At 43.4% G+C, this 72,089-nt stretch overlaps 3 protein-coding genes and 2 long non-coding RNA genes across 6 annotated transcripts; 2 read left to right on the top strand and 3 right to left on the bottom strand.

Moving 5' to 3' along the window:
* Nucleotides 1–3,426: 3,426 nt before the first annotated feature.
* LOC124701012 lies at nucleotides 3,427–7,182 on the bottom strand. Of its 2 annotated transcripts, XR_007001892.1 has the most exons (5): nucleotides 7,090–7,182; nucleotides 6,840–6,943; nucleotides 6,220–6,427; nucleotides 5,932–6,051; nucleotides 3,427–4,872 (listed from the first exon to the last, which is right to left on the bottom strand). It is a non-coding gene; the product is annotated as an uncharacterized LOC124701012 (long non-coding RNA). The 2 variants fall into 2 exon arrangements; XR_007001893.1 differs by lacking the exon at nucleotides 5,932–6,051.
* A 23,954-nt stretch (nucleotides 7,183–31,136) lies between these two features.
* LOC124701010 (UDP-glycosyltransferase 76C2-like) lies at nucleotides 31,137–33,067 on the top strand. The gene is made up of 2 exons (XM_047233071.1): nucleotides 31,137–31,617; nucleotides 32,074–33,067. Exons 1-2 carry the CDS (start codon nucleotides 31,137–31,139, stop codon nucleotides 32,961–32,963), a joined length of 1,371 nt encoding a protein of 456 aa, XP_047089027.1. The 3' UTR covers nucleotides 32,964–33,067.
* A 2,670-nt stretch (nucleotides 33,068–35,737) lies between these two features.
* Nucleotides 35,738–36,482, bottom strand: LOC124701011. The gene is made up of 4 exons (XR_007001891.1): nucleotides 36,333–36,482; nucleotides 36,167–36,267; nucleotides 36,008–36,099; nucleotides 35,738–35,882 (listed from the first exon to the last, which is right to left on the bottom strand). It is a non-coding gene; the product is annotated as an uncharacterized LOC124701011 (long non-coding RNA).
* Nucleotides 36,483–49,890: 13,408 nt separating this feature from the next.
* On the top strand, nucleotides 49,891–51,826 carry LOC124704677 (remorin 4.1-like). The gene is made up of 2 exons (XM_047236947.1): nucleotides 49,891–50,678; nucleotides 51,319–51,826. The coding sequence occupies exons 1-2, from the start codon at nucleotides 49,962–49,964 to the stop codon at nucleotides 51,508–51,510; spliced, it is 909 nt and encodes a 302-aa protein (XP_047092903.1). The 5' UTR covers nucleotides 49,891–49,961; the 3' UTR covers nucleotides 51,511–51,826.
* Nucleotides 51,827–52,680: 854 nt separating this feature from the next.
* LOC124704675 (mitochondrial Rho GTPase 1-like) lies at nucleotides 52,681–58,526 on the bottom strand. Its single transcript, XM_047236946.1, has 14 exons — nucleotides 58,300–58,526; nucleotides 58,064–58,196; nucleotides 57,831–57,977; nucleotides 57,358–57,534; nucleotides 56,888–57,139; nucleotides 56,594–56,662; nucleotides 56,398–56,453; nucleotides 56,080–56,161; nucleotides 55,333–55,544; nucleotides 55,173–55,239; nucleotides 54,969–55,081; nucleotides 53,873–54,023; nucleotides 53,445–53,631; nucleotides 52,681–53,105 (listed from the first exon to the last, which is right to left on the bottom strand). Exons 1-14 carry the CDS (start codon nucleotides 58,509–58,511, stop codon nucleotides 53,032–53,034), a joined length of 1,932 nt encoding a protein of 643 aa, XP_047092902.1. The 5' UTR covers nucleotides 58,512–58,526; the 3' UTR covers nucleotides 52,681–53,031.
* Between the last annotated feature and the right edge of the window lie 13,563 nt (nucleotides 58,527–72,089).

The raw sequence follows: 72,089 nt of genomic DNA, 5'->3' as shown, positions 1-72,089 counted from the left end.
TCCATCTGTTCTCTAGTTAGTTACTAATTCCGTAATTTGTTCCAGTCTTGAATGGTGGTAATTTGCTATGGAACAATGTCAGGCTGGTCTGTTTGAAGAGATTTATCATTTATGGGTTTATCGTCATGAGCTTTTGCCGATCCTTTTGTCATTTTTTCGTTGATCTGTTCCAGTCCGGAATTTTGGCAATTTTTATTTGGTAGTGATCGAGTTCTGTCAATGAAATCCCAGTCATATGTAACCTGCGCCAATGTCTTCCTAATTGTGAACTAATACTCTACGAAACAAGGGATAAATAATCCCACTTACGAACACACGGTACAGCAGGGCTTGCATTGGTACAGAATCGAACATATCGATCGCCATCTGGCTTTGCATTTTATCCCGCTGTGATACAGAAAGATTGCTCTGAATTCTGAAACAAACAAAGTCCATTACGGCTAATACATCTACTCCCTTAAGCAGGGCAGTCCTCGACTCCTCGTTGTTCTGGTCCTTGTGGCATGAGTGAACAGGAATCCTGAGCGGAACGCCGGCGTCAACGAAGACGTGAACAACTCGTCAAAGGCGCGACGGGCTTGGAGGTGCCCTTCACCGCCATGGCTATGCTCTCGCGCGACGGCCATGGCCTCCCTAACCAGAGCGTGGAGGCTGAACGGCACGCGGCTCATCATCAGCGTCTAGCGTCCGCGTCGTTCAACATCGCCAGAGAGAGCGCGCTCGTCCAGGCGATGGCGTCGACGGCGAGCTCTGAGTTTGGCGCGCATGCTGTGCTCGGCGGCGGCATGCTGCAGCCTGGCGACGGAGTGCATCTTCCTCTGCATGGCGCCGAACATGGCACACTGGACGGAGTGGGTAGCCTTGTTTGTCGTCGCCGCCCCGTGCTTCGGATACAGAAGGTCGCCGTGCTGCTCGAATAGCCTATCGCAGAGCGACTGCCACTCCTCCGGGTGGCTCCATGCTATATGGAGACCAAGGATCCGGGTGGCTCCATGCCGCCGCTGCTCGTCGTCGCGAGAGCCGAGCCCATCCGGAGCACCTAGGCGGCCTCGCTGGACATTACGTCGAGCACGTCGAGGTCATCACTCATCAGTGGGTATGGAGACCTGCGAGCCTAGCACAACAATGGGCTTGTCTCTCAGGCTCACCTAGTGCACCAGCCGGAGGGCATCACTGTCGGCGTCGGTGTTGGGGTTGGGCAACCAGACGGCGCAGCTGCGGAGAGAGAGAGAGTGCGCCCGCGAGGTGGATCATGGACCATGGTGGTGTGGAGAAGGATGTGTGTATCGAGCGGGGAGGCGTGGATGTGGTGCGTGAGCATGCGGACGACACAGGAGCAGCTGGCCTCATGCGGCGGCGGATGAGGCCGAGCTCGCGAGCGCCTTGGCGCAGAGGAGAAGAGAAGATGAGAGGGACGAATGGGTCAGGAGAGAGGAAGAAAAGGAGGGGCACTTGTACGCTATGTCTCTTTGCTCTGGGATTCCTGCGTGGCAAAGCCGTGTCGGCTGGCTTTAGCACTATTCTGCTAGGACCCACATGCCTTGCATAAATGGTGAAAATGGCTTAAAAGCATTCTCTCTCAGCTGCTATGTTCTCCGAATCTCAAAGAAATGAATGGCTAGGAGAACATCCACACCCATGCTTGTAAGCACATATGTATTTCCGCAGTAAATAAATCAGATAACTATTTGTTATTTTGCACCAGAATATCATACTTCAAAATTACATAATCCATGAATTCTCAGTTGTTACCGACAAACCAACCAATAGTAAGCCTGAAAAATAACACATAACATGAATAATACTTCCGGATTTCTAGCTATATAAAATTAGAATCTGAATGCATACCCTCTCATATTCTACTCTTATATGTGACTCCTGCTAGCAGTTATATGGTAATTTAGCAAATAAAAAATCATAAAACCTAAAAGATGAACAAATTTGGAAGAAGATCCACATCGCAAACTGGTAAAGATCTAATAGTAAAGGTATAATACCTAGAAGATGATAATATTGAGTTACATTCATTAGTGGTACTGTAGTAGAATTACAATCAGAAATATTTTCAGACGAGAACATCAATAAACACATGACATCGCTTGTGCCGTTCGCCCAAGCCAGGTGGTAAGATGACATCGCTTTTGTTGTGCCCAAGCCACGTGGGCGAACCCTAGCCGCCGCCGCCTTCCCCTCCCCCTCCCCTCTCCTCCTCGTCGTCCCCGGAGGCCGCCGCCGGCGAAGCCTGGCGCGGCCGGTGATGGGGGCGGCGGGGATCCTCGCGAGGTCCCCTGATGCGGCGGTAGGAGGCACGCCTTCGCGCCGGGGGGATGGTCCCGGTTCTGGTTGATGGCGGCGCGGGCGGGTGGTGTTGGGGGCGGTGGCGTGGCCCTGGCCATGGCGGCGCAGCCCTCTCCGCCGTTCCTCGCCGTGGCCTCGCCGGGAGGGCGGTAATGGGGGCGGCGGCGCGGCCCCGAACCCTGGCGCGGTCCTCTCCTCCTTCCTCGCCTTGGCATGGCCGGGCGGGTGGGGATGGGGGTGGATATCGTGCTGCTCCTCCTCGAGAGCTGGGATCACGGCACCAAGGGTGGCGGCCCTGGATGGCGATGGTGGTGACGGTGCCGACCTGGTGGCAGGTGGCGGGCGTCAGGTGCCGCTGACCGTGGCACCGCGGTGGTGGTCTTCTTCTCTCTCGCCGGAGGAGATGGGCTAGTTGCGTGGCTAGTCGTGGCGGATCTTGCGATCCGTCGCCTAGCTCCCGATGGCGAGGCGCAGCTGCCGGTGAAAGCCGGCCGGACTTCGGTCTTGGCGGATGATGGCCACGTGCTTCGTCGTTACCTTGTTGAAGGCATTGTCTCGCGGCTCGCGTTTCTTCGCTCGGGCTGCTCCGGGGAAACCCTAGACCCGGGTCTCCCGGATCGGACGATGACGGCGTGCAACGCCGTTCTCCCTGTTGGGGGCATCGTTTTTGGAGCAGACAACGGATGGCGGTGGTGCTGAGGTGGAGCGGTGTGCTTTCGCTGTGTCGGCGTCGTCGAGTCGCCGCGGCATGGTGCAGTGGTGTCTCGGGACGGATGCTGTGTGATGGACTCGCGCAGGATGGTGGAGTCGTCTGGCGCCGTGGCGACATCGATGGCAGGTCTGGCATGGTCGATGCGATGATCTCTCATGGAGTCGAGGAAGACGGCGGTAGCAACTTCTATGGCGTATGCTGGGAGTCTGCTTGACTGGATGTGCTTCTCATCTGCTATTGGGCGGCCTAGGAAGGCATTTGGTTTTTGGTTGATGTGGGTTGGTGAATTGTCACCCCCTTCATCCCTCTGTAGGTCTAGTGAGGTGGCTTCGAGTTTGATCTTTTTTATTGCTCTTGTAAGGTGTTGTGAATAATCTAATAAAAAGCCGTGTACATCCCTTGGATACAGAAGCTCGGGCGATATTTCCCCCATTTCGAAAAAAAACAAGTCTCATTCGTTCTCAATCTACACAGCTGGTCATCTGGAAGTAGGGGAAAATCTAATTAAGTCTTTGTCTGGTGGATTACCTCTAGCTATTTTCAAACCCATCTCATTTAGATACGTAAACTGCCGCATTGTATCAATATTATCACAAGAGCTTGAAAAGTAGATGACCGATGCGACCTGCCAGTACATTGACCTCTTTTATAGACCTGAAGCTCCGACTCGTGGATTAGAACAACCATATATTCAGGACATGCATTGTAGTCATGGAATATATGTGACGATTTTAAAAAAAGGAGATTTACAATTTTTAAATATTTTAAAAACTGGGGAGTACTCGTGCCCATGTGCCCCAAATCTGCTTCACTACTAAATGCATATACATGCAGTTCATATTCCTGAGTGAATTATTCCTTGTGTTTTTACAAACGGCCATGGAAACTAATACGAAAATAGAAAAGCCCTCAAGAAATTTCAGACACGCTCCAAAGATAAAAACTAATGCAATGATATATACTTCAAGACTTGAAAAGAATTGTCTGAGTATTACGCTTTAAAAGTAAGCTATACACATTGACAGTAAGAAATGGAGCATCTACATCTACAATGCGACTAAAAAGCTTGCTCTCTCGTTCACCAACACACAACCTACACCAGTAAATGGAACTCAAGTCACTGTCAACCTAAAAGAAACCAATGCAGTCAGTAATAGACCCTACACACAGATCCCAGCAGATACCTACAAATTACTACACAAATTCTACAACGATCGGGACAAACAGCAATATCTTGGGACAGATTGGCGCTCTATGTTATATGCCCCAGCCATTTACTTACCACACAGCTGAACTGTCACAACTCCTGAGAATAAGCAGGACAAGATTTACAGAGGCTACCCAAAATCACATGGAAGACAATAAAAATTCTAACGAGCAATCTATTCCAGGTATAGCATAAACAGATAATTCGTGAAATAGAAGTTAAAGACTATATGCCAATGTATAGAAGAAGAGACAAAACAGCTGCTCTTATCAATGAATTGAAGCTCTAAATCATACCATTTACGGAGGATGGGGTCATAAGCATACCCAGAAGCAGTCTCATTAGAGGTGAACATGACGTACCATGGCCTCTGAGGCAACATGTGCGTCCAAAGAAACCTGCTTGAGTTGATAATACCATGCCATCTATTGCATACTGCTGTTGAATCATGCTTGTTATTGGCAAGAAGGTGAAAATTTTCTCCATGATATCAACATTGTCCAATGAAAATGGGAGTTAGTTTCCTTCATTGATAGCCTCTGAAACAACTTGAAAGTTGAATGGAGGAACTCTAATGCGCTCAAATGAATGAGCCTCCCAAGACGAATCATCTTCCATGAGACCAGATATCAGACTATGCAGCTAGAGAGATGGCCTGAAAAGGAGGAGATATGTTCTTATGCAAATAGTTCCAAATATTTTCCTTATTGTAAGCATAATGGAAAAGAAAGTGAAAACATCATTTATAAATCATTATTATTAATCTGAAGCAGCTCATCTGCTATATTTAAAGAAAAATGAGATATTCCAATAATAATTTTACAGTCGGTGTAATAAAATAAAAATATCTGAACTGCAAGTTTCTATTGGGCTAGTGCCTTGTATGTATAGCAACACTATAAAAACTACAGAAAGCATACAATGGCATAAAAAACCATTAAAATTACAATGCAGAACCATGATGGTACTTCACTACCAGAACCATGATGGTACTTCACTACCCTTTCAAATCAGCACATGATATGCATTATGTGGCAAACACACGAGAAGAATATATGGGCATCCAATATATTATGTACTGTTTGAATCATTTGAGAGATTATGTTACTTCACGGATGGAACAGTTATATGGAACATATGTCAAATGCAACATTTTCACGTCCCTTAAGACCAAAACAGATATTTGAATCCAATGTCTAATTTATTTTTCACTGTTCCCCGGGGGCTCTGTCATTAGGCAGCAGTTTGTTGGTCAACTGTGAGTTTTAGAAGGATTTATTGCGGAACAAGATAGCTGCAATACTACATTGGAGTATTAGAGGGAGTTGGTATCAAACCCCAACAGGGTTTTGTAAGATCTTACTATGAAACTATTTAAATAATTTCAGTGCAATTGACATTATTAAATCACTTAGTGATTGGTGAAAGTATCACTTTTCTCTAATGCTTAATCTGAGGAAATAAACCCCACAATCTTTATGAGGAATAAACATTCTCATTTAACCTGTTAACCAGGGACAACACATTTGAATTTTATGTGATGCAAACGATAAAAGACAAGGATGCAAAATTAAAATTTTAGTGGAGTAACTTTGACATACAGAATACAAAACAGGGATATAGTATGTTTTGGAATAATGAAACTCCTTGTTTGCCTTTTTAGAAAAAAATGGAATTTGTTTTCTAAATTGTTGTCAAAGGTAAGATAGTACACCTGAAAATGACCAAGTTGGGTCGCCCTGGTGCAACAGGAGAAAAAAATCCAGAGTTAACTTCCCCGAAAGCAAATCAACAAATTACCAATGGTCCAGTTCATGCGCGTTGAGATAAAAATCTGAAGAGACAAGGAGAAATCTGGATAATTTCATAAGAAATCCAACATTTTGTGCATTGCAGCTGACACAAATAATACACAAAATAAGAGGACAGGTATACAAACTCACTACGGTAATGGAACAAGCAAAAAAAAGAAGATGAAGGGACTTATTGCTAGAGGTCTCACCTTTTTTAAAAGCTTGTCATCTCATCTAAATTGCAGATGTCCGGGTGACCCTATACCTACAACAATACATAGTAATGATGTTCTTGTTTTAAGTAATGGCAACATCATGGATATATAAGTGGATCCACCTTGCTGCGGACATCCACTGCCAGCTCAAGGCCAACCCGGTATTTCGCCCCATCCTACGCCGGCTCTAGACGCCTGACCGCTGCACTTCACCAATCGCAGATAAACTTATTTGAGTACATAATTTGAGCGACGTACTTCGCTGATAACTACTTTAGTACTTGTTCATCTGGTACCTTGTGTAGCCTAGAAAATCAAGTTACATTTGTAATTGCCCAACATCTTTGCAAGATAGAATAAGCCCAATGATGCAGAAAAAGAATCAAGCTATGATCAACAGATGATGATATGTAGTTATGGACGTTCAACAGATGATGATATGGACTCAATATATCCAAGAATAATTGTCTTTCTCTAATCACCATATCTAGACTAAAGAAATTATATTTGCGATGGAATGATTCTTCCTGAACATGTGCAGACAGACAAAAACCACTGCTCGATAGCTGGACTACAAAAAGCACGAAACCAGAGGAGAAGCAAAAAACCCTTACCACACCGAAGTCGAGGAGTAGTCGAAGCCGCTTTTGAACACCAACAGTCCACTCACGCCATAGTTGAGATAGCCGCGACGGAGCAGAGTATATGAATTTGATATCTAGGAAAGCATAAGGTATATTTGCTTCAGAGATAAGATGCACTTTGCATTGCAATGCCAAAAAGTTCAACCTCCTTAATAGGGCACCCTAAGCATCCAATAATTCCAAATTGTTCACTACAGCGAGAAACAAATCATAATCTCACTTTTCTTTTGTACTTCCATGCCACCAGGCATGTGGTCCAACTTATGTTGTTGTCCTCCTGCCCCTCCTTCTCTATTGATCATCTGGCAGTGAGGCTGATAGAGTTAATTGATAAAAAGTTAAGGCAATGGAGTAAGTGGCAATCAGAATAAAAAATATAAATAGAAATACTAACAGTAGGAGAAGTCATAGCCTACACACTATTTGTCCTGTTATTTTGACCATCTTCAACTAATTCCATGAAGCACTGGATCGAAACGCGGATCAACCTGGTAATCATAGTTGGTGCCCTACTGAAAACATATAAATTCATATACAATGCAAATGTTTTAGGTTTGATGGACAATAGCCTTGCAGAACTACTGAAGTAGCACGGAGAGATTTGAAATGGCAGTTCAGCGCATTGATATATCGTTGAGTCATGCGACTCATATAAGTGATGATAACTGATGCAACCTCCTCGAGTTTTTGCTTGGTATTTTAGTTTAAATTAATGTTCTTCAACCTATATGGAGATATTGAGATGACCATGTAAAATAAGTCCTAATTAACCATGGGTAGAATATTTTCAGTAGCCAATTTGCATGCCTAGAACACTAAAACTGCTGTAGGCTATAAATCGAAAGATATGCAATATCACTGAAGTAAACAATAATACGCCTGAAGAAATGAAACTGTTAATTGCTTAAAAACCATGTTCAAGAAAGGAAGATTTGGCAGAAGAAATCATGATTGATTTATCGTGGATGCATTGCAAGAACGGTGACCAAACAATACCTAAATGGAGTTCCATGTCTCACAGTGGCCGGAGATTCATGCGGCTCAGACCGTTGATGCCGGAGTTGGTGGTGTGGCCGCCGCGGTCCTCGTGGTGGTTCGGGTCGCCGCCGCCAAACACCAGATCCGGTCCCAGAGAACCTAGATTCGAGCGCACCACGGTCAGGTGAGTCATCGGCGATGGGTTTTCCGGCCACCGCGTCCATCAGATCTGGGATGTGGATGGTGGTTCTGGCCGCTTCTCTCCTTACACCGAGACGCTGGAATCGCGTGCGTGAGATGAAGGGCAAGGGAGGAGAGGCGCAGAAGAATCCATGGTGGCGGCGGCAGGTGAGCTCGATGCACATGGGCTTGGATCCGTGGAGGATCTCCTAGGCCAGCTTCATCCTCAGCGCTGCTTCTTCGGCGCCATGCCATCAGACGCCATGGTCATCTGCCATCGCCAGGACTTCGAGTTTTCGAGAGGTGCTACGAAGGGAAAGATGGGAGAGATTTCTGGCGCGGCCCGCGGCCCATGTTCGCGCGAGTGGAAGGGCAGGACGACCAAAATCTTGACGTATTGTTGCGGTGGGCAGAATAAGGAACATGTTCCTCCTTTTTAAGTAGTGTAGATTTTGTAAAAGCAAATTTAATAGTATAGCTAATTGATGGTTATAAGCAAAGTGTTATGGCATCTATAGCCAACCTAAATTCAATATGTACAATAGTGAACTATAAAATATATTGTTTTATCAATATACTAGGAGCACGTTATATATATACCTAACTTTTATTCTCACGAAATACATAGGAGCACGTTATAGACCTAGGTATTGCATGAGAGCCCACTCCTCTTCTCCCATATTTTCTCTCCTCCAACTAGACACAAATATATTATTTGAATCTTTATAGCGAGCTGGCTATGACATATTATACTTGCTCTAAGAGGGCAATCCAAAACAGCGAGCCAAATGGTATAATTTTGTATGTTTCGGTTGCATCTCAGATAAAAAATAGGAAGTGGTATGGTCTATCGGGAGAGTGCGCTCAGCGTTGCAACTCATATCGTTCCTATTGGAAAAGGCCGTTGAGTCGTTGCCATGCGGGCCCTCGGCCCACGCGGAAGGACATGGGAGGACGCGCCCGGCCCGAAAACCTCCTTTTTCGTATTTTGTTGCTTCAGGGACCTTCTAGACACCTAAAAATTGAAGGAAAAATATTTGATCAGTTTTTCACCGGGAAAAAGATCGTGGGCCAAAGAATCACGCGAGGGGAGCCACGAGGGCCAAACGACACCAGGTGGCGCGCTCTACCAGGGTGGGCACGCCACCCTAGGCTGTTTGGGCCTCGAGCATTGTCTCGGCTCCCCCTTTTTACCGAAATCTCCGTCTTGCCTATAAACCTAAGCTATATTTTTGCCGAGATTTATTAAGGCGGCGACGGAGGCCAAATTAGTCTCCTACTATGGGAGAGGGCAGATCCTGCCGCACCAGAGCCTCCGGTGAAGACAAAATCGACGCCATCGTCATCACCACCGCTCCTTGGCGTAGGGGGAAGCATCTTCATCATTATCTCCATCAGCACCATGATGCATGTAAAATGCATACATAAACTTTATACTTTGTTGACACAGGTTCCCACATATTTGCAACATATATGATGTTATATCCACATTTTATATTGATTTATTGGGATTTACCAATGATCCTTTTTATTGGGTTACTCTGCAAAACAGGAAAACCTTGTTTTGTGTATTTTCACTTTTAGGGACCTATACGGAGTCAAACTGAGCTAGGATTTCGGGGACGTCAATATATCATCACGAGAAACATCTAGATCACTTGGATCTCATGAGAGGAGCCCTGAGACCTAAAAGATCACATGTCGCGTGCCCAGCAGGAGGGCACAAGGTCTGTTTTCGTCTTCGATCGTCCATTTCGCATGATTCTGTCGCACACGGACTCCGTTTGACTTTAAAAAACCCTATATATATATGATCCCCAGAGGTTTTCTCGAGAGAACCGTGAGATAGAAACACCAAAATAGAGGCTGTAATAACGAAGATTGGAAGGAGAAACTCCGTCGAAGCAGCCGCCAGAGGGATTTCCACCTTCTCCAACGTCTTCCACATCAATACCATGATGAAGAGGGAGTAGTCCACCCCTGAACTATGAGTTTGTGGCAGTAGCTTGATCTATTTCTCTCTTGTTCTTCATAGATTTTAGTACCATATGAGCTGTCCAACATGATTATGGTCATATGTGTAATTCCTATGTGGTCGATCTTATTCTATGATATTGATATATGAGATTGGAATCTATTATCTGTGAGATGTATTAATATATGCATATTATGTACCCCATTCTTAAATCCCTGTTCTGATCCAACTTGTATGCAAGAGCATGTGTGGGGAGATGTGTGTATTAGATGGAGTGGCATTGCTATAGTGATTGAGTAGTGACACAAAACTCATGATCTATTATGGATTTTACCTTTACCGTGCCGCCTCACTAGGGATAAAGTGAATGCATGTTCTACGTTTATCATGTGATAACTGTGGTAATCTTGTTTAGTCAAGGTAGCATATTTTCTATTCAAACATCATGTCAAAATACTTAAAGCTATGCCGTCACTAGTAGAAAAAGGGGCTTCCATACCATCCCTTTAGTCTCCAAAATGTTTGAACCGCGACTAATGGGGTCTTTAGTCGCGGTTCTGCAGGCGAACCGCGATCGAAGGTCTGGGCCCAGCGGGCTCGGTCGACAGCTGGTGTACGAGTGGGCCTTTAGTCCCGGTTGGCCTAGCCAACCGCGACTAAAGGTCCTCAGGCCTGTCCCGAAGACCTTTAGTCGCGGTTGGCCAGGCCAACCGAGACTAAAGGCCCACCCCTATAAATACACTTCAGCACACTTCACTTAGCAACTTGGTGTTCCACTTCTATTCACAAGGGGTGGTGGGTTTGGCTTTGATCCTCTTATGCACACAAGGTGTTCGATAAAATGCCCGAGAGCATGATATAAAGTGTTAGAGCCACACTTAAGCTTTCTCATTTATTTTTCCTCCTCGATCGCGGTTAGTAACTTGAACCTTTCATGTGTCATTGATAAAATATGCATGTGTGTAGTTCATAGTTTAATTTCTATTATTTCTAGCTAGTTAATTAGTTTAACAAATGCATGATGGTTTGCTTAAACGCCATGATATAAACTGTTGCTCTGAACAGGATACTAAACATCTTAAATTCCAATGTGGCTTTAGTGAAGAAGTTTTAATTAAGAACTATAATTGGAATAACTATATTCATTTTGGGTTCGAAGAGGTAGAACAATTTGTCATATTTATGGGAGCTTCTGAGATCTAATCCTTCATATCTAAAAATTATGAAACTTGTGTTGTTTGTAAGGACCTTAAAGATTATGCTTCTATCCTTAATTTTTGCATAGAAAGCTACAGTGATAATCCTTATATCATTGATTATAAAGAGAGACTCATTAATGCACAAGAATGCACTCACAATTTGCAGGAACCTGTGAAAGAAGAAATTGATGAACCTGAAAGCTCATTGGATGAAAAAGAGGAGGAAATTGATGAACCTGAAAGCTCATTAGATGAAAAAGAAGAGGAGAGTGATGAACAAAAGAAGGAAGAATGGATTAGCTACCCATGCCAACATTCTAATGAGAGTAACTCTTTATCTCTTACACTATTTGATTGTCCTCCATGCTTACCGAAAGAGGATGAATGTTATGTTCCTGTGGATTCTCTTGAAATATTCCCTATGAGTAAAACTTGTGAGAATAATTATGCTACTATTATTCATGATAATCCATGCTATTTTGATAAATCTTATGATAATGCTTTGTTTGTGCCTGATGTCGAAATGCATGGTACTAAAGAGTTTTGCTTAGCAAATGTTTATGATAAATCTCTAGATGATGGTCCTATGTTACTTGATAATATTAATTGTACTACTAATGCAAATGGGATTGGAGAGTTCTTGACTTTATCTATGAGTCTCATATCTTTTGAGATTGATCAATCATCTTGTTATATTATTGATAAAAGTGGGTTTGAAAGTTTTAATACTATTATTTCTGAGCTTGATAAAAATTATGTGTTTGTGAATCATGAAAAGCATGTTTTATGTGATAGTTATTTTGTTGAGTTTATCCATGAAGCTACTGAAAATTATTATGAGAGAGGAAAATATGGTTGTAGAAATTTGCATGGTACTAAAACACCTCTCTATATGCTGAAAATTTTGAAGTTACTCTTGTTTTATCTTCTTATGCTTGTTACTTTGTTCTTCATGAATTTATTTGTGTACAAGATTCCTATGCATAGGAAGTGGGTGAGACTTAATTTTTTTTCATACTTTCTTTTTGATGCTCTCTTTTGCTTCAACTCTCATCCTTATATGAGCATCATTAAAATTGCTGAGCCCATCTTAATGGCTATAAAGAAAGCACTTCTTGGGAGATAACCCATGTGTTTATTTTGCTACTGTTTTGTTGTGTCTTGGAAGTTGTTACTACTGTAGCAACCTCTCCTTATCATGTTTTTGTGCCAAGTAAAGTCTCTATGGTAAAGTTGATGCTAGATTTGGATTGCTGCGCAGAAACAGAATTGCTGTCTGTCACGAATTCGCGCAGAACTCTCTGTAAAAAAATCAAAAAAAATCTGCCAATTTACGTGCGTGATCCTCAGATATGTACGCAACTTTCATTAGTTTTAAGTTTTCTGATTTGAGCAACGGAAGTAACTTTTAAAAAATCGTGTTTACTGGCTGTTCTGTTTTGGCAGATTCTGTCTCTGTTTTTTTGCATTGTCTCTTGTGGACTTTAAGTAAGGCTTTCTAGACGTGGAGAGCTGTAGCTAATGTTTTATTGAGTTCTTGCAATGTGTCACTACAGGACTAAAGTGGATTAAAGTTTTTTTGAGTACTAACCCCTCTAATGAAGTTTATGAGAAGTTTGGTGTGGCAGAAGTTTTCAAGGGTCAAGAGAGGAGGATGATATATGATCAAGAGGAGTGAAAAGTCTAAGCTTGGGGATGCCCCCGTGGTTTATCCCTGCATATTTCAAGGAGACTCAAGCGTCTAAGCTTGGGGATGCCCAAGGCATCCCCTTCTTCATCAACTTATCAGGTTTCTTCTATTGAAACTATATTTTTATTCGGTCACATCATATGTGCTTTACTTGGAGCGTCTGTGTGTTTTTATTTTTGTTTGTGTTTGAATAAATTCGGACCCTAGCAATCCTTGTGTGGGAGAGATACACGCTCCGCTTTTTCATAAGAACACTGGTGTTCTTCGTTTTATTTTTAATGTTCATGGCGGAGTTGAAAACCGTTACACTTATTAATATTTGGTTGGAAACAGAAAATGCTTCATATTTTCTTGAATAATTTGATACTTGGCAATCGTTTTGAGCTCTCAAGTAGATCATGTTTCTCTTGGATCATGTAGTTAAAACATATTAGTGGAGAACTACCGTAGAACTTGTTGAAATTGGTTTGCATGATTGGTCTCTCTAAGGTCTAGATATTTTCTGGTAAAAGTGTTTGAGAAACAAGGAAGACAGTGTAGAGTTTTATAATGCTTGCAATTTGTTCTTATGTAAGTTTTGCTATACCGGTTCATACTTGTGTTTGCTTCAAAACAACCTTGCTAGCCAAAGCCTTGCACTGAGAGGGAATGCTTCTCGTGCATCCAAAACCTTGAGCCAAAACCTATGCCATTTGTGTCCACCATATCTACCTACTGTGTGGTATTTCCTGCCATTCCAAGTAAATACTTCATGTGCTACCTTTAAACAATTCAAAAGCTATTATCTCTTATTTGTGCTCATGAGGAAGTATGTGGTGTTTTATCTTTCGATCTTGTCATTTACTTTTGACAGACTTTCACAATGGACTAGTGGCTTCATCCGCTTATCCAATAATTTTGCAAAAAGAGCTGGCAATGGGGTTCCCAGCCCCAATTAATTAAACTTCATTAATAATTCTCTTCACGTGTTTTGCTCTGATTCATCAGTAAGCAACTTAATTTTGCAAATAGACACTCCTCCATGGTATGTGAATGTTGGAAGGCACCCGAGGATTCGGTTAGCCATGGCTTGTGTAAGCAAAAGGTTGGGGGGAGTGTCATCTAATAAATAAAACTAAAGTACATGTGTAAACAAAAGAGAAGAGGGATGATCTACCTTGCTGGTAGAGATAACGTCCTTCATGGGAGCCGCTCTTGGATGTCTGGTTGATGAGGTAGTTAGAGTACCCACTATCATTCGTTGACAACAACAAACACCTCTCAAAACTTTACTTTTATGCTCTCTATATGATTTCAAAACTTGAAAAGCTCTAGCACATGATTTTATCCCTGCTTCCCTCTGCGAAGGGCCATTCTTTTACTTTTATGTTGATTCAGTTTACCTACTTCCTTCCATCTTAGAAGCAAACACTTGTGTCAACTGTGCATTGATTCTTACATACTTGCTTATTTGCATTCATCATATTACTTTGTGTTGACAATTATCCATGAGATATGCATGTTGAAAGTTGAAAGCAATCGCTGAAACTTATATCTTCCTTTGTGTTTCTTCGATGCCTTTACTTTGAATGTACTGCTTTATGAGTTAACTCTTATGCAAAACTTTTGATGCTTGTCTTGAAAGTACTATTCATGAAAAGTTTTGCTATATGTTATCTATTTGTTAGCAACTATAGATCATTGCCTTGAGTCACTTCATTCATCTCATGTGCTTTGCAATAGTATGATTAAGATTATGTTGGTAGCATGTCACTTCGTAAATTATTCTTTTTATCGTTTACCTACTCGAGGGCGAGCAGGAACTAAGCTTGGGGATGCTTGATACGTCTCCAACGTATCTATAATTTCTGATGTTCCATGCTTGTTTTATGACAATACCTACATGTTTTGCTCACACTTTATAATGTATTTATGCATTTTCCGGAACTAACCTATTAACAAGATGCCGAAGGGCCAGTTGCTGTTTTCCTGTTTTTGGTTCCAGAAAGGTTGTTCGGGCAATATTCTCGGAATTCGACGAAACAAAGACCCAACATCTTATTTTTCCCGGAACCTTCCAGAAAGTCAGAGTGGGACCAGAGGGGAGCCCTGGGGGCCCCACACGTGGTGGCGGCGCGGCCCAAGGGGGCGCCCCCTAGTGTGAGGAGGCCCCGTGGCCCCTCCGACTCCGACTCTTCGCCTATTTAAGCCGTCCTGACCTAAAACATCGATACCAATTGACGAAACTCCAGAAAGACTCCAGGGGCGCCGCCGCCATCGCAAAACTCCAATTCGAGGGACAGAATCTCTGTTCTGGCACGCCGCCGGGACGGGGAAGTGCCCCCGGAAGCCATCTCCATCAACGCCACAGCCTCCATCATGCTCCGTGAGTAGTTCCCCCATGGACTACGGGTTCTAGCTGTAGCTAGTTGGTACTCTCTCCCCCATGTACTTCAATACAATGATCTCATGAGCTGCCTTACATGATTGAGATTCATCTGATGTAATCGGTGTTGTGTTTGTTGGGATCCAATGGATTGTTACATTATGATTAGTCTATCTATAAAGTTTGTGAAGTTATTGTTGCTGCAATATTGTTGTGTTTAATGCTTGTCACTAGGGCCCGAGTGGCATGATCTTAGATTTAAGCTCTATACTTATTGCTTAGATTGTATCTACAAGTTGTTTGCACATGTCTATGTCCGGAACCCGAGGCCCCAGAGTGACAGAAATTGGGACAACCGGAGGGGAAGGCGTAGGTATGAGGATCACATGTTTTCACCAAGTGTTAATGCTTTGCTCCGGTGCTCTATTAAAAGGAGTACCTTAATTACCAGTAGTTTCCCTTGAGGCCCGGCTGCCACCGGCTGGTAGGACAAAAGATGTTGTACAAGTTTCTCATTGCGAGCACATATGACTATATATGGAAAACATGCCTACATGATTAATAGACTTGGTGTTATGTCTTAATGCTATTTCAATCCTATCAATTGCCCAACTGTAATTTGTTCACCCAACACTTGTTGTTGGAGAGTTACCACTAGTGTAGATAGTTGGGAACCCCGGTCCATCTCTCATCATCATATACTCGTTCTACATGTCATTGGAAGTAGTGTCAACTATTTTCTGGTGCCATTGCTCTCATATTATCGCTACTTCGCCGTGTTACTGTTACTACTGCTCTCATATTACTCGCTACTTTCACATCACCCCCGTTACTTGCTTTTCCAGTGTGCAGCTGAATTGACAACTCAGTTGTTAAGGCTTATAAGTATTCTTTACCTCCCCTTGTGTCGAATCAATAAATTTGGGTTTTACTTCCCTCGAAGACTGTTGCGATCCCCTATACTTGTGGGTCATCAGTCGTCGCCTTCTAAGTTGATACGGGGTGGCTTTTGGACACCTCCTCCTCAAGACCGACAAGCCCTCCTCGTGGCCCCATGACACGAGCTCGGGCCAAAGCTATACACCAAGAGGTGAATTCGCTCCTTTCCACGTATACATTTAATACCTCATTGGATGGCATACTACTTCATGCGAATACACTATGTTCAATCAGGTACATCGATCAAGACCCAAGCCATGGAGGCCAAGCCAATGGAGAGGGAGCTGAATATGAAGAAGATGGAGCTCCAGCGCCCCAGCCGGAAGTTCCACCCCCAGGACCGGAACTTCCGCCCAGATGCTCCCAAGATGCTGTCCAGCGCCTAGGAAAGAGGATCCAGCCGGAACTTCCGCCCCCAAGGACCGGAACTTCCGCCCAAGTTCCGCCCCAGTTCCAGAAACGCGCCAAAACACCCTGGGATGTTACTGCAAGAAAATGGGCCGTTTTCGGAACTAGGCCGGAAGTTGGCCGGAAGTACCGTCCCGACCGGAAGTTCCGCCCCCAAGGACCGGAACTTCCGCCCAGATGCTGATGGGGTTCGTAGCATAGAAAACAAAAATTTTCCTACCGCAAGACAAATAAATCCAAGATCTAATCTGTGGAACACCCAAGATCTAATCTACAAGATCGAAGCAACGAGATTGATAAGATACTAACCCTTGATGATTTCCAAAGCCTACGAGATCAGATCTCGTTGTTGATGTAGACGATCATCCCCGGTGCTGCAATCCGGCAGCACTTCCGTACTCGGTCGCGCGTACGGTGTCGATGAAGCCCTTCCTCTCCCCGTTCCGGCGGGCAGCGGAGGTGTGGTAGATCTCCACGGAATCCCAGCGAGCACGACGGCGTGGTGGTGGTGGTGAAGAAGAATTGCTGCAGGGCTTCGCCTAAGCCTCGCGCAAGCATATGGAGGAGGAAGAGAGGGGGCAGCCGGGGTTTCGGATGGGGTGCCTTGGCCGGCCACCCCCTCCCTCTTTATATAGGTGGGGGGTCGGCCTAGGGTTTCCCCTAGGGCCCACCTACCCCCTTTGGCCGGCCACATGGGGGGGGGCAAACTCCTCCCCCAAGTTTTCCCCCTTATCTCCTAATTTAAACCATTTATTTTAGGAGATAGATCTTATCTCTAGATTTAAACCATTTAAACTAGAGATAGATCTTATCTCTAAGGGGGCCGGCCTAGGCCCACATGTCATGGTGGGTAGGACCCACTATGCCATGTGGCGCCTATGTGGCCTCTCCCGGGGTGGTGGGCCCACCGGTGGCCCTCTAGAACCTTCTAGAAGCTCCGGTCAAAACACCGGACTTTTTCCCGAACCCCGGAAATTGACTTCCCATATATGAATCTTATTCTCCGGACCATTCCGGACCTCCTCGTGATGTCCCGGATCCCATCCGAGACTCCGAACAAAAACTTCGGACTCCAACTCATATTCCGAATCTATTTATGCGACATCGAACCTTAAGCGCGTCACCCTACGGTTCGCGAACTATGCAGACATGGTCGAGACTCCTCTCCGAGCAATAACCAATAGCGGGATCTGGAGATCCATAATGGCTCCCACATATTCAACGATGACTTAGTGATCGATTGAACCATTTACATACGATGCCGATTCCCTTTGTCACGCGATATTTTACTTGTCCGAGGTTCGATCATCGGTATCTCCATACCTTGTTCAACCTCGTTACCGACAAGTACTCTTTACTCGTACCGTGGTATGTGATATCTTATGAACCATTCATATGCTTGCAAGCTAATCGGATGACATCCCACCGAGAGGGCCCAGAGTATATCTATCCGTCATCAGGATGGACAAATCCCACTATTGATCCATATGCCTCAACTCACACTTTCCAAATACTTAATCCCACCTTTATTGTCACCCATTTACGCAATGACGTTTGATGTAATCAAAGTACCCTTCCGGTGTAAGTGATTTACATGATCTCATGGTCGAAGGACTAAGGCAACTATGTATCGAAAGCTTATAGCAAATTGAACTTAATGACTTGATCTTATGCTACGCTCATTTGGGTGTGTGTCCATTATATCATTCACCTAATGACATAACCTTGTTATTAATAACATCCAATGTTCATGATCACGAAACCATGATCATCCATTAATCAACAAGCTAGTTATACAAGAGGCTTACTAGGGACTCCTTGTTGTTTACATAACACACATGTATCAATGTTTCGGTTAATACAATTATAGCATGGTATGCAAACATTATCATAAACACAAAGATATATTATAATAACCATTTTATTATTGCCTCTTGGGCATATCTCCAACGAGTCTCCCACTTGCACTAGAGTCAATAATCTAGTTTACATATGTAAAGATATGACACCTTGGCCTTCGGTGCTTATCATGTTTTGCTCACGGGAGAGGTTTTAGTCAACGGATCCGACATGCTCGGAAACGTATGTATTTTGCAATTCATTTGCGTCTCAACGCATCACTCATTTTCCAAATGAGTCGGCATTAATAGTATATGCTTAGTCCTCCGGTGGAACCTTAATTCCGCGGTCCGAAATAAGTCACTAATATTGTCACACACAATATAGCTTCAAAGTTCGACAACTGTCGGAACTACACCAAGTTCTCAAAGAACTCCTCGACTTAACATCATCGGTCATTGTCAAAACAATGACATACTCGCCTTCATTTGTAGAATCTGTCACAATATTTAGAACTCATCTAAATCTAGCATAGACATATTCTAGCTCATTGTGCTACCTTTTAAATAACACTTAGCCTAATTGAGATTGAAATTTTATTCTCATATGTGATCAAAACAATATCGGTACAACACCTTACAGCGATTTGTTTGTCATTACCCCATACAAAAACTATATATATACCCTTGGTTCTTCTAAAGCACTCGGGGATATTCTTATCGTTGTCCAATGATCATTACATGAATCATTCCGGTATATGCTCGTAACACTTTAGAGCACAGGACATCTGACTTCGTACATATTATTCGTGATCTGAAATCACTCATGTATATTTACTCATCGAGTGTCAAATACACTCAAGTCTTGTTAAACCTTCACATGAAAAGAACACCTTCTTAATATTTTTATATTGAACCACTTCAATATTCATTCTATGTACTTTGACTTAAACTTATTATGTGTTTCAATCTATCTTCATAGATCTTGACACTAAATATGTTTCAGTCCATATCCTTTCATTGAAATTAATTCTCAATGAAACCTTTTAATCACATCAAGTACATGATTACATTATTTTTAATCAACGATATGTCATCTACATAAATATGTCTCAGCGCTCCCACTTAATTTCTTGCAAATGCAAGCATCTTCATCATTTCTGATGAAATCAAAACTCTTTGATTATTTCATCCGGTGAAGATTCCAACTCCGCGATACTTACTTCATCCAATTGAAGTTTGTATACCTATCTAGTATTCCATGGACCAACAAAACTCTTGGTTGTATCTGGTATACATCCTTCATACATACTTCGGTAAGAAATGTATTTCTGCCATCCTACTATCATATCTCATAAAAGAAATATGTAGCGATTACTAGAATAATCCACATAGACTATAAGCATTGCCACGGAAGATCTAATCTTATCGTAGTCAACTCTTTGAACTTTGTCGTAAACAACTTTTTGATAAGTCAAGCTTCTTTAAGGATATAGTATCCAAGTCCATCAATTTTATAGATCCATTTACTTTCAAAAAGTGTTCACCTATCTCGGATTTCATGGCGCATAGCCATTTTAACGGAGTCAGGGCCCATCATAACTTCTTTGTATGTAGTTGGTTTATCATTGTTCAAAATCAATCCTTTGTTCACAAATCATTCATTTGATCACAAAGTAAACCATATCTACAAGGTTCAATAGGTACTTTGATCTCCATGACTATAACACTTTATAGACATGGGAGCCATGATCTTCGTAGCCGCTTCCCGGAACCATTTCCGATGCTGTGCTACTCTGATCATCACGCTCAGGTTCATGAACCTTATCAAGTTCCATTGTCCTCCCACTCAAATACTTCGCTAGAAAACAATTTCTTGGAAATAAGCAAGTAACATCAACAAACACTTTTGTCTTTTACTTAATAGTGGAAAGAATTCCCAATCAATTCTCCGGGATAACCAACAAAGACATTCATCCGATTTTGGTTGTAAACTCATTTACTTATGCTACGCATACCAAAATCTAAGAAAGGACTATTAGGGTTTATACCCATGCCATAACTCATATGGTGTCATTTCAACGGATTATGATGACGCTCTATTTAGTGTAAAAGCGGTAGTCTCTAAAGCATAATCCACAAAATATAATGGCATCATTTTATTTTATCTCATCATTAACCCAACAGGTTTGGATACGTCTCTCGGATACTTCATCATCACTATGATGCTCCAAGAAACGTGAGTTGTAGAACAATTTCATAACTCTCTTAGATGTTCGCTAAAACTCGTAATTCAAATATTTCCACCATGATCCAATCACAGATATTTGACTTTTCTATTACGATGATTTCCACTTCATGCTGAAATTTATTTGAATTCATTCAAATGTTTCAAACTTCTTCCTTATCGAATAAATATATCCACATATATACACTCAATTCATTGTTGGAAGTTTTCATGAAGTAGAAGAATCTCCCGCACACAACTATGCCCGATGAACCATATACATCATCATGTATGTTTCCACTAAGTTAGTTGCCCGTTCAACTCTTGGCCTATGAACGGTATTTAAATCATTCTCTTTTAGAAGAGATTTGCAAGCGCCAAATGATTCAAAATCATATGACTCCAAAAATCCATTCAAATGGAGTTCCTTCATGCGTTCCTTTCTAACATGACCTAAATGGCGGTTCCACTAATGAGTGGAATTCATATCATTTGCCTTATGGCATTTTAACGTCAGTGTTATGCATGTGTGCTTCACTATAAAGATTTATAATAACTTATCCATCGTACATGGAATATGTCATAATTGAACAACTCATTGTTTTCATTTGACTAGAACATAACAACCATTGTAAAGTTCTTTATTATAAAATCCGAAGGGCTAGATAAAATGCCAACGACGAACACAATAACACTTTATTTTGTTCCGTACGTGCATTTCTACCATATTCCTTGTCCAGTCACTTAGGCCATTGTATTCTTGTATTGCGTTCTCTTGTATGACACCTCATACCAACCAATATGGTACAATTACCCAAGAATTTCATTGTGTGACCAAACAAGGAATACATCCATAACATGTATATCATCTATATACACCTGAGCTAGACTTTCTAGTCTTTTCTTTCTTTTCGCCAAAATATCTTTTGTAGTTTCTCTTTTATCTTTCCTTATTCTCAGAGAACACTTCACCTTCAATAACTTCTAGGTCCATTGGTCAAATACCAATAACCTTGAGGTTCTTACCTTGAAGTTGACCATCACATGACAAGTGTTCTAGATTTCACTATTAGCAACCTTTTAATGTAATGAACAATTTCATTCATAATTTTATCCATCAAATCATGACGACTTTCCGAGACCATGTCTGTACATGCTAGGCTCGTAAAGTTTAACCTTAGTATTCGCATGTGCAAATCTGGCTTGCACCCGTTGTATGCACACGTAGAATCTATAACACCCGATCATCACGAGATGCTTCGAAGCGACGAGTCTTAGCAACGGTGCATACTAAGGACGATCACTTCATGGATATGCGAATATCGTTAGTGCCCAATTAGTTGGAGGATTGGGATGCCTAGCATCTTCAACCTTCGTACATTCCCATAAAACTTATGAGTTTATGTAGTCTCACTAGATTATATTCTATCATCTTGCAATAAGGTCTTAGATATCACATATATCTCATACCTTGCTCATTTCTGAAAACAAAATTTTCAGCTCCTTACTTTTCAAACGGATTTGAACTTCAAGTTTCACGGAGACAAGATGATTTAAGGTACTAATTGAAACCATTGCTCTTTGAATCATCAATGTGAGGTTTACTAAAAGTTTGCATTAGGACTTAATCATATCTTGATTCTTTAACAATACGGTACCGATCCGTAAAGTTACTTGTCGGACTTAACGATATTTCTATCTCAATTACAAGACTAGCGTATGGTAGAAAACGGATGCCAATTCTAAAAATTTAATTCAAAATACTATTCTGACTATGTTCATGATAATTTGAGTTCATTTTTAATTCTTCAATTAACTAGGTGAACTCCCACTCAAAACAACATCCCTCGCATTGTCTTAGTGATTACACGAACCAAATCCACTACACCAAGTCCGATCATCACGAGAAAAGATGTAGATTCAAAGGCGAACACTCAAAGTGTTCATCATATCATTCATATGACTCATGCTCTACCTTTCGGTATCCCGTGTTCCGAGACCATGTCTGTACATGCTAGGCTCGTCAAGGCAACCTTAGTATCCGCGTGTGCAAATCGGCTTGCACCCGTTGTATGCACATGTAGAGTCTATCACACCCGATCATCACGAGATGCTTCGAAACGACAAGTCTTAGCAACGGTGCATACTAAGGATGAACACTTTATTATCTTGATATTTAGTGAGAGGGATCATCTTATAATGCTACCGTCGCGATCTAAGCAAGATAAGATGCATAAAGGATTAACATCACATGCAATTCATAATATGTGATATGATATGGCCTTTCTTCTTGTGCTTTTGATCTCCATCTCCAAGCACATTATCATGATCTCCATCATCACCAGCATTGCACCAAGGTCCGTGGCGCCGCTTCATGGTTGTCCATCACTTATAGCTACTATAACAACTACTTGAAATAACGCTATTACATGATGAATAGACACGCAGGTCTTAACAAATTTAAAGACAACCATTAGGCTCCTGCCGGTTGCCATAATACAATAATGAACATCTCATACATCAAATATAATCATCATCACATCATGGCCATATCACATCACCAAACCCTGCAAAAACAAGTTAGACGCCTCTAATTTGGTTTGCATATTTTACGTGGTTTAGGGTTTTCGAGTAAGATCCAATCTACCTACGAACATGAACCACAACGGTGATACTAGTGTTGACAATAGAAGTGCAAATTACAATCTTCACTATGGTGGGAGAGACGAGACACCCGCAAAGCCACTTATGCAATACAAGTTGCATGTCAAGCGTGGAGCAAGTCTCATGAGACGCGGTCATGTAAAGTTAGCCCGGGCCGCTTCATCCCACCATCCCGCAAGAAGCAAAGTGCACAAACTAAAGCAACAAAAGCATCAACGCCCACAAAACCATTGTGTTCTACTCGTGCAACGCATCTATGCATAGACATGGCTCTGATACCACTGATGGGGTTCGTAGCATAGAAAACAAAAATTTTCCTACCGCAAGACAAATAAATCCAAGATCTAATCTATGGAACACCCAAGATCTAATCTACAAGATCGAAGCAACGAGATTGATAAGATACTAACCCTTGATGATTTCCAAAGCCTACGAGATCAGATCTCGTTGTTGATGTAGACGATCATCCCCGCTGCTGCAATCCGGCAGCACTTCCGTACTCGGTCGCGCGTACGGTGTCGATGAAGCCCTTCCTCTCCCCGTTCCAGCGGGCAGCGGAGGTGTGGTAGATCTCCACGGAATCCCGGCAGCGACGACGGCGTGGTGGTGGTGGTGAAGAAGAATTGCTGCAGGGCTTCGCCTAAGCCTCGCGCAGCATATGGAGGAGGAAGAGAGGGGCGGCCGGGGTTTCGGATGGGGTGCCTTGGCCGGCCACCCCCTCCCTCTTTATATAGGTGGGGGTCGGCCTAGGGTTTCCCCTAGGGCCCACCTACCCCCTTTGGCCGGCCACATGGGGGGGGGCAAACTCCTCCCCAAGTTTTCCCCCTTATCTCCTAATTTAAACCATTTATTTTAGGAGATAGATCTTATCTCTAGATTTAAACCATTTAAACTAGAGATAGATCTTATCTCTAAGGGGGCCGGCCTAGGCCCACATGTCATGGTGGGTAGGACCCACTATGCCATGTGGCGCCTATGTGGCCTCTCCGGGGTGGTGGGCCCACTGGTGGCCCTCTAGAACCTTCTAGAAGCTCCGGTCAAAACACCGGACTTTTTCCCGAACCCCGGAAATTGACTTCCCATATATGAATCTTATTCTCCGGACCATTCCGGACCTCCTCGTGATGTCCCGGATCCCATCCGAGACTCCGAACAAAAACTTCGGACTCCAACTCATATTCCGAATCTATTTATGCGACATCGAACCTTAAGCGCGTCACCCTACGGTTCGCGAACTATGCAGACATGGTCGAGACTCCTCTCCGAGCAATAACCAATAGCGGGATCTGGAGATCCATAATGGCTCCCACATATTCAACGATGACTTAGTGATCGATTGAACCATTTACATACGATGCCGATTCCCTTTGTCACGCGATATTTTACTTGTCCGAGGTTCGATCATCGGTATCTCCATACCTTGTTCAACCTCGTTACCGACAAGTACTCTTTACTCGTACCGTGGTATGTGATCTCTTATGAACCATTCATATGCTTGCAAGCTAATCGGATGACATCCCACCGAGAGGGCCCAGAGTATATCTATCCGTCATCAGGATGGACAAATCCCACTATTGATCCATATGCCTCAACTCACACTTTCCAAATACTTAATCCCACCTTTATTGTCACCCATTTACGCAATGACGTTTGATGTAATCAAAGTACCCTTCCGGTGTAAGTGATTTACATGATCTCATGGTCGAAGGACTAAGGCAACTATGTATCGAAAGCTTATAGCAAATTGAACTTAATGACTTGATCTTATGCTACGCTCATTTGGGTGTGTGTCCATTATATCATTCACCTAATGACATAACCTTGTTATTAATAACATCCAATGTTCATGATCACGAAACCATGATCATCCATTAATCAACAAGCTAGTTATACAAGAGGCTTACTAGGGACTCCTTGTTGTTTACATAACACACATGTATCAATGTTTCGGTTAATACAATTATAGCATGGTATGCAAACATTATCATAAACACAAAGATATATTATAATAACCATTTTATTATTGCCTCTTGGGCATATCTCCAACAGATGCCGCCCAGATGTTGTCCAATGCCCTGTGAAGAGAATCCAGCCAGAACTTCCGCCCCTAGAGACCGGAACTTCCGCCCGCACGCGTTTCAGCACCAAAACTGGCAGATTCAGCTTGTAACTTACCCCTTCGCCCCACCAACTATAAATAGCCATGTTGGCTCAGATCTGAGATTAGACTTGAATTGAGATTAGAAATGAGCTTTGCTCCTCCCCCATGGGAAACCCTCCAGATCTGAATCTATGGAGTGTATCACAACTCTTCTAGGGAATCGATCTCTTCCATTCTAGGAATTCTAGTGTTTGGATCTTTTGCGTCTTGCAATTCTATCTTTGCGCTCTTTTCCTCTTTGGAACTCTATCGATTTCTATTGCCAATCTTTTGTGAGGGATTCTACTCCTCGTGGGTCTTTTACCTCGCAATTCTATTGGGTTGGTGTATCGGGCCAACGAAGAACAACCGGTTGTGTGTGTGTGTGTGTGTGTGTTGCGTTTGTATCTTCGATCCACCCCTCTTTCCACCGTGTTCTTCGCGTTCCTCCACCTCCCCCACGAATCCCATCCAAATCCGTGAAGATCGGGCCTCCCCTAGGGATCAGCCCTTATCATATGGTATCAAGAGCTCCTTGGTTGCCGCGGATTTTACCCCCACACCCCCAAAAAAATTCTTGAGAAAATTTTCGAAAATCCCAAAAAATAGCCCCAAGTTCCGCCCCTCCGAACCAGAAGTTCCGGCTGGCCAAATTTTTCACAGCAACCTTCATTTTTTGTTTTGGCACTACCCCTTTTGTGTTTGGACTTCGGTTTGAGTGTCATTTCAGCTACCACAAGCTTCCGCAACATCGACAACGACGACGGCACCCCGAGGATCCAAGCGGTTCATTTGACACCTTCCACCATAGCAAGTTCAAGATCGTCGGCCATCATCATCAAGTGGTATAACTTGCACCTACCTTGTAACCCTAGCCTCTTTTGCGTACCTTCCCCATCGAGAGTGGATTTCTAGTGTTGCGAAGCATTGCGCAAGCGTCCCGACCGTGAGGGTGTGCGTGTGTTGAGCAAAGCTACGAAGCAAGCTCGTTGTGAAAAGATAAGCAAAAGAAGTGTAACATACTTACATAGATAGTAGTCTCTTTACATAGTGAAAAAAAAGTGGAAAAAGAAAAGAAATACAAAAAGAGAGTGTGTCCACCTATACACAAAAGAGTCCAAAGCTTATAAGCAAAAGAGAGAAAAGAGAAGAGAGGCGTTTGCGCAAATCTTGTTGCTTCTCAATTTTGCAACCAAGCCACGGTCTCTCTTGCGTTAGCGTGACACCGAGAAAGTAGTCTCCATTAGGACCAATTTTGTTCGTGCTCATTTTCCCGTCGCGCTAACCCCATTTTGTCCCACGCGTGTGTTCCACCTTGTGTATGCCTTTTGCGATCACCGCTTTTGACTTGTGACTTTTGGATCTTACCCACTTTTGACAATAGACTTTTCGTTTGGTTCTTCCATTTGGCTTTCCACATCCATACCTAACACCATATAGAGTTCTTAGCCTTTTGCGTGTGTTTTTGTGTGTGTAACCGGTTGTTCCTCACCTTGACACACCTTCCCAATTTTGTTGTGAGTCTTTGACTTACTTGTGAGTTTTCCTCTAACCCCCACAACATAGTTCTTGTTTTAGTTTGTAACCATGTCTAGTGGAGAGGGGAACCAACTACCAATGACAAGGCACCAACATTCGATCGCTACTCAAGCCGTCAACAAGAGCATACATGATCTTAGAGCAAGGATAGACGAGACCGTCATACGCTATGAAGAACAAGCTCAAGTGCAAAGAAGGGACCTCAATGTCCAAGTGCAAGACCTCCATGACAAGCTTGATGCTCAAGGCCATGATATGAGGGCCACACTCGCTACTCAAGGTCAACAAAACATGGTGAGCATGAGAAGACAAGAAGAAAAGTTGGCACGCCTTGAGCAAGTTATTGCGAACATTGCCAACAATCGAAGACAACACTCAAGGTCTTCGCGCTCTCATAGTTCAAGGCATCGAACTCCGTCGCCATCTCATCATGCCTCTAATGACGACCCACACAACCATAATGTGGATGCTCAAGTACTTCAACGACAAGCTCAAGAAGTGGAACAAGCAAGAGCTCAACTTGAACAAGAAAGGCTACAACAAGAAAATCGTGAAGCTCAATTCCAAGAGGAACAACAACGTCTTTGTCATGATCAAGATCTCCTTCATGCACGTGAGAAAGAACGTCGTCGCCGTGAGCAAGAGGCACATCAACAACAAGGGCAACCTCGCCCATCTCAAGTGGCCAATGAACAAGAAGCGAACCAAGAACGCCAAATCATCAATATTGATGCTCCTCAAGATGATGGCGCAAGAAGGAACAACATGGACAATCGAAGACACAATCCTTTCAATCATCGAGCTCGTCAAGCACCTCGTGCTCATCAAGGTGAAGCAAATTACCACAATGAATACAAAGCACCAAGTGAAGCTAGTGTAAGGCAACACCCTCGGCCACCACTTGGAAGGCGTCCTCCTCCTCCAAACCGCCGCAATGAAGACGAGGATCGTCATGAACAACCTCGCAACCATAATGAGGATCAAGAGGATGCAAGACCAATGCCTCGACGCAATGACCGTAATGAGGAAGAAATCTTTGGGAAGCTAAAGTTCACCATGCCGAAGTTCCAAGGAGAATAAGACCCGGATGCATACTTGTCTTGGGTCCTCAAGGTTGACAAGATCTTTCAAATCCACAACTTCTCCGAAGCAAAGAAAGTTGCCATGGCATCACTTGAATTTGAAGGATATGCAAATGTTTGGTGGGAAGAAGTAAACAAGAAGCGTGCTAAAGAAGACTTAGATCCCATTGACACATGGGAAGAGATGCAAGAAGTCATGCACACCCGCTTTGTGCCTACCCACCACAAACGTGACCTCTTCAACAAGCTCACTCAACGCAAGCAAAGCTTCAAGTCCGTTGATGTAATCTACCCAAGTGGCACCAATTATGTGGAGAGGGTAAGTTGTTTGAGTGTGTGCTATTATGTTGTGTTGACGAGCTTATGTTTTTTGTTATGTACGACTCCTCAATGTTTGTAATATAGATGACCATTGCCCAAAACTTGTTCGAAGATGAGGGGAAGAAAGACAAGAAGGGCGGGAAAAGTGTGGGCAAGGCATTCGTGTTGCGCCATTGTTATGAAGAGCCGGGGAATGAGGAGAAGTGGAGGACCCATGATGGGATGGACGTGCAACAAGAAAAGGTATGACTGCAACCGGAGCCACTACTATCATAGATGATGACAGATCAAGTGATGACAACAAGAAGAGAAGCTCCACTCCACACTCGGTTTCCCACACAAAAAGGCCATTGATTGGAAAGAAGGCCACGAAGGAATTGAGGGGGAAGAAGGGAGGGGATGATGATATTGCAAATGCAATGGAGGCGCTGGTGACCGCAAGGCAACAAGCAAACGAGGAGAGGAAGGAGGCTAGGACTTTGGAGGCCGCGGCCAAGGCGCGTAGGATCACATTGGAGGAGAGGATGGGGGGCATTGAAGGAGAAGAAGGTGGCAATGTTGAACATGGACGCCTAGTGAGTGGAAGAAGAGAGGAAGCTCTTTTGCATTGACACTTCTAACATGGATGAAAGGTAAAAGGAGTACATAAACCTTGCGCGCGATGAAGTGTTGGCCATAAAAAGGATAATGTCAAACTACTTGAAAGCTCAAAGTGAAGCGATGAGAGGCTTTGGAGGCATCGGAGGGTATGGTGGCATGGGTGGCATGGGAGCGGCACTGGCAAGATTTGGAGGCATTGGTGGGTATGGAGGATACGGAGGCATGGGCGACATGGGTGGCATGGCCGGCATGGGTGCCATGGGAGACATGGGTGGCATGGGAGCACCACTGGGAGGGTTCATGGCCTCCTTGGTAGATCCATCACCTTCAACGGTTCATTCCAACACCGTCGTCCAAGACTCCGGAGAAGATGAACAACATAATGGCGACAAGTGATGTGTTTTCTTTGTGTTTGAGTCACATTTGTGTTGAACTTGTCCTTTGCATTTGAACTAGGTTAGTTAAACTATGTTCATGTGTGTTGAACTATCTAGGTTGAGATTTAGGCCAATTATTGTTCACATTTTGATTTATTTGACAATTGACATATTCATTAATATTGCAAAACATGTCGCGCCAGCACAGCGCACTGCATTTTAGCGTGCCTGCTGGGAGTTCTCGCGCTGCATTTTAGCGCTTCCCCTAGAGGACTAGCGGGCGCCGCGCGCTATAACACGATCCAGCGCGCTGCATACCGATTTTGGCGCGCCGCGTTATAGTGCCTCTGCTGAAGAAGCTCTAAGAGCATGTCTAACAGGCCCCTTAAAATCCGCCCACCCTGTAAAATTCCGACGAGATACGGGGTGAGCGCGGTTTGGGCCGTCTAGCAGGCCCCGTATTCGGGCCAGCCCGTTTCGGCCGAATACGGGCCCCATCAAATCCACACCGCCGCCCCCTACATATACTAGGCGAAGGTGCGAGTGAGGGGTTCGACCCTCACTCGCAACCCTACCTCCGCCGTGCGCCGCCGCCTCCCCGCAAAGCTCCGGCGAGCAATCCCCACCGCTCGCCTCCGCATTCCAGCCGCCGGTCACCATGTACGGTCGCCGAAGCTGTTCCGCGTGTCCGGCGAGCGGATCGAAGCGATCCCGCTCGCTGGACACCGTCGAGGAGGCGTGGCGGCGCCAATGCAAGCGCTCCACCGCGGGAGTCGACGTGCGGCGTGCCGGTACGCCGGCGCGCTGAACGTGCCACCGTCGCTCCGTGAGTTCGCCACGGGCGGGCGGTGGTACAAAGAAGATCCGCCTCTCAAGCCGATGAGCGGCGGCGACTTCGAGAAGTGGCGCGCTGAGTGGGAGAGAGACCGCGCTTCAAAGGCGGCATGGGCGGCGCGCATCGGCAGCACCAGCGGCGGAGGAAGCGGAGGAGATCCGCGAGCCGGCGAGGAGGAAGCGGAGGAGGCAGAGGAGGAGGCGCAGTTCCTGCAGGCGGTGGCCGCATCCGAGGAGGATGCCACCGAAGCTGCTCGGGCGGAGGCAGAGGAGGAGGCGGCGGCCATCGCCGTCGTCAGGGAATTCGAGGCGCGGGAGGCTGCCGCCAGGGGCCGTTCGTCCCATTCGTCATCCTTGACGATTAGATAGGATCGCGTAATGTAGGATCTCGCAATGTATGTATGATCCGTAGTATGATCAATGATGATGAACTACCAATAAATTTCTCAGGGTTTTAATTTTTAAAGTACGGGACGAAATACGGAATCTGCTAGACGGAATGGTTCTTCCGTGAGCAATTTTTTGATACCGAGCGAAATACTCACGTTACACGGGGCAGAGAAATACGGGTCTGTTAGACATGCTCTAAGTTTAGTGTGTAGAAAAAGGGTCGTTTAAATCAAACAACTCTCAGCCGTTTCAACTACTCTCCTGAATCGTGAGCACGTGACCGTCAACGATTTTGCGCCATTTCAGACCAAGGAATAATATACATTATCGTTGCCGTGCGTACTACTCCGAAGGACCAGTTGGTGCTCTACAAAATTTCCTGGAAGCTTCGTAGACTGATAACAGATCATCCGGTCAAGATCAGCATAGAGATACTTGCCGATTCCAGAGCAGCTTCCACTGAATAAATATACCTGTTGACTACTCCAACTCGGAGAAACTCAGCCGCGCGCTCGGCGACGATGGCTGGAATCGACGGAGGTCCCCGGGGACGCATCGTGCTGTTCCCGCTGCCGTTCCAGGGCCACCTTAGCCCGATGCTGCAGCTGGCCGACGTGCTCCACGCCCGAGGCCTCGCAATCACCATCGTCCACACCACCTTCAACGCCCCTGATCCGGCTAGTCACCCGGAGTTCACCTTCGTCGCCGTGCCCGATGGCATGCAGGACGTGGTGGGGGCCCCCAAGGACGGCATAGGCAAGATCCTCTCCATGAACGCCGCCATGGAGGCGTCTGGGTGCGTCCGCGACGCGCTCGCGTCGATTCTCGCGGCGGAGCCCCGGCCCGCGTGCCTTGTCATCGACACCAGCCTCCCCGCCGTGCAGAAGGCGGCGTCTCAGCTAGGCCTGCCGACCATCGTGCTGCATACCGGCAGCGCGGCAGTCGTCCGCTTGTTCAGGTCATACGCCATGCTCCACGACAAGGGATATTTGCCAGCCCAAGGTTAGTACTGTACTATAAGAATGTAACAATTCAATTCGGTGTGTTTCTTCGTCTTTTCTACTCCATCCTCCATACATATTCAGCTTCTTCCCACCCCCATCAACCGACCCCCTTCCTCCCACACTCAGCGCCACTCTGACCAACTTGTCTTGGCCACTCCTAAATTGCATCGCCTCTTATTAATTATTTCTCACATAAAACCTGATATATGTGGCGATCAACTGTCAAGTGGGATTCCGCCGAAACCGCACTTACAGTTTATTTTGCTCTAGAATCTATAAAATTTGCATCTATAGTCTGAACTAGAATTGAGAAAATGAACTATTAGTGAGACTTTGACATGATCCCACTACACATGTTATTGAACTTTTTAAAATTGGCATACCATATTGAAATAGAACCATGGCATAATTTTCACTGATGAGAGATGAGAAAAGTTGTCGATGTTTATTTCAGAGCATGAACTAAACAAGCCAGTGAAGGAGCTGCCACCAATACGAGTCTCGGACTTGTTCGATCCAAGCAAATACCCCAACCAAGAAATGGCGAACAAGATCTTGGACATCGCCACTGAAACTACAACAAACTCCTCTGGAATAGTAATCAACACATTCGAAGCTCTGGAGATTCCTGAGCTTGAGGCATTGCGGGAGGAGCTCGCTTCCAGTGGTGTCAATGTCTTCGCCATCGGTCCACTTCACAAACTCTCCACCATTGGCGATGCCAGCAGCCTGCTTGAACAGGACCGCAGCTGCATCGAGTGGCTGGACACGCAGGCAGAGGGCACGGTGTTGTATGTGAGCTTTGGGAGTGTGGTTCCAGTGCACCGAGATGACTTCAACGAGGTTGCTTGGGGCCTCGCAAATAGTGGCAAGCCTTTTCTTTGGGTCGTTCGCCATGGCCTCATCATTGGTTCCCAGGATACAGAGTTGCCAGATGGGTTTGAAAAGGCGGTAGAGAGCAGAGGCAAGGTGGTAAGGTGGGCACCTCAACAAGAGGTACTAGCACACCATGCGGTGGGTGGGTTCTGGACACACAATGGGTGGAACTCCACACTCGAGAGCATCTGTGAGGGGGTTCCCATGTTGTGTAGGCCTTTTTTTGGAGATCAACTAGCGAACGGGAGGTATGTAGAAGATGTGTGGCAGATAGGAACTTTGTTGGTGGGTAAGCTAGAACGGGGAAAGATTGAGCAGGCGATTGCGGGATTAATGGAACGGGAAGATGGCACCACGATGAGGGAACGGGCAAAGGAGCTAAAGATGAAAGTTGCGATGTGCTTGAAGAACACCGGGTCTACTCAGTTGGCAGCAGATAAGTTGGTAGACCACATGCTATCTCTATGAAAATAATATGAAGAGTATAAGTATGCTTGCGGTCGATATTTCAAAATATTGATTGTTATGCGAGAAATAATGGATATGGAATAATTATATTGTTACAATTGTAATGGAAATACTTACTAAAAGAGTGTTGGAAAAACAGACACATTGATTATTCTTAATTGGAGATTACCACACTAAACATGATATGAAAAGTACACATCAGAATCAATGGTTAACTTCAACACCACTGTGTACTAACTCATGGTTCGTTGCTTATGTCGAAAGGAAAGATAAACCTCAAACATAAGTAACAACACACTTCTCAACTCACTCCTAGACTGAGACGGTGTCTATTCTTGGGAGATAATCCCTCTCCCATGTAGAGGCAACGTCTGTCCTAGACAGAGAGGTTCTCAAAACAACAGTAGTAGTAGAAAATCAACTAGGGCCAAAAGTTGTTGGAAGATGGGAATGTCTATCTTATAGCATGAAAACAAACATATTCTTCTTTTCTAGGCCATGGTAAGCATCCTCGCCACAAATACTTCATGCTAAATTCATAGTCAAAATAAAATGTTTCACATTTAATAGGGAATAAAATTTTGTATTTCTCTCTGATGTACTTCCATAGTTCCATTCAGCATTGGTAGCAGCTACATTGAACGGATTATAGTGCAGGTACGAGGCAAGAGGAATTATATGATTTTATTACAACAGACCCCTCAGAACACAAAAGTTGGCGCCGAAGTGAGGGATCGGATTCTGAAATAGCAATTAGACATTAGTTTTTCCAAAGGTCTGATTTCTAAAAAAAACTACAATTGCTAGCTATTAAGCCAAATTTGGAAGATAGTGTGCTCTTCTGTCCAATCCCTTCGCTGCCTCAGTTAGAGATCACAAAACCCCTCTCCCCGCACAATGCCTTAAACTCCACCGCAAAGGCCAAAGCCACCTTAGCCTCGCATGTCTACTCGACGATGTGCCCAAATCCCAAGCAAATTCTATATGACGCACTGGTCGGCGGCTATGAAGCGCCGCACAACCCCGTGTGGGTAATTGGCCTAGCCCAATCTTTCTTTCTTTTCTTTTTCGTTTTGCGTATTGTGTTTTATTTTTCTTTTGTTGGTTTTCTGTTATCTGTTTTGTTCTTTTTCTATTCTATTATATTTCTTTTTTATGTTCCAGATTCGAAAAATATTAAGATTCCAAAATATTTTAAATATTTGTTTAAAAATCTTCAAATTTAAATATTGTCACATTCAAAAACATTTAATTTTAAAAACTGTTCAGATTTTAAAAAATAGATTAAAAATTGTTATGCCATATAATAAGGGAAAAGGCCTCAAGTTTGAGCCTAGCGCAAAAGGAAATCTGATTCCAAATTTTAGATTTACTAGCAAGTCTATGAGAGTCCTATTCCGGATCCTCTCATCTTTAGCTTGAATGATTGTGTTTTTATATAACTAGATGATACCCCGCGCGTTGCTGCGGTAATCTATGGTACACAACATAATTTATTAAGCACCAATTAGAAACAAATGGAAATCATTCTTTTAGTCATGTAACATTACATTTGGAAAATCTATTTTTGGAAAAAAAAGAGGATGAGGCCGATATGTAATTCCTAATTGTCATGTATAAAATCCACTTTCCCTTGAAGCTAAAAGAAAATCGAGAACTACATGTTAAACCGGTGATCACATTGAAGATCCGGGGAATCCAAATTTTGTTAGTTATACATTTGGTGTGTGAAGTGCCGGTTCCATCTGGAAGTAAAATACATGCATATTTGTCTTGGGCAGAAAGGTAGCAACGTGATACGATATCACAATTCATCTTTCAAAAAGACAGCTGGCGAATGACATGTGAAAAAAATTCTATTACCAGATAGCACATGTGAAGAAGCTATAGGTGGCTAAGTATGTAGGAGGGAGAACACATAAAACATTTTAACAAATGGACATTATTTGTAAACAATAATATCTGACCATGTAAAGTCATGTAATAGGAGGATTACATATCTTACACGAATCCCTCAAACGACCAAATTACTGTGAGCGAACAAAGTTTGTTGGCCCAATCATATATTTAGTCTAAACATTATAAGAAGCATTAGAGGAATGTTGCCGAAGCTTCAGATGTGTAAAAAAAAACTGAATGTTATCAGCAACATATCCAGAGGAAGAAAGGATTAGCATGTACCTGAAATCAAAGCTTCCTCGCTGCCACTTGTGTGTCCTTATGTTCTCTCATATTGCTCAATGCTGTATATATCTGTTGCAAATAAAAAAAAAATATTAATGCTATGATATTACAGGCCATACTGGTGTCACAGTTGGTGAAATGGAATTTCATTAACCTGAACAAAGCATATCTTGATCTAGCTGACAGAATTATAATTGAATAGAGAATTAGAGATACAGGGAATTAACCTGATGATAGAAGAGAGAAGTTTTTACCCATTTCATGAATTATCTGTTAGGCAATCTAGCCAACCTCAACCGGATGGGTTAAAAACAAAAAAAAAAAAATCAACCGGATTAGTTCAAACCAATAGTAGATACTAAATTAATCAAAATAAAATATATATTAGCTTTGTAAAAGTAAATCCATGTCAAATGATGCCCAGTCGTACGTAGCATGTACATTGAAAAGCAAATCAGCATTGCATCATCACAGAAAAACACATGTGCAGGCAGGATATCGTTGCCGTAGTGGGGGAAGAAAGAAGCAATCTACTACTGGCTCACCTTGTATGCACTTCACGCGCTCACCTCATTGTGGTGTCTCGGATAATATCGTGGCAGCGAACTCGCAATTTCGCTACATTGATGACCTGACTCTACGCACCTGTCTCCGTAACCTGTTCCCTCTACGTCGCCTTTCGTCTTGTTGTGGCGGTCCCCAAGACAACCTCCGTCGTTCCTTTAGTTCAAAATCCTATGAGAAAATATGAACACATTCTCAACAGAGAAAACCAACTCTGCGCCAGATCTTGCAATAACAGAGTGGAAAAATATAAGGTCAACCTCAAATCCTATGAATAATTGGCAGGATGAGCTCACCGATGGTTGAGGTTTGGCGACAATGTACATCGCAAGCTGGGGGCAGTTTTCCGGTACAGAAAGCCTAGGCGGCTAGCAGGGTGTGAGGATCTCTGAGGTTGCTCATACTTAGATTTGGATCAAGCAAATAAAAATCCAGAAATAAGGTTCGATATGTACCAATAGTAGTCCTCAATTTTAGACTCATGCGTATGCAGCAACGAAGGACCAGCAAACAGGAGGGCTTTGGCATCCAAGCTAGTTGTGCAGCACCTGAAAAACTGAAAAGTTGCGATATAGTAAGAAGCAATATTCGTAGGGGAGAAGAAAGGAATGAAAGGCTCACCAGATGCGCTAGTATGAGCTGTGGTGTAGGACGATTTGAACAAATCCTTTTGAGGAAGAGCATGGCATAGAAACAGGATAAATATAGACGAAGTTCTCATATGCCTCCATTCATCTTCCGTGCAATTGTTCTTCACGGAGATAGTCGGGAAAGGAAGCGAATGCGTCGTCTTTAATGGAGAAGACAAATCCCCCGTGGATCTGTCCTTTGGATACCTGAGCAGCACAGATCGATGGGGGGAGGGTCCGCGCGCGTCGTCCTCGCGAGGAAGGGCGGCAGGCGATCGATGTCCGTTCGGGGCTAGCGCCTGGAGGGGAAGGGCGACGCGAGCGTGTTGGTCTGGGCCTCCGTTTGGGCGTGGCGTGGAGGGGAAGGGCGACGGGGCGTGTCCGTTCGGGCGTGGAGTCTGGAGAGGAAGGGCGACGGGGCGTGTCGGTCTGGCCACAATTTTAAAGCAGGGACGTGGCTCGCTGTGAGACCAGCAAAATAGGGTCAATTATTAAGAAAGAGAAGATTAGGTCTTTCTTCTGAGCTCTCCTATTACAGTGCGGAAAAATAAAACCTATCACTCTCAAAGAATGGGTAAAAAGAATTCAAGCTAGGGGAGCGCAAAAAACATAAAGAAAAAAGGAAAGAAAACCGAGAAAGGCAAAACAGAAAAGAAAAAACACTGGACCGGCCAAACATCCAGCATGGAGTATGCCCTCGTGGTGTCGGCGTATAGGCCCGGGGACTGCTATACGCCGACCTGGTCGGCTCGTGCGGGGGTGGCGAACACCCCAGCGACCAGGTCGGGTAGGTTGGGTCGCGGCCCATTAGGCTCAGGTACGATTCTTTTTTCCTTTTCCCTTTTTTTTCTTCTTTTTCTGTTTCTTTTCTCTTAATAATGTTTCTTTTTTAAAATCTAATTTTTATATAAAAAAATTCTTGATTTTTTCAAAATATGAATATTTAAATTTAAACCTTAGTTTTAAAATTTGAAAAATTTAAAAATTTGAATAGTTTAAAAAATGAACAATTTATATTTTGAACATATTTTGAAAATTATATTATTTCAAAATTTTGTAAAGTTTTACAATTTGAACAATTTTAAAACTCAAAAAGTTCTTAGATTTGAATGTTTTCAAAATTTGAAGGATTTTAAAATCTGAATAATTCAAAAAAAATCAAAAGTTGAACAATATTTAAAGCTAAACTTTTTTCAAACCGCCCAAATTTCAAATTTTTTTTTTTAGATTTGAACACTTTTTAAATTTGAACTTTTTAAATTGCAACATTTTCAAATTAGAAATTTTTTGTTTTATCATTTGTTTGAATTTTAACATTTTTTAATCCTATAAGAAAAAATAAAAAATAGAAACAGAAATAAAAAATAAGAAAATAGAACAAAAAAATGATTCAATAAAAGAAAAAGGCCAACATGAGGTCAATTAAGCGCTATCGTGTTCAGTGTATAGAAACGGCCTATAAGCCCTCCCCAAGACCCACAGCTGTTTTCTTTTGGGCCCAGTATGCTAGCCTCCTTAGCTTACTCGGACTAACACGAGCTCGGCCTAGCAACCACGCGTGGCTTAGCCTAGCCCGGACGGCCATATACATGGAGCAGACGAGCAGTACATAGATAACCATGGAGCATACCCTCAAAAAAAAAAGATAACCATGGAGCACCGACCAACCAGCCGCACCGTACGATCACCCAACGTTTTTGCCGTCGGCAAAATACAGATATATCTACACATTACAATACGTCATTTAGATAAAGCTGCACCATTTATTTTGGAACAAAGATAGTACAAGATTATCGTGTATTACGTTTCCATTAATTCTCCACCTATAACCGTACCAATCAATACAAGTAGTTCCTCAAGTTTGGCACGCCCGGCGTGTGAGTACTTCCCCGACTGTGAAAAGTAGAAAAGGTTGCTCCAGGGAAAGCCAGATTGGAATGGAAGAGGAGAAAAGGGAGATAATGCACTTTTGATTTGTTTTTGTGTGCTGGGCTGGCTAAGTGGCTAGGAATTATGAGTATACGCATATTATCCACTCACATCGATCTCCAGCTCGCGATCGATCGTGCAGTGCTTAACGAACTAGCTATTGCTTTTAGTAGGTACCGAGAGTTGTTTAAACAGCTAGCTGAAATCCGGAGAAAGCTACAAAGCGAAATGTGCATTAGCTGACAACAACAACGGGGGAGCTAGCTAGAGCATGCATGATTCGTCACGCACGCACTTCCGATGGGCACGTCGATCGCATCTTCCTCTTTTTTTTCCTTCTCGGTCACACCTCTATATCTTCTCAGATCGTGCCCTTTAATTTGCCTCCCTGATCCTGACCAGGCACTATCGATCATGATCAAGTAGCCGTGCATGCATGAATGGATAGAGTGAACGGGACGGCTCAATCATCCAAACGCCTGTGTTCCAGCTTCTTCCGGAACAACAGGGGTTAACTGCTAATTCACCGGCATATATAAGAGCACCTCTAGCAAATATAATAGTACAAGAGGAAAAATTGCAAAATAATTTTTTTACAGGTTTTTTCACCGATCAGATCTCGCATAACTGGCCGAAACATCAACGTGTTTGCAGTAAGCTGCGAAAAAGGCTCTCGTACTTCATATACCTAGTACTTCATATACCTAGTAATCGGCACCAATTTTACAATAAATCAGAAATTTTCTAAACTTTGGCGCGAGGGAAGTTTCACCTTTCCTTGACGATGCTCGCGGGAGGAATGCACAGGTGGCGGGTTCCATGCCGAGAAGTCTCGGTCCAGCATCAAACTTTGACTTCCAGCCAAAAACAATTAGGGTAGTGGGAAAATTCAGGTTTGAACCTTCAAACAAACTTAAACTAAATAGCAACATTTGGTTAATGATTTATTCTACCCATATGTTAATTTTCAATACATAATACCATACATTCTATCGTCACAAAAATGACAAAAATCTAGACCTATGATTACCGAGAAATCTTCTAAAAAATTGTCCATTTCACATTTTTTTTCTGACCCTATAATATGAGGTATTTCACTAAAAAAATCATGCTTGTGGTATACATATTTGACTATATCTTGAATTTTGTTTTGATTTTTTTCGAAATTTTAAAATTAATTTTACATTTTTTAAAAACAAAGGGCTACAGGGAGCTCGGGTGCTAATAGCACTTTTCGAGTTTTGGCCTTGCTTCTTACACATATCTTGATTTTATACTTTCTGCTGCTTGACTTTTGCGGGAATTACCAGTGGTTTATTGACACTATGTAGTGTTAGCACTTGTGAAGCTAGGACATGTGGTGGCGCTCTAGTGACCATCACATTTCGCTGCTAATGATGTTCCACGATGACCATCACACGGCTGTATGCATGTACTCTCTCCGATCTCTTTTAATTGACCTTGATTTAGTATAACTTTGTACTAAATGGATCAGAGGGAGTATGTATCGACATTGCACCAAGGTTTGATTGGTCTGGCTGACTAGCTACTTCATAATATGTTCGTGATGGTGTACCATATCTTGTATCAATTCGTACCCGGAAACTAAAGGCACTTGATGTTGTATATCGTGGTATGGCCGTGTGGGAGCCGATTCATGGGCGCATGTGGCACGTTAATTAGGAAAAACTAATATATTAAAATGAACGCAAGTAATGTACTACTCCCTTTATCTATAAAAGTATATTGAAGATTTATCGAAATTTAAAATATATCCATATACTAAAATGGGTCTAGAACTCTAGATACATCTAAATTTAGATAAACTGGTAATTTTTTATGGACAGATATAATATTACATTTGTTCTGACATATAGTTTTTTTAAGTTAAAGCAACTTTCTGAAAATAATTATATTTTGAAACGAAGGTAGTATAAACTACATAAAGCCTTATTTTACTGCAACAGATTTAGCTCCCGTGCCTACCTACGAAGCCTGGTTAAGAAGTTCAAATTAACTATCCAGCTAGCTGTTAAATCAAGGGAGCCAGCTGGTCAGAAGGAAAGTCATTGAGAGTTTACATGCATCGGTGTTGTTGCCTCATCGATCAGGCTACTACAGTACCATCTTGAGAATGGACGTGTGTGCATAATTCATGAATACAGAGTGAACGGGCAGATTAATCTCCAGCGCGTGTGTCAAACAAATCCTGCTTCCACTGGAACAACAAGTGCACTGATTATTTCAAGGGCATATGATTGTCAGGTGGGGGAATACAATACTCCCTCCCTCACAGTTTATTAGGCGCGCGCGTACCCCTAGGTCACCAATTTAACCTATCTATACCTAATAATAAAGGGAGGATTGTTTCCGTCGTCCAACACTTTTTTTGGACTGTTTTGCCCTCCCACCAATTCTACATAAAAAAAATTATTAGAGCGGCCCAAAAAAAAAACATAGGCAACCTCCGTCAGCTTGCGATCGTTTCCATCCATAAAAGACATGCACGCAAACGCAGTTAACCCCAAGGATTAGGGTTTGGTGCCGCCCACGACTACGCCGAGAATTGCCACCGGCCATCAGCCACCAGCCACCAGCCACCAGCCGTCCTCCAGGTCTCCGAGCGCGAGTCATGCCCGTCTCCGAGGATGATTCTGTGCCCATCGCCTCTCCCACGTCTGTCACGGAAAATAAATCGACAGCCTTGGTCCTCGGCTTCATGTTCTTGCAGATCGGATCCTCTCTAAGCTCCTCGAAGACTGCCGCGGAATTCGCCGATCTCGACGCCGAGCCTTGGCGGCGCTGGCCTCAATCGCCTAGCACCTCTACGTAATTGGAAATAAATTTTATGCAAAACGATGCGGAGCAAGTTTGTGATTTGGGACGGGTGCACTCAGATGGGGATCAGACCATGGGGTTGAAAAGAAGCGATGCCGACGCGTCGGGCATCCAGTGCTCCGGCAGGCAGCACCGGGATGCCTGCTCGTCGATTTGTATCCAGTGATGCTTGCCAGGTTGATCTTCGCTTCAGACATTGGTTCAGTGCACTGCCAGAGCTCAGCGCGGTCAAGTAAGCCTTATTGTTTAACTGTTGTATGCGTTTAAAATTCTGATATGTTGCTGTCAATTGTCATGGACTATGGTACGAATCCCATCCGCCAGAGCAGTGGGATGTTGTTTTGGTTCAGCATGCTCAGTTTCTTCAGAGATGTGTACATGGTAGTTGAACCATCTGCTTCATAAATCTGGATCCCTTTTTGGATTTTCTTCAGTCTTCACACTGGTAAATGTTCTAATCGGAATTTCAATTACTACTATTCATTATTCGTGTTGCACCTACCATAAGGATTTCTTATTATATTTGTCCAAATTATACAACTTGGATGCGGCATTGACTGAACTGGAGATTGATTAGCATTACATTGACTTGGTCCACAGCTCTAGCTTTTCTGTGTACCTCACGCTTGCACAATGGTGCAGTTTCTGAATGAATTGGACCGTATCTCTGAAAGATGTTATCGTGGCGCCTCCACTTCCTTCCCGTGCTGGCGCTGCTGCTGATGAAGATGATGGAAGCGGGGGGTGCCTGTTGTCGCCGGTGTGTGTCTGGATGGCCAGCCAGGGTGATGCTGACGCCGACTCGGAGCAGAGACATTTGTGAGCGCGAGTGCGCCCACCAGCCCAGGCTGCGTGTCCGGCAGAGCAAGGTTCCCGGTCAGATTCAGTGGACTGCTTTGATGATTTGATCTGGAAACTTGTGCAGTCTGCCTTGCTTACATCTTCCCTGTGCGAAATCTAACGATTCACCCTCTGACAGAAAAATATGTGTAGGGCTAGCTAATCAACAGTTTGCTAACTAATCTGCCTGCCCATGCAATGCTATGTCTACTCAATACATAGACATATATCATATTGTTACCACATGCTGCTGCTCAATTTCTCATAGTTCTACAGTCTTTTATATCATCATGTTGGAGCATTAAGTTTGCTACAATTATATTAATATATTGAAAGAAGGATGGTTTACTGAATAATGAGAAGGCTCCCAAGTCTGCTGACATTGTAACGACTTCACAATCTTTATTTTCAGTCATAGATCATTATTTTACCAACTGAAGTGCTTCAACATGCGTCTCTCCTTAGACTGAATTTTTTAATAGCTTAAATTAGTATGTACTATTGATAAAACCAACAGCAAAGATGGCACCAATATTTTCGATTCTGAAAGTTGTTGATCAAGCCAATCAACAAAGGTCAGCACTTGTCCATATAATTGTATGTACTAGCGTGAACTTTCTTCATGAGAAGACCATTGATTGAACTCTTAAATGCAGAAATTTTGAAATTGAGTCAGGTGCTATATTTGGAACCAGAGAATATATGGCATGGATATCTTTACTACATGTCCCTGACCTGAACAAAGCAATGCAACCGACAAGATGCGAAACATAGTTCTTTCCTATTGATATCTCCCGACGGTAAAAGGAATAAGATTTTTTATTTTGTGTGTGTTTGTCAACTTTTATCTCCCGTTGCAACGCACGGGCATTTTTCCTATATAATTTAAACTATATAATGTAAAAATTATATCATTAGAAAATAGAACATCTGAACTTTCTAATGATATAATTTTTTATAATATATAACTAATGCTAACTTGATTAAATTTGCGACCTAGAGATACGCGCGCGCCTAATAAACTGTGAGAAAGGGAGTATGTGTGCTGCTAGCTCTCTTGATTAAAGTGAGCCGGCCTACCGGTATGCATGATTGTGTGCATGTATCACTTTGCACCAAGGCTTGATTCGTTTGGCTGACTAACCACTTCTTTATTCGTCCGTGATGGTGTACCATGCCTTGGATTTGTATGTGGAAATTAAAGGCGCCTAAGTGCCTGCTTGAGTGGCACATGGTCGTAAAGATTGCAATGTCATGCTAAGTTCAATCCAAGAGGATTTTATGTGCAACAAAGTTTTAAAAAAGGATCACTAAAACGAGGTTTGTGTGTATGTTAGATTTTCTATAATATCTAGTGAAAAGAATTTCTTAGGAAAGCAACCTATTGGATTCAACCCTACAATTTAAATTCTCCCAAAAAAAATATGCAAATCCTTTGAATGAAATAATCCCTTAGGAATCCAGCCTTCGTAAGAAAAAGTCTGAAACAAACCTTAAACTTGTAGGGAAAAGCTAAATCAAACTCATGACTCCTAATTCTGAAATCGCACTCTGATCTTGCCAAACCCGATTTTTTTTAACCCTGGATCGATTTGGTGCACCAAGAAAGTTATAGTCCTGCCTAGGATTGCAGTCAACTCTCGCTGACACGTGGGCCCCACTTGTAACTTGTAAGAACCTTTCCTAATATCCACTCTCATCTGCTCCTCATGAACCTCCAAGCTTCCTCCCCAACCCTCAGCCTCCACCCCTCCCCAGCCTTCGATGTCCGGAGCTCCTGAGCCCCTATTTAGAGCATCTCCACTGGCGCCCCCCAAATAGTCGCCGGTAGAGGCGCCGGCACCTCCGTATGGGGGGCGCCGGCACTACATCCTCTATTTGGGGGGGCTGTTCCCACACCGACGCCCCCAAACCGGCGGCCCCAATAGATGTTTTGAATTAAAATAACAAATAAAAGCATAGAAAATCGAATAAAGAGAATAAACATTCCATTCCATAAACTAATACATAATTGGGCAACGTGGTTTACACGAAGATATAGTTTCGAACATAGTTTTCCACAAACTAATACATAGTTTGAACCATGGTTGACACAAATAGAAAATATTGCAAAATAACTAAACCTAACTAGGCTGGCCATCGCAGATTTCGTGTGTTCGCTGCCAAGAAAGAACACTCGAGGGCACACCCAGCCACTCAAACTGGAAAATCCAGCGCTGGTGAGGGTGCCCCTGTTAGTTCTTTCGAGGAAGAACATCCAAAAACATGTGTGTCGATATTCTCTACGAAGAAACAACACTCAATCGCCGTCCTCCTCGGCGATGTCGCCATGGTAGTGGCTGCGGCAATGCGTCTCGTTGAACACCTTCACGCTCATGTCCCTCTCGCCAAAGTAGGAGAACATGAGCACGAAGCCGGCTTCAAGGTGGTGGTAGCGCGCGAACTTCTCCCAGCCGATGTGGAGGTACATCTTGCCGCACGCGTCGTAGATCATGTCCACGATCCACCGGCAGCAGCCGCAGGCAGCCTCCCGCAGATGCAGCGAGCCCGGGCGCCCATCGCCGGTGATGAAGTCAGCGAAGGTGTCTGGCGGCCTCTGGATGGCGTGTGGGTCGCCCTTGAGGATGATGACGAACTCGAACAGGACGGGGCCCTCCTCGTCCTGCATGTCCGACAATGAAGACGACGGTGTCGAAGGCGACGGAGAGTGTGCACCTCTGCCGCGGCCACGACCACGGCCGCGACCTCGGCCTCGACCAGACATGGCGTCGTCTCTTCAGATGGTGGCGGCTAGGGTTGGGGAGAGAGGCGCTAGGGTTTGTGTGTGAGAGGGATGATGAGAGGCGGCCCTTTTATAGACCAGAGGAAGGCGGGGGAGCGGTGGCGCTCATTAACGCTGGCACGAAGAGCAAGGCGCGCGTGACGGGACGGTTCATTGCGCGTCTGCAGAAACTGCACCGCCGCTGCGCCCCAATAACTCCCGTCGCGAGGTAGGCGACGGTTAGGTTAAAATTGAATGAGTCACCGACGCATCGGCCCCGCCACTCCCCGCTGGCGTCGACTTTTGGGATGTGTGGCTGATAGGCGGCTCCCACGCCCAAAATTTTCAGCTTCGCGAGGCGCCGGCGTGCCCGATTCGCGCACTTGGCGAAGGGGCCGGCACGGGGTTGCTGACGATTCTATTGGGCTCGAAAATTGGCCGGCGCCATTGGGGGCGCGCCGGTGCGAGCCCATTTTCGCTCCCGGCACCCAAATCGCTATTGGGGCCGCTATGGGGGGCGCCGGTGGAGATGCTCTTACTCCCCCGAGTACTATCACGTCATGTTGACATCTGAAGTACCTTCTCCACTGCCATCTCGTCATTCGATCTCTCCTCTCTGTCCTCCTTGGAGCGGCCTTTTGCCTCCTAGGGGATTGATTCGGTAGTGAACATGAGAGAAAAAGATAGGGGCTCAGATGATGAATATGACAGGGGAGGCCGATGGGGCGGCAGACGGTGGTGTGATGGGGGTGGTGGTGTGTTGTGATGCGGCAGGGTGGGTGGGGGTGGCGGCGTGCGGTAGTTGAGTCGGGAAAGAGACTGGAGGTAGAAGAGATGAATATGACTAGTGGGCCAACTATGTCAATAAGAACAACAAATTGTTCACACCTGTGACTAGTGGGCCAACTATGACTAGTAGGATTTATTTTTATTTTTTACGTTTAAAGTAGACCGAATTGATAAGTTCCGAGTGCCGACTTCGAGATTAGGAAGAAAAAGTCGATAACGGGTGTTTTACTAATTATAAGATCTAAGTATTACATCTGACCTCTCCATAACTGAGATGCACACAGCCGTTCTAATGCCAAAGTTATAACAAAAATAAAAAAAAGGAGGCTCTTAAAGAAGTAACCAAGAAAGGCCATATCATAGAGCCTAAGGAGAAGGTGGGCCAATCCGTAGATTATGTTGTCATCCATGTAAGGTAAAAAGCGGCAAAGCTAGAGCATTTGTTAACCAGGTGTCTAGGGGTGCCACATCACATAAAATTCATCTACTCCAGGGTGCATACATGGTGGAAAAATGCTGATTTACAAAGAACTGTTTTCTACCCGGTGTCCTGAGCATCCCACTAATTAACTACAAGCAGATCCCGCCTACGTCGTCGGGGGAAAACAAAATTGCCAAAACGCACGCGGGCTATGTACATAACCTTGAATGAAAAATGGTTTATATGTCAATGAAAAAAAGTTTAACTGAGCTATCCGGGTAAGCTGTTAAATGAAGGTAGCCAGCTGGTGACAAGCAGAGTCACCCCGATGGACTGCAACGTCTCTACAAAAACAAATCGGCACTCCACTTGGATGGCATTTTTAACCGAGGAAACCACTCGACTTTCCACTGCATGAAGCTACTAGGCATCATCGGTGAGGTGAGTGAGGCGGACGCGATCGAGCGCGACGGGCAGTGCTAGTACGTTGCGGCCCGGTCAGCCGTGCATCAGACGCCGCGTACACGTCCCGGCGGCCCACGTGCCGCGCCGCCGGTGGACAGATCGCATCAGCCGCGAGAGCACGTCCTCCGTCGCGTCGCCCGCGGCTGTGCTACGTCCTGCCTCCGTCCGTTTCCGTGGTGAAAGCGGCCGCGCGGGCCAGCTGCGACGCCCGGATTGGTTGCCCATTTGCTCGCACAGAAAAGTATATGTACTAGCATCAAAACTTTGGACAGAGCTTGGGCGCGGTCGTGGCTCTTATCCGGGAGGACAGCGACGGCTCGCCGGTCGCCGCCGTGCGCATGGGGGTGGAGCTTAGGCCATCTCCAATCGGCCCTTCATATCTCCACCGAAGTGGATTAAAAATCTTGTCCCTCTCTCCTCCCAAACAATTTTGTGCCCTAGGTCGCACTCGCACCCAACCTATAGGAGGCTACCGGGGGCGCCGGATATACCTAGCTGGGTGGGGGAGGGGACAGCTCTCCTAACCCTCTCTCATTAGGCGGTATCGGCGCTCGAGAGTTGTCTCGTCGCAGGTGTTGACGTTGTCGGCTAGGACGCCCGCAGCGTGTTTGGCGGAATGGCGCACGGCGAGTCCTTCATGCACGAGCTCATCCAAAACGGCTCTCGGTCGGCCTCCTCGAGACCAATGTTGCGACAAAGAAGCGGAAAAAAAAAGACTTGGCGCTTTTAATGGCCGACACAACTACGATGGACGTTGAGACACGGGCGTGGTACAATGAGCAAAGTGACATCATCTTGTGTGATAGGAGAGCACCACCATCGGCGAGATCTACTCTACCAGCGATGACATCGGCTACCTCGAAGGGGGCACTTCCTACCGCGGCGGATCCCACGCCAGCAATTTGAGTCAAGGATATGTAATATGCGGCCGAAACTGCAGGTTATATTCGCCGAGACATTGAACTAGCGGCAATTTAGGCGAGGGACTTATGAGCTCACTGCGTTTTTTTGTGATGAACTAGTTGTCTTTTTCTGGTGGGCCGTTTAATTAAAAAAAATTGGGCCCAAAAGCCGTTTGGGGGCAACATATGGGGGGAAGGGGGGCTAAAAATCGATGTCCCTCGATATGACCCATCCGAGAGATTATCGGACACTGAAAGACCCAGGGGCAAAGCTACATAGGTCTACCCCGATGCACATGCATTAGGGTCAAAGAAAAAATGCAAACTTTATTGGCCAATGCATCAGTGTCATCGTGTAATCGACGGTACTCCAGTGAGGGATGCCTCACGGAGGGGAGAGAGAGGGGGAGCCATGGGGCGAGCAGTCCCCGGGACAGGGATGCATGAGTTACCCGGCTTCGGAAATCTCACGAGAGTGATTGCTTGTCTGAAATTATCCGGAAGCAAGTGCAAAATTACAATGAGTTGTGCCGTGTCTTTAGAGCTCCTAGGATCGAGCTTATAAAGACGGCGGATCTAGAGTTACATGGGTAGATTCCCTACCGAATATGACTAAGTCATATGCTATACTAAGTAAACCTTCTCATGCACGCCAAGGATCCGACCAACATTGACCATGGGCCGAATTCGACAACCTGTCTCCGGGATAGACTCTCCACCTTGGTTCTTTGACCACTGGATCGTCCGGTCGGGACATAGGCATCACCACCATCTGTGGGTCATCCGAGCTTGCGGAAATTAGAACCCCACCATGGTATACCTAGTTGGTATATCCGCAACAATCAAGGTAGATTGAGAAAGATGCATCATGAAAGCCATAAATCTAAGCTAGCAAAGTTCCAAACTCGAAAAGGCTTATGTATGTGTTCGGAAGATGCATGAGGAGAACCTTCCCTCTAGCTCCATCCTTCGAAGGACCGAGTGGAGATGCCTGTCCAGCCCCCATTCATCGTCTTCCACGTAGAGCAGGACCATGCTGCTGGCACGCTGATTAAACTACTAGTGGAGTGTTAGTTAGCTAATCACGTCAACTTTTCGATGATTGTCCCTTTGGCTCCGTTCGATCTATGCAGATTTAGTTGTTATAATCAATCATCACGTCGATAAACCAAAGAAAACATAAACAAGGGTTTGGCAAGATTGATCAATCTCCTTTGTTTATCTTTGGCGCTAGGTTTGAACTTGGTTTCCGTGGTCTTGAATTAAAGGAAACACCCGTGATCAATTCGCGCACGAAAACCTGCTCCGGGTGGGAGTACTTGACATGATAATAGACTAACTATATAATGTACACGTACAAAATTGAAACTTATTGCTCACCCTCTCGTCTTCCTCATTTGTTCCTCCTGAAAATGATACTACTACGAAGCTTCGCGTAACTTGACAAGATATGCTCCGACGTCACGTACGCACCAGGGAGTACATTACTCGTCGGGCCAGAGCACTCCTTTGGACTGACTCTGTTAGTATAGACGACAGCAAGCATGGCTAGGCATGACATCCTAGAAATATCTCGAGTCTCGACTGGGAATGAACTGGTTATCTTTCTCGAGGAACTACTCCTACAACAATTTATGTGTACGTTTTACAGTGTTAACCCTGGTTCATTCTTTGGCTTTCAATCTCCTATTTTTTTCGAGAAAAACATTGATTCACTATAGAAGTTTAGAAGAAGTATAAATTGCCCCAAACATAATACTAAAAAATCCTTGGACCACTCCTGTCTCTAGAGCGAGCCGTTGTTGCTGGTCGATCCCCTACCAGAGCCGAGCTGATGTTCTTGTTTATAGTTGGAAAATCTTCGTGCACGCGACTCTAAAGACCTGCACCCTATAGCTAAGGTCGTCGACATTGAACTCTTGAATTGATCTGAATCTTCTGATACTAAACATGTAACATGCGTAGATTGAACGAGATCCATCATTCCATGGGAGCGGCAACCGAACAATTCACCGCCCTCCTCAATGCCACCGGCGAGATCATCGTCGGCGAGGTGGACGAGGAGACAAGTATACCTTATTATGTTCACAAAACTTAGGATTGCAGACGGGATCTCACAAAAGCCCCGATGATAGTTCATTTCGTCATTTCTAGTTCACAATTTCTATTCAAATTTTGTGAACAAAATGGAAGTTGAAGCGGGACTTTTGCCAAATCCCGCTTGCAGCCCTAATTGATACACTACATGTATGCATGCAGATTGCAGATCAAGAAACAAACATTCGGGTTATCACCGAATGTACCACTAGGACATTTAACAAGAAGCCACTTGCGTTATGCCCAATCTCGAGGGAGCACCACTGACCCAGCCCGTTACCCCGCGACAAGTACGTGTCATCCCGCGGTACGCGCCACGCTCGACAAGCTACCCATGCCCGGGCCCACATGTCATCCATCGCCTTCGTCTTCGTCTTCGCTTGACCCGCGCCCGCGCTCGCGCGCGCCGGATTAATATAACCTCGCCGAACACGCACACAAACCACACCACACACACTGACACGGAGAAAAACCAATCAGAGCACAGGCGTGCACTGCAGGGACACCGCCAGGCTCTCTCCCGGCGACGCATGGTACTGCCGCCCCGCCGGCCGGCGCCGACGACGACGACGCTAGCCCATGTTGCATGAGCGGCACGCACCACCAACCGCGTCCGACGACGAGGAGGAGGTCGACGATGCCCCACGGGCCGACCACGACGTAGCAGGCGACGTCCAGTTCCCCACCCCCAGCACCACCTTCCACGACGTCGTCGACCAGGAGCAGGAGGACGTCACCGAGGTGCGCGAGATCCAGCCGCTCACCGTCCCGCCGCCGTTCACGCCGCCCACGCGCGCAGGGTCCGGCGTCTCCACCGCCTGGGACACCGCCAGCACCAGCCACCGCTCGCTCACCTCCGAGGAGCAGTTCATGACGATGAGCCGCGAGTTCACCGCCATGGTCGCCGCCGGCGCCGGCACAGGGGCGGACACCCCAAATAACAACAATCCTCCAGGCGCCGACCAGCTCACCAGCATCGGCGAGGACGAGCTGGAGGAGCACAACCCGCTGGCCATCGTGCCGGACAGCGGCCGTCCCTTCGCCACCCCGGGCGGCAGCAGGGGCGGAAGCGGCAGCGGCAGTAGGGCGAGGCTCGACCTGGAGGTCGTCCCCGCGGCGGGGCCGCCGGTGGAGGCGAAGCAGGTGAAGAAGGAGGAGGTGGAGACCAAGGTGTCCGCCTGGCAGACGGCGGAGGTGGCACAGATCAACAACCGCTTCAAGCGGGAGGAGGTGGTCATCAACGGATGGGAGACGGAGCAGGTGGACAAGGCCTGCGCATGGCTCAAGAAGATTGAGGTAATTAACCTTCTTAATTATTATCACTGAGCAGTTCACTTCATTTGCATCTTCATCGCTGCCTGCAAAGCAATCTAGCATCATCTTATTACCTTGCAATCGAGAGAAAAAATCAGCACCAAGCTTAACAATCCTTCCAAGACAGAAAAAAAGAGGAGAGCATGGCAAACTAACACAGCAACCAAATGTCCAAAAAATGTTTTTTTCTTGCAAGAACTAGCACGGTCCTGAGACAGAGCAGATCTTGGATGATTGATGCAATTATTTTAGTTCGATTTTTGATAACTGATTGGCAAACCAGTCATCTGTTCTTGCTTTCATAAAAGGTGTGAAAGGAACAGATCTCCAAGTTAATTAGAGGTGTTACATCAGACAGACTTTCTCAATTGCCCCTTTCCCTCGGGTACGTGCGTGTAAACATCAGTTCGTTACAGCTCAATCTCGCAACTTTCTGCACCAAAAGGTGGCTGTTAATTGCGAGACTATGATGGATCGTTAACAGAGTGATTTCACAGCGCTAGGAGAGGAGAGTGCTCTTTCTTTATCTTTTGATATTCACTTTCTCGATCACCATACAAACAGCAACAGTTCAATACATGTGTGACAAATAAGTCTGATCGATCCGATTTGTGGTTTGCAGAGGAAGCTTGACGAGCAGCGCGCCAAGGCGGTGGAGAAGACGCAGAACGACGTGGCCAAGGCGCGGCGCAAGGCGGAGGACAAGCGGGCGTCCGCGGAGGCGAAGCGGGGGCTGAAGCTGGCCAAGGTGCTGGAGCTGGCCAACTTCATGAAGGCCGTCGGCAGGGTGCCCACCAAGCGCTCCTTCTTCTAGCACCGAGCTCTTCTACCGGTCGTCATGGTGCCACCTTGCTGCCTTCCTCTCCCTTCTGAATCCTGTCCGTTTTTGCCTACGGTAGTATGGCTGGTGTGTGTGAATTGTGATGTGTCCAATCGATCGAGAACCTAATTGTAAAAAAGATTGGAAACTGCTGTGGTATGCTAGTAGTAATAGCTGCCGGCGACGCTGTGGTCGCAGGGTGGCGTTTTTTCTTGGCTTGTATATGCTGAACTGGTATGGATGAACAGTGTGTTTGCTAGAAAAAATTGCAAACATTCAGAGAATTGGTACACGTATACCTTTGCTGCTACTGTGTGTATATCTTTTCACTGTTTTTGGTACTATATGCGTGCATACACATCTGCCCCCTGATGAGGACATTTGGTCTGCTCGACATGTATCTAGCTGAAAAGTAATCAGAATGTTGGTTGTCTTGCCACCTAGAGCAGGATCATGCAATAAGATAAGATAAGCTTTGTTTTGTTTCAGCAGAACGGAATAGTTTTTCAGCGATACACAATGTGCTGGTCGATAACGAAGGGCGTGAGGAGACTTTCTCTATATTTAACCTTCAGAGACTAATCTTGGCTTGCGTTGTGTGAACACGAGGTGGCTACTGTATTCTCCTAGTAATACGCATCATGGTGACCGAGGAACAAGTTGAGCAGAACCCTGAGCTGCACGTCACTGCATATGCCACTTCCCTCATGATAACGCAAGTTCAGTCATGCAATTCTATCGCCTGAATCGTGAAAGGGACCTGACGTGTTTGCGATTGACCCTATTGGAATAACCAAACCAGAGCAAGGAGGGAACGGGCTTTGGCGTCGACACCGGTGCATGGCTGTTAACATCAGCGATGGCGAGGCGCTGCCCGTATCTCGCTGGCTCTTACCGGAGTCCAGACACAACGGACAGGGACGGCCGACGTGCAACACAGGATTCTTTCTCGACTTTGCTAGTCGAGACCACGACCAATGGAGGAACTGCCTGTGTTTTGTTATTTTCCTGCCGAAGGAGAGCTGCCTCGTTAGGTAGAAAGAAAATGGCTGAGCGTTAGTTGTTTATTGGACTTTACCCTTGAGATTACAGTTAGGTTTCGATACTCAACGCTCAAACTGAACAGAACATACACTTCAAAATCCGGAAATAGTTCTCCAGACATGTTCAAACTGCATCTTCAGCATTAAAAGAAACATATAATAAATGTTCAAAAGTAACGGGGAAAGAAGTTGAGTACTGCATTGTGGCCAAAAAAATTAGGGCAGTGGTAAAATTTTGACAGAGCTAACCAGTCATGACAGTCAATCAACTAAAGCATCTAACAGAGCCTGATGACTGCCGTACATTATACCATCCAAAACTAAATTGTAAACCACAGGTTATCTTTTCATGACCCAACTGTACATAAACAGCACGTTCGACAAGCAATACACATCAAGCTAGACGATCCCACTTGATGGACGATGAACCTGCCCGTAGTACACGCTTATTTCACCACTGTCCGCGAGGGCTTCATGACGACGAGCTCTTCCTAGCCGCATAAACCCTGTAGGCAGCTACTCCCACGACTCCTATAGCAGCTCCAACTGCAAATTATTAGTCCAGTATTAGAATGAGTTAGTATTGGACGGGCTTTACTCAAGTATTATGCTGAACAAAATTATTATCTAGTGGCAACTACTACACACTGGGACAACACTTTGTTCAATACAAAACCCAACATGCCAGTTTCGACTCGGTTCGCAAGTGTTCCCAACCTACCTTCATGTCACCCAATTATTTCACATTGTTATGAACTTGCTAGTATTTTGCTGAGATATGTAGACAGCTTTAGTCTCTTACTATATCTATATTTTAGTTCTGTGTGGAATTTACTCCTGGCTAGTGAGAGAAGATTTGTGACAAGATCAAGGAGCTGGCTTTACCTGAAACAACCATGAGGGAGCGATTCAGAAGTTGACGGTATTGCCTGCGTGATTTACCAGCTTCAGTCTCTGGAATGCTCAAATGGGGTCGCTGTGCTGCATGAACAACTCTACAGAAAATATTGTTCAAGTCTTTCAACTTAACACTAATAGGAATTGGTGTTTCGATTCCCATGTCTTGGCTAACCTGAAATTGGATAAACTTATCGTTATTCAATAAATAATATAAGCAACTAGGAAGCTGCCTGCCTATGGTAGTATCAAGAGAACTGCGGGCAAATAATGTACTATAGGAACCACTTGCACATTATTTGCCCACAGAGTGAATTTAGAAAACATATTCAAATCCAGTAAAACATCTGCTGTTTGTTAATTCACCAACCAAAATGGTAAACTTAAATGTCAAACAAGATGGTATCACAGCTTACTCTGGTTGATTCTTGTAGAGCCACTGGAGATTGGTCGAGATCGTCCTTGGCAGCAACAATAAGGCAAGGAACCTCATAGCCAGTGTTTTCTCCATGTGTAGCCACTTGGACAAGCAAATCTCTCGCTCTTTGCCAAGAAAATTCATCACAGCTGCCATTTTGCAGGTGTCACATTCAGTTATATGCAGCATAAGGAAATTATGTATTACCAAAGAACAGGTCATAAAGTAAGATATACTCCAGCAGATAAGCAAGATTTATGCATAGACATATAGTGCCCCTTAAGAGTTACTATTATATGCATTCAATCTTGATTGGCAAGAATCATCAGTGCCATTTACACACCAGCGAAGAACAGTTATACCAATTAAGGATCAATATGGTTCATTTTGTACTAAATCAGAGTCAATTAAAAAGGAACCGAGGGAGTACCAGATAAGCAAAATTTATGCATAGACATCTAGTGCCCCTTTAAGAGTTACTATTAAATGCATTCAATCTTGATTGGCAACAAATCATCAGTGCCATTTACACACTAGCGAAGAATAGTTGAACCAATTAAGGATCAATATTTTATGCCCAGTAGGCTATTCTGGTAATGTGAAAGTGGTTTTAAATACATTAATAAGTAATTTTGCTGACATTTTGCAAATATAGAATTGAACAATCAGTAAACATTATTTTCCTCGCAAGATGGGCCATCAAAACTTTATATAATTCAGAAAACTGCCACATTAGACACCAGGCAGAAAATAATGCAACATACCCCAACTAAAAAAACGTGGTAATCGTACTATATTCAGTACAACAAGTATTAACAAGATCACTCATCACCACACTACTTGATATCATGTCATTTTAACAAAACTACAAAACCTTGGTAACCACACTTATCCAACTACAAAACCTTGGTAATCACACTTATCCAACTACAAACCTTTGGTAACCACACTTAACCCAATACATCCAACTGAGACAAGTATGAAGATTAATCTATGCCATGTTTGCAAGAAAAACAACTTATAAGACAATTATCCGTTTTCTCAGAAACTGATTGTCATGAATAAACAATAAAACAACTCAGCAGAATGCATACCTATCGTAGACAAATACTGCTGCGTCACAGGGTGCTAAGGATTCCTTGTTATTTAGCAATGATCTGACATCACCTTCAGGAATCTCTCGCAGTATAAGTGTCTTTCTAGTCCCCTTCAATAAAAAATACATATTGAATAAGAAAATGGATCAATGCAGAGCAGAAACATCCATCAAAATACAGATATCACTTCAAACTACTTACATCAGACAGTTCAACAGTGTTTGCTGCAAACCGGTCGCTATTGATTGGTACAGCCTCAGAAGGTTGCCTGCAATAAGGATCGAAAGTGAAATAGAGTTACTAAAAGGTACCAGAGAGATATGAAAATTTGTGGCATAAACATTGGGAATGTATATAATACCTTCCAAGGAAGGATTGTAGCAATGCAGTCTTTCCAGCGCCTTTGGGACCAAAAACATAACACTGGAACACATTTCTTTGAGTCTGCTGCTTTTTACGGTCCACTCGTCTTTTCCTTGTGATGGTAAATGCTGAATTGAAATCACCCGAATAGCCAACATATACAAGGTTGGCGAAACTATTTGCTGGATCTAGAAGTGTCATAAGAGCCCACTGCAATTGGAGATTACTAATCAGCAAAGGGAAATCTATATGGTAATCTTGCCTACAGTTTTCTAAGCACACCTCCACAAGATCAGAACAGCTGTGTTGTCTTACATACAAACACGTGTGCCTTTCAAGGCACAACACTACATATGATGCATCGTAATCATAAAGAGCACAGCACTCTTAAATCTTAATTAAGACTTCAATCCCAGTTTTAGTTGGTTTACGTTTCTTATGTGTCCAGTGTAGTGTTTAGATAATCTTCTGTGGGTTATTTTGTATACTGAGAATGACAAACTTAGAATAAGGTACAGCAAAATCATAAAAAGATTACAAGAAACTATTGACTTTCTCAAAGTGATTAAAATAGCTCATTTAATGGTGCAAGACGGTCACATTATGAACAACAAACATATAAGTTTGGAATAGGGCTTGCTTTCTTATAGGTTGAACCCAACCAACAAATTAACGAACAGCTTCAAAAATTATTGTACACACTACATATAATAAAGTTGTTAGCACGCTAAGATTGAAAGAATACCTTAGAAAGAAATCCTTCAAGTGATAACCCACCCAAGACATTCCTATCAGCACAGTCTTTATATAGATCAGAAGTCCACGGGCTGAAATATTAAGAGATGAACGAAGATATGTAAATGGCAAATGGCAAACAGAGACAGATGACTAAATAGACGAAACTTAAGAACCCTTTGATGAAAGATCAACAGATTCAATCAAAGCTAGTAGACAAAGTAATACAAGGTTGACTAACAGAGAATAAACTATGTAAATTACAGTAACCGCTTTTTGACAAAATAGTCAAAAACTAAAATCGCTCATTTTTTCATCAGCAACTTACTTTTCAGGTGCTGTTGAAAAAAGATCCTCCAACTCAGAAGGTAGCAAAGCTCCGTCCTGGATTTGATAAGTAAACAGATTTTCAGAAGATAAGTTTTTATGGATACAGTTCAAATGAAAATGCTAATAATAATAAAGAGCATGAGACTATCATGGAGGATAAATAATTACTGTGGCAATCAATGCATTAGACTTACATTATCTATGTCAAACATGTGGAATATTCCTTTCAGGTAATCAACCACTTCATTTGTAAATTCCAGCGTCTGTGACAAAGAAAGTGGAGTTTAGTACCAACGAAAATATTATGGACCAAAAGTATGGTATAAAACACAGGTAATATGGCTAGTAAAGACAGGATTGCAGATACCCAAGGTACAGTTGAAATTACAAGCCGTCATAAGAAGGTGACACCAGAATATATGTGTGCTGTTTCTAGCTTCAACTGGCAACAAAATGTGAATAGCTGACAGTGATCAACAGAGCATTACCTGATCAGGAGCACGCTTAATTGAGGTCGGAATGAAGTCATCTCTAAGCTTGATTTCATTATCATAACCAAACTTCCTCAATACAGTCCATGTAGTTTCCAAACGACCTTTCTCGATAAAAAGAGCATGAAGGAAAAGGAAGCCAGTCAGGGTAAGGCCGCTGTCATTTACGCCTTCAGGCATCTTCTCCTGAACAACTCTCTTGACGCCTGAAATTTCAGTAGGCTGGAGAGGAGCGCTGAAACATCTGACCTGTAAAAACCAACGGAAAGAGAATTACCACCAGAAGTAGAAGAATGGCAATATAAAACACTACTAGGGAGCCTTAAGTTAATACAAGAACTCAATCGAAATCCAGACATCTAGACAAGGTGAAATCTAAGGATGGACAAGAATTGCAATATAAAACACTGCTAGTGAGCGATAAGCTAATGACAAGAACGCAAGGCAGGCTCAGTGAGAATACAAACCTGAAAGTCATTGAGCTCCACATCGCTGAGAGCTCCATCCCTGTCATGGTCACAGAGGATGAAAATGCGCTTGAGAGCCCTCACGCAGCGTGGCTTAAGAGATTGCGCCTCTTGGTCAAATAGAGGGGCTGTGGGGTGAAGCACTGCCTTCTGCGCATAGTAGAAGACCTCGGGCACCTGCAGGTGATTAACTGTTATTATAGAAGACATACACGAACGAACACTTTATCTATAGACTTGTAATAATGAATCGAAACTACCTCTTGAATTATTAGTGCACAATTACCAAAACAGAACAAAAAACATGGTTGGAACATTACATTAGGCTAAGCAATAGCACATATCAATCAGCACTCCAGTTTCATTGTTGTTGTGGAAATAAAATAACAAGGGTGGTGGTAACAGTAGAGATTTGAGGCTGTAGTAAACATTCCCTGAAAAAACAATGAGAGGAAAGGGGGTGTGTTTTAGACCTGGATCTGGCGCAGCGCAGAGCACTCGATGCATGTCTCGATCTCACGGAAGGACTGCATGATTGGCGCCATGGTCTGCTCGAGGCTGTTCTGCTGGTCGTCCCTGAGGTCGAGCTTGCAGCCGACGACGATGACAGGCGCCTTGAGCTGAAGAAACATTGGGGAGCAGGCAGAAATCATTAGCACCAAGGGCAATTGAGGAGCGTTGAAGCGGGAGAAGGTTGGTTAATGACCTGGATGCGCCTGAGCTCGGGGAGCCAGTAGGTGCTGAGCCTCTCGAGCGTGGATAGCCTGTCGCATGCGTAGGTGAGCACGACGGCGTCGGCGGCCTGGCACTCGGCGATGAGCTTGGGCTTCTGCTCCGGGCTGCGGGCGCGGGGAAGGACGGGGTCAAATCGAGCAATCAAATCAATGAATCGGCAATCGAAATCCAAGACATGGGTTGAATCTTGAGGGAGCGGGGGTTGACCTGGATGATGTGTCGATGATGGTGATGGGCACGCGGTCGGGGAAGTAGTCGGCGGGGAGGCGCGTGTGGGGCATGACCTTGGGCACGTTCTCGGGGAACTGCTCGGTGGCGACGGCGACGACGAGGCTGGACTTGCCGGTGCCGGGGTCGCCGATGACGACGACGCGCACGCCGGGCCGGCCCGCGAGGTTCGCCGCTGCGGCAGCCGCCATGGTCGGCGTCTAGGGTTTTGGGGATTTGGGGGCTGCGGTGCGGTGCGGCGTCGAGTGTCCGTCTGGATGTGGGGCCGGAGGTGGGCGCTTGGGTCCGTCTTATGGTGGACGGAAGGCTCGATCTGGTTTTTGGCGTTGCTTCGGCTTGGAGGGGAAGGAAAGAAAGAAAAAGGAGAAGCAATGGAACGCAGAGACCTCGTGCTCGCTCGCTTGCTGCCTGCCTTCGGGCTTGCAACACACGCACAAATAAACATCTTGCGGTTCTTGCCCAAGTTTTTTTATGCGAGGCTGGGCCTGGTTAGCATGGGCTACTGATTTCAATTTCCTCTTAAGAAGTGTATAGAATACTTTCCAACAAAAAAAGATGGTAGCATTTATGATACCAAATAATTTCCATGTCACTTCAATCAAAGTAAGTAAGCCTAGCTATATGGCTACAAAGAAAACGTTTTACGGGAGGCAACCCAAGATATTTTTATTTGTGTTTTTTTTATTTTTACATGCTTGATGTAGCATGTTAGTTTAGGGGAGTGGTGTTTTGGAACATGGGTGCGTATGCTCCCTATATTTTGAAATGTATCTTATGTACATTTTAAATTTCAAAAAAATTGAAACAAAAAATTTGTACGTACATCTTCACGTGCTACGCGCTCAGAAAGTCGTTTCATAAAAAATCGACTTATCATGTGACGTGTGTAAAAAAGATAAAATTCAGTGCTAAAAATAATGCTTTTCACAAGATAAAGTTTCTCCTTTTTACATAGACCACAAAAAATATTAGTTTTTTGTGAAACTTAGCGAATGCACATACATTATGGAGATGTACATGTAGAATTTTTTATCCAAATTTTTTGACATTTCGAAATATGTTTTTTTGGTAGAGGGAGCATACGCACCCGGGAGCCGAATTGAATTTCCCGTTAGTTTTCTTTTAGTTTACTCTCTGGTTTTTAAATAAAGTATCAACTTTTTACCCATTTGGATGTTTAAAGTTGCAAACATAATATAGAGTTGCTGATTTCTGCGCTGCACTTTTTAGTACACGATTTTTGTATTTTTCCTGGTAACTTCTAAAATCTTGATAAATTCACGGTAGCTGTAAATTTCCATCCTCTATATTCACGTAAATTGGCTTAATTTTCTGAGGTGCCTAAGTCGAGGAAAAAATTTAGTTTTGCTGCAGCAAAATTTCTATATAGATTCTGCCTTACTTTGTTAGATCCATTCTTTTGAATGTTAAAATGATTTTTACTTAGATCTTTTGATATGCAAGAATGAGTAGAACATTATGTGCTCTCTGGTTCATGAAGATATAATATTATTCTTGATTAAAATAGCAGCAAGCATGATTTCTTTGTAGCTCTAACCTCACACCATAGAATAGAATGGGCAGAAAAATTTATGTTGAAGTTTTTTCACAGGAAATAGAGGAATATCACCCTAAGATGATTCAAGTAAGATGAAGATAATAAACATGGGGATTCACATGCAACCCCATTGGACTCATTTAAAAACTCCTGGTTTGAGCACCTCTAAACTCTGCTTTTTAAGCAACATAGTATTTTCGCAAAAACTTGAAGCGTCCTTGTTTTATTTATGTCTAGTTTTGTTTTATTTTGTGAGAGGACCATCATATTGAGTGTTTATAATGCATATGCATGAGCTACTGGACCAAACTCTTTATCTTTGAATGTTCAAACTAAAATAAGATGCATGCTTTCAAAACAAAAGGAGGAATGCCTAAAAGCTGAAATTTATTTTGTGTATTTTATTTCTAATTTCAGATGCTCTATTGAGTGATGATTTGTTATGTGCCTTATTCAGTACTACTCCTTGCTAGTATAAATAGATATTTAATTTTAAGTATCATTGTTTGATGGTGAATGAATAGTCTATGGATGCTATTGCGTGTTTTTAGACCTCTTGCTAGCCAAAATATTTGAATTCTTACATAAGCATAGACTTGTTTCCAAACTCAACTCAAATCCAATGTCTATCATATCTACCTACATAGCACTTGCTATTCCAAGAATAATGTCTGTGTTTTCCTCCAACCTTTTCAAAATTTCCTTTTTGTGTAATTTAAAGTTTATAAGAAAGTAAGGTTTGGTACGAAATACCACTATGCATGTTGTTGCTTTGACTGATTATGAGCAATGAGCTAGACCGTAACCATGTTTGCTGGGGAAGTCTTTCAACATTGCACTTTTGAGGTATTGCACCCTGCGTTGATCATCACTTATTTTGTTTTGTTGATGGCTATCTCTTGTGAAATGAATGGCGGTTATTTTAAGCAAGCAGGCATGCATAGTTGAAGAAGAGTAATGGGTCGCTAACCGAAGCCATGCTTAATCATGGTGGAAGTTTTAGCAACGAGCATCCTTGATGACCCATGAGTATAGGGGATCGCAACAGTCTTCGCGGGAAGTAAAACCCAATTTATTGATTCGACACAAGGGGAGACAAAGAATACTTGAAAGCCTTAACAGCGGAGTTGTCAATTCAGTGCACACTGGAAACAGACTTGCTCGCAAGAGTTTATCGGTAGTAACAGTTTTATAGCGATAGCGAGTAGTGAAATAACGAGCAGCGAGTAACAAAGACAGCAGTAGTGATTATAGTAAACAGCGAGGATTAAAATACTGTAGGCACGGGGATGGATGACGGGCGTTGCATGGATGAGAGAAACTCATGTAACAATCAAAGCGAGGGCATTTGCGGATAATAATAAAACGGTATCCAAGTACTAATCAATCAATAGGCATGTGTTCCATATTTAGTCGTACGTGCTCGCAATGAGAAACTTGCACAACATCTTTTGTCCTACCAGCCGGTGGCAGCCGGGCCTCTAGGGAATCTACTGGAAATTAAGGTACTCCTTTTAATAGAGCACCGGAGCAAAGCTTTAACACTCCGTGAACACATGTGATCCTCATATCACCGCCTTCCCCTTCGGTTGTCCCAATTTCTGTCACTTTGGGGCCTCGGGTTCCGGACAACAATACGTGTATACAACTTGCAGGTAAGATCATAAAACAATGAATATCATCATGAAACAATAACATGTTCAGATCCGAGATCATGGCACTCGGGCCCTAGTGACAAGCATTAAGCATAACAAGTTGCAACAATATCATAAAAGTACCAATTACGGACACTAGGCATTATGCCCTAACAATCTTATGCTATTACATGACCAATCTCATCCAATCCCTACCATCCCCTTCAGCCTACGGCGGGGGAATTACTCACACATGGATGGGGGAAACATGGCTCGGTCGATGGAGAGGCGTCGGTGGTGATGATGGCGATGATCTCCTCCAATTCCCCGTCCCGGCGGAGTGCCGGAACGGAGTTTACGGTCCCGAGACGGAGTTTCGCGATGGTGGCGGCGTCTTGGATGTCTTACGGCGATTTCGTCTAACCCCCGTGCGTTTTTAGGTCGAAGGCGTTAAGTAGTCCAGAGGAGGGCGTCGGGGGCCAGCCGAGGCGGCCACACAATAGGGCGGCGCGCCGGCCTAGCGTGTGGGGGCCTCGGGCCTCCACCTGGCTTGCCCTTCTGGCTCCGTAATTCTTCTGGAAAAATAAGACCTTTGGCATAAATTCCGAGGATTTCCCTGAAAGTTGGATTTCTGCACAAAAACAAGACACCAGAGCAATTCTGCTCGAAAACAGCGTTAGTCCGTGTTAGTTGTATCCAAAATACACAAATTAGAGGCAAAACAATAGCAAAAGTGTTCGGGAAAGTAGATACGTTTTGGACGTATCAACTCCCCCAAGCTTAGCTTATTGCTTGTCCTCAAGCAATTCGATTAACAAGCTGAGTGCGATAAAAGAACTTTCACGAACACATTTGTCCATATGATGTAAATATTCTCATGATATGGCAAGTACTTAAGCAATTCATAATAAGATACATGCAAATAAAGTCATCTAATAGTTATATCAATCATGGAAAAGGTACCAACAAATTAATAATAAGCATCATGAATCATGTCTATCAGCAGGATTGCAATGTTCATAAAAGGATATGATAAAGTGGTATCTCGCTTGCCCGTATTTGTACAGCAAAACATAAATGCTCGGGCACCTTTGAAGTTCATGGAAAGAATGGAAGTGGTGATTTATCAAAGATAAAAGCATCAAAGTTATACCACAATTAATCACATTTTGGGACAAGCATATTATACTAAGAATGATAGTTGTGCTCTCAAGAAAGTACTCAAAGAAAGGATGGAGACTCAATGTAAAAGTAAAAGATTGACCCTTCGCAGAGGGAAGCGAGGGATTAACATGTGCTAGAGCTTTTCATTTTTCTAAAGACGAAGTAAAATGGTTTTGAGAGGTGTTTGTTGTTGTCAACGAATGGTAATGGGTACTCTAACTACCTCATCAACCGGACTTTCAAGAGCGGCTCCCATGAAATTTTATTTTTGGGTGGCACTCCTTCCAACCTTGCTTTCACAAACCATGGCTAACCGAATCCTCGGGTGCCCGCCAACAATCTCATACCATGAAGGAGTGCCTTTTTATTTTAGTTTTATTTAGATGACACTCCTCCCCACCTTTTCTTTCTCAAGCCATGGCTAACCGAATCCTCGGGTGCCGACCAACAATCACATACCATGGAGGAGTGTCTATTTGTAAATTTATGAAAGTTAATTAATTGGGGCTGGGAACCCCGTTGCCAGCTCTTTTTGCAAAATTATTGGATAAGCGGATGTGCCACTAGTCCATTGGTGAAAGTCCGTCCGGAGTAAATGACAAGATTGAAAGATAAACACCACATACTTCCTCATGAGCTATAAAACATAAACACAAATTGAGAAGCATTTTGAAGGTTTTAAAGGTAGCACATGAGAATTTACTTGGAATGGTTTGAAATGCCATGCATAGGTATTTATGGTGGACTCTTTGGAATAACTTGGTTTTCAGGGGTTTGGAAGCACGAGCAGCGTTCCCGCTCAGTACAAGTGAAGGCTAGCAATAGGCGGGAAGCGACAATCAAGAGAGCAGTAACTGTCATAATCATGCTTGCGGCAAAATAAATTAACGGAGGCATAAAAGTGATACAAGAACTCTGAGGTGAAGTAAATCATCGGGGCTTAATTGACTTTTGTTCAGTCATATGCATGCGTGAGCATGTGCCAAGTTGATTCAAGTGGATTATTCAGAGGAGGATACCACAATGTCATATCTATCTATGAATAAAACAATGCAAGCAAATATTTATGACATGCTACTCATATTAATAAATTGGAACTAATCATGAGAGATCATGAACTGCTAGACTTTCTTAAATGACATATACCTCACATGAACCAACTAAGCATGCTCACATGGATGAGTATATGTACAAAAATGAAAACAAATAGAGTTCATACCAGCCTCTCACCACAGTCGGATTGTCGTAGATCGTCATTATTGCCTTTTCACTTGTGTAGCTTGAATAATATGGAATGAAAACCAAGCTCCAACCACCAAAGACCACTGAACTCCATAATGAACTTTACAAAACCAAACAAGAACAGCAAATGTTTTTGGTGTTTTCGAATTGGAAACAAAAACAAAAGGAAACAAGCAAACAAAGCAAAATCTTTTTGGATTTTCTTATAGCAAACCAACGGTAGCAAATAAAACAAAATGAAAGCAAGAAACCAAAATAAACAAATGGTAAAGAGAAACAACAGAAATATTTTTGGTCTTTTTGTGTTTTAGGAAAGAAACAAAGCAAAAACAAGAGAATGAAAACTAAAAGAGTCACATAAACACAAAGTAGCAGAAATCTACCAAACTTGATAGCAGTACAGTAATCGATTTTTACAAAATCTTCCGTTGCTCAGTTCGAAAAGTTCTCAACTAATGAAAGTTAGATAACAACCTGGGGAACATGCACAAAAATTTGCAACTCAAAATAACGTTCTGGCTATGCGCACGATTTTTTTTAGTAACAGTCCAGAATCTGTTTTCACGCAGCACTTCCCCAAATATCATCTCCCTCTTATTAGAAAACCACTTAAAGAAACTAAACAAGTATGTACAAGTATCCAGCAACCATAATATGCAAAGAATGAGTGATGCCGGTATACCTCTCCCCAAGCTTAGGCTTTTGGCCTAAGTGGAGATCAACCCCAGCGAGGGTCAGGATTCCACGCCGGTGGATCATACATGGTGTAATCATAATAAGGTCCCGGTGCAGAAGAAAAGGGCGAAGGCTCCACATGCCCAAAATGTTGATGCGAAGAGCTTGCTGCCTCGGATGACGAGTCGAGGTGTTCCTCGACCTCCTCCGTGCCGCCTCTTGCATGATGACCATCTCCCTCCAAGTATGCATTCAGTTCACCTTCTGTGACTGACCAATCCTTCCTGGAATCAAAGTTAAACAGAACAGGTGCAGGCAATCCTACTAGTTTTTCAATTTTCTTAGTTGTTCTCCAAGTTTTCTTATAAAATGTTATCTTGTAAAATAAGTAGTGCTACAGCAAGTAAAGTAAGTGGAGGAAGAAAGAGATGTTGTTTAGTTCCTCTATGCATATAAAATGAATTTGTTAACAAGGTTGATCAAGTCTTGCCACCAAATCAATTTTACATAGCATAAGAAGAATTAAACCTCAAATCAATCATGTTACCTTGTATTGTATTGATATGGATCCAATCACAAGAGTTTGATATTCTTCTTTAGGCTCATATATAGGACAATCAATGGTTCCCACTTTGATAGTTCTCACATTAGAAATTGTATTAACTCCACATGCTTTCTCAATCCTCTTGGGAAAATAAACGGTATGCTCCTTGTCATCGACATTGAAAGTAACTTTTCCTTTATTGCAATCAATAACAGCCCCTGCGGTGTTAAGAAAAGGTCTCCCAAGAATAATAGACATATTATCATCTTCGGGCATTTCCAACACAACAAAATCAGTTAATATCAAGCAGTTATTAGTAACCTGAACAGGAACATCCTCACATATACCAACAGGAATAGCAGTAGATTTATCAGCCATTTGCAAAGATATATCAGTTGGTATCAACTTATCTAAATAAAGTCTCTTATAAAGAGAAAAAGGCATAACACTAACACCCGCTCCCAAATCACATAGAGCAGTTCTAACATAATTATTCTTAATAGAACAAGGAATAGTCGGTATACCTGGGTCGCCAAGCTTCTTTGGAACCTTGCCACTGAAAGAGTAATTAGCAAGCATAGTGGAAATCTCCTCATTAGGAATTTTCCTTTTGTTAGTGACAATATCTTTCATATACTTTGAATAAGGAGGCAATTTAATAGCATCGATCAAAGGGATTTGCAGGAATAAAGGTTTCATCCAATCACAAAATTTATTATAGTGTTCTTCTTCCTTTGATTTTAGTTTCTTAGCAGGAAAAGGCATTTGCTTTTGAACCCAAGGTTCTCTTTCATTACCATGTTTCTTAGCAATAAAATCTTCTTTGGTATACTTTTTATTTTTAGCATGCTTTTCAGGTTCATTTTCAACCTCTTCTTTATCAGAAGCATCATTCTTATCATTATCTTTATCATGTTCATTACCACTTTCAGTTTCAGCATCAGAAATAGAAATACTATTAGGATCATTAACGAGTTCGGAGGATTCTACAACATTTTTATGTTTCTTCTTCTTTTTCTTAGAAGGAGCACTAGTTTCGGTTCGTTGAGAATCTTGTTCAACTCTTTTGGGATGCCCTTCGGGATATAGAGGATCCCGAGTAGAAACACCGCCTCTAGTTGTTACTTCATAAGCATGTTTTTCTTTAGAATTATTTTTTAACAAGTCATTTTGCACTTTAGTGAGTTGATCAATTTGAGTTTGAACCATATGAAAATGTTTAACAAGCATCTTAACATCATTGGAGGTTATCTCCACAATACCATGCAATTCACTAATAGCTCGAGAGTTTTCCATTAAATGATTCTCTACTCTCATATTAATTTTTTTTGCTTAACAATATAATTATCAAACTCATCTAAGCATTGAGCAGGAGGTTTTGAATACGGAATATCTTCCCTAGTAAAGCGTTCAAGAGAGTGTACCTCAATCATGGATGAAGGGGGAGTGATCTTGCATAAATCTCCTATAGGAGGTAAATTCTTCACATCTTCAGATTTAATACCTTTCTCCTTAAGAGACTTCTTGGCTTCCCTCATATCTTCATCATTTAATTTAATCATACCCCTCTTCTTCAATATTGGTGTCGGGGTTGGTTCAGTGTAGACCAATCATCATGATTCCGGCCTATTCTAGCCAATAATTCTTCAGCGTCGTCCGGAGTTCTTTTCCGAAAACACAACCAGACACAACTATCCGGGTATGCCCTAGACTCAATGGTTAGTCCACTATAAAATATATCAAGTAAATCATGCTTTTCCAAATCATGTTCGAGGCCGAGCTCTAATAAGGGAGCAAAATCTCGCCCAAGCCTCGGGCAATTTCTCTCCATCTTCCTGATCAAAATTATAAATTCTCTCGCAAAGCAATATGTTGAGCACTAGCAGGAAAGTATTTCCGGAAGAAAACATCAAGCAATTCTTTTGGACTATTAATAGAATCAGGTGGCAAACTATTATACCAAGTTTTAGCATCATCCTTTAATGAGAAAGGAAAAAAAATTAGCAACGAAATAAGTACGCTTCTTAACATCATCAGAAAACAAGCTACTCAGAGTGGACAGCTCAATCATGTGTTCTACAACACTTTCTTTTTCAGTACCACAAAAAGGTGTTTTCTCAACAATAGCTATATGAGATAGATCAAGAGAAAAATCATAATCCTTATCCTTAATGTTTATAGGAGATGTGGCAAATTTAGGATCAGGAGACGAGTTTATATCTAACGAGTATGTTGTGCAAGCAACTTTTTAATTTTTCTTGCATCGGTAGTAGCATTGCATTTATCAATAAAATCATCATCAAGTTCCACATAATGTTCATCAGGATCATCACTAGAGTATTCAATGGACTCGAGTGAATTAATAGGTGTAACGAGCATTTTCATTAGGAGTTTCAGTATTTTCAATTTGTCTAGACCTAGCAATTGTAGCATCTAGAAAAGATCCTAACGAACCATCATTATCAAGCACAGCAGAAGCATCATCAAAATTATAAGAGGAATTTTCAGATTCAGCAGAAGTACCAGCACGTGAAGTTTGTGGTGGTGAAACAAGTTTATCTATCACAGATGGTGAATCAAGAGCAGCAGAGGTACTCAGAGTTGTACCTTTTCTTGTAGTGGATGGTAATATGGCGACTTTAGTATCGCGAGGTTTACCCATGATGGAGAATTTGCAGCGAACAATATCAATCCAAGTGAACTTCCAAATAAAGCTATGCTCCCGGCAACGGCGCCGGAAAATAGTCTTGATGACCCACAAGTATAGGGGATCGCAACAGTCTTCGCGGGAAGTAAAACCCAATTTATTGATTCGACACAAGGGGAGACAAAGAATACTTGAAAGCCTTAACAACGGAGTTGTCAATTCAGCTGCACTGGAAACAAACTTGCTCGCAAGAGTTTATCGATAGTAACAGCTTTATAGCAAGTAGCAGTAGTGAAATAACAGCAGCAGAGTAACAAAGACAGCGAGTAGTGATTATAGTAAACAACGAGATTAAAATACCGTAGGCACAGGGATGGATGACGGGCGTTGCATGGATGAGAGAAACTCATATAACAATCAAAGCGAGGCATTTGCAGATAATAATAAAACGGTATCCAAGTACTAATCAATCAATAGGCATGTGTTCCATATTTAGTCGTACGTGCTCGCAATGAGAAACTTGCACAACATCTTTTGTCCTACCAGCCGGTGGCAGCCGGCCTCTAGGGAATCTATCGGAAATTAAGGTACTCCTTTTAATAGAGCACCGGAGCAAAGCATTAACACTCCGTGAACACATGTGATCCTCATATCACCGCCTTCCCCTTCGGTTGTCCCAATTTCTGTCACTTTGGGGCCTCGGGTTCCGGACAACAATACGTGTATACAACTTGCAGGTAAGATCATAAAACAATGAATATCATCATGAAACAATAACATGTTCAGATCTGAGATCATGGCACTCGGGCCCTGATACGTCTCCAACGTATCGATAATTTCTTATGTTCCATGCCACATTATTGATGATATCTACATGTTTTATGCACACTTTATGTCATATTCGTGCATTTTCTGGAACTAACCTATTAACAAGATGCCGAAGAGCCGATTGCTGTTTTCTGCTGTTTTTGGTTTCGAAATCCTAGTAACGAAATATTCTCGGAATTGGACGAAATCAACGCCCGGGGTCCTATTTTGCCACGAAGCTTCCGGAAGACCGAAGGAGAGTCGAAGTGGGGCCACGAGGTGGCGACACCACAGGGCGGCGCGGCCCGGGCCCCGGCCGCGCCGACCTATGGTGTGGGCCCCTCGTGCCGCCTCTTGACCTGCCCTTCCGCCTACAAATAGCCTCCGTCGCGAAACCCCCGTACCGAGAGCCACGATACGGAAAACCCATCGAGACGCCGCCGCCGCCAATCCCATCTCGGGGGATTCTGGAGATCTCCTCCGGCACCCCGCCGGAGAGGGGATTCATCTCCCGGAGGACTCTACACCGCCATGGTCGCCTCCGGAGTGATGAGTGAGTAGTTCACCCCCGGACTATGGGTCCATAGCAGTAGCTAGATGGTTGTCTTCTCCTCATTGTGCTTCATTGTTGGATCTTGTGAGCTGCCTAACATGATCAAGATCATCTATCCGTAATGCTATATGTTGTGTTTGTCGGGATCCGATGGATAGAGAATACTATGTTATGTTAATTATCAAGTTATTACCTATGTGTTGTTTATGATCTTGCATGCTCTCCGTTATTAGTAGAGGCTCTGGCCAAGTTCTCGCTATTAACTCCAAGAGGGAGTATTTATGCTCGATAGTGGGTTCATGTCTCCGTGAATCTAGGGGAGTGACAGAAACCCCTAAGGTTATGGATGTGCTGTTGCCACTAGGGATAAAACATTGATGCTATGTCCGAGGATGTAGTTATTGATTACATTACGCACCATACTTAATGCAATTGTCTCGTTGTTTTGCAACTTAATACCGGAAGGGGTTCGGACGATAACTCCGAAGGTGGACTTTTTAGGCATAGATGCATGCCGGATAGCGGTCTATGTACTTTGTCGTAATGCCCAATTAAATCTCACTATATTTATCATGACATGTATGTGCATTGTTATGCCCTCTCTATTTGTCAATTGCCCGACCGTAATTTGTTCACCCAACATGCTTTTATCTTATGGGAGAGACATCTCTAGTGAACTGTGGACCCCGGTCCATTCTTTTATACTCGAAATACAAATCTATCGCAATACTTGTGTTACTGTTTTCTTGCAAACAATCATCTTCCACACAATACGGTTAACCCTTTGTTACAGCAAGCCGGTGAGATTGACAACCTCACTGTTTCGTTGGGGCAAAGTACTTTGGTTGTGTTGTGCAGGTTCCACGTTGGAGCCGGAATCTCTGGTGTTGCGCCGCACTACATCTCGCCGCCATCAACCTTCAACGTGCTTCTTGACTCCTACTGGTTCGATTAAACCTTGGTTTCTTATCGAGGGAAACTTGACGCCGTGCGCATCACACCTTCCTCTTGGGGTTCCCAACGGACGTGTCAACTACACGCATCAAGCAAATTTCTCGGCGCCGTTGCCGGGGAGATCAAGACACGCTGCAAGGGGAGTCTCCACTTCTCAATCTCTTTACTTTGTTTTTGTCTTGCTTTATTTTATTTACTACTTTGTTTGCTGCATTATATTAAAACACAAAAAAAATAGTTACTAGCTTTACTTTATTTACTGTCTTGCACTCTATATCAAAAACACAAAAAAATTAGTTACTTGCATTTACTTTATCTAGTTTGCTTTATTTACTACTGCTAAAATGAACACCCCTGAAAACACTAAGTTGTGTGACTTCACAACCACGAATAATAATGATTTCTTATGCACACCTATTGCTCCACTCGCTACTACAGACAGAATTCTTTGAAATTAAACCCGCTTTATCGAATCTTGTTATGCGAGAGCAATTTTCTTGTGTTAGTTCTGATGATGCTGCTGCCCATCTTAATAATTTTGTTGAACTATGTGAAGTGCAAAAGTATAAGGATGTAGATGGTGATATTATTAAATTGAAATTGTTTCCTTTCTCATTAAGAGGAAGAGCTAAAGATTGGTTGCTATCTCTGCCTAAGAATAGTATTGATTCATGGACTAAATGCAAGGATGCTTTTATTGGTAGATATTATCCCCCTGCTAAAATTATATCTTTGAGAAGTAGCATAATGAATTTTAAGCAATTAGATAATAAACATGTTGCTCAAGCTTGGGAAAGAATGAAATCTTTGGTTAAAAATTGCCCAACCCATGGACTGACTACTTGGATGATCATCCAAACCTTCTATGCAGGACTAAATTTTTCTTCGCGGAATTTATTGGATTCAGCTTCTGGAGGTACCTTTATGTCCATCACTTTGGGGGCGGCTACAAAGCTCCTTGATAATATGATGATTAATTACTCTGAATGGCACACGGAAAGAGCTCCACAAGGTAAGAAGGTAAATTCTGTCGAAGAATCCTCTTCCTTGAGTGATAAGATTGATGCTGTTATGTCTATGCTTGTGAATGATAGGACTAATGTTGATCCTAATAATGTTCCGTTAGCTTCATTGGTTGCCCAAGAAGAACATGTTGATGTAAACTTCATTAAAAATAATAATTTCAACAACAATGCTTATAGGAACAATTCTGGTAATAACTATAGGCCATATCCTTCTGCTAATGGTAATGGTTATGGTAATTCTTATGGGAATTCTTACAACAATAATAGGAGTGTACCCTCTGGTCTTGAAGCTATGCTTAAAGAATTTATTAGTACACAAACTGCTTTTAACAAATCTGTTGAGGAAAAGCTTGATAAAATTAATATTCTTGCTTCTAAGGTTGATAGACTTGCCTCTGATGTTGATCTTTTGAAATCGAAAGTTATGCCTAATAGGGATATTGAAAATAAAATTGTTACTACAGCAAATGCCATCCAAGTTAGAATTAATGAGAACATAAGATTAATGGCTGAATTGCGTGCTAGGTGGGATAGAGAAGAAAATGAAAAACTAGCTAAAGAGAAAAATGTAGCTAAAGTTTGGACTATTACCACCACTAGTAATGTTGATTCTTCACATGTTGCTGCACCTCCTACTATAATTGGTGTTGGCAATGTTTCTACCCCTAGTGCAAAGCGCGCAAAATGACCTGAAATTGCTAAAACTGCTGAAACTGCCTGTGATAAAACTGCTGAAATTTTTTCCAACCTTGGGGATGATAATCCCATTGCTTTAGATTGTAATGATTTAGATTTTGACTATTGCCACATCTCTGAAGTTATAAAGTTCTTACAAAAACTTGCTAAGAGTCCCAATGCTAGCGCTGTAAACTTGGCTTTCACAAAACATATCACAAATGCTCTCATAAAAGCTAGAGAAGAGAAACTAAAACTTGAAACTTCTATTCCTAGAAAGCTAGAAGATGG

Source organism: Lolium rigidum, chromosome 3 (genome assembly GCF_022539505.1).
Source record: "Lolium rigidum isolate FL_2022 chromosome 3, APGP_CSIRO_Lrig_0.1, whole genome shotgun sequence".
Lineage (NCBI taxonomy): Eukaryota > Viridiplantae > Streptophyta > Magnoliopsida > Poales > Poaceae > Lolium > Lolium rigidum.
Note: the sequence above shows the minus strand (reverse complement) of the source record. Positions and strands in the feature narration are given on the sequence as shown.

What these genes read in the sequence shown, in the direction of transcription:
- LOC124701010 (XM_047233071.1), top strand. Translation starts at nt 31,137, where the DNA reads ATGGCTGGAATCGACGGAGGTCCCCGGGGACGCATCGTGCTGTTCCCG. An exon ending in GGGATATTTGCCAGCCCAAG is followed by an intron (nt 31,618 to 32,073) that starts GTTAGTACTGTA and finishes TGTTTATTTCAG; the next exon opens with AGCATGAACTAAACAAGCCA.
- LOC124704675 (XM_047236946.1), bottom strand. Translation starts at nt 58,511, where the DNA reads ATGGCGGCTGCCGCAGCGGCGAACCTCGCGGGCCGGCCCGGCGTGCGC. An exon ending in CCGAGCTCAGGCGCATCCAG is followed by an intron (nt 57,978 to 58,063) that starts GTCATTAACCAA and finishes ATGTTTCTTCAG; the next exon opens with CTCAAGGCGCCTGTCATCGT. An exon ending in TTTTCAACAGCACCTGAAAA is followed by an intron (nt 56,162 to 56,397) that starts GTAAGTTGCTGA and finishes TTAATATTTCAG; the next exon opens with CCCGTGGACTTCTGATCTAT.
- LOC124704677 (XM_047236947.1), top strand. Translation starts at nt 49,962, where the DNA reads ATGTTGCATGAGCGGCACGCACCACCAACCGCGTCCGACGACGAGGAG. An exon ending in CATGGCTCAAGAAGATTGAG is followed by an intron (nt 50,679 to 51,318) that starts GTAATTAACCTT and finishes TGTGGTTTGCAG; the next exon opens with AGGAAGCTTGACGAGCAGCG.